At 37.2% G+C, this 72,089-nt stretch overlaps 2 protein-coding genes and 1 long non-coding RNA gene across 3 annotated transcripts in view; 2 read left to right on the plus strand and 1 right to left on the minus strand.

The window, feature by feature from the left end:
• Positions 1 to 18,144: 18,144 nt before the first annotated feature.
• On the minus strand, positions 18,145 to 21,149 carry LOC126410086 (uncharacterized). The gene is made up of 2 exons (XR_007573478.1): positions 20,924 to 21,149; positions 18,145 to 19,638 (listed from the first exon to the last, which is right to left on the minus strand). It is a non-coding gene; the product is annotated as an uncharacterized LOC126410086 (long non-coding RNA).
• A 9,383-nt stretch (positions 21,150 to 30,532) lies between these two features.
• LOC116254805 (uncharacterized) lies at positions 30,533 to 32,052 on the plus strand. The gene is made up of 2 exons (XM_031630388.2): positions 30,533 to 30,824; positions 31,000 to 32,052. The coding sequence occupies exons 1-2, from the start codon at positions 30,612 to 30,614 to the stop codon at positions 31,501 to 31,503; spliced, it is 717 nt and encodes a 238-aa protein (XP_031486248.1). The 5' UTR covers positions 30,533 to 30,611; the 3' UTR covers positions 31,504 to 32,052.
• Positions 32,053 to 66,253: 34,201 nt separating this feature from the next.
• LOC116255142 (uncharacterized) overlaps positions 66,254 to 72,089 on the plus strand; it is a 10,883-nt gene continuing 5,047 nt past the window's right edge. The window contains exons 1-3 of the mRNA XM_031630904.2: positions 66,254 to 66,907; positions 67,178 to 68,098; positions 68,602 to 69,747. Coding sequence (XP_031486764.1) covers positions 66,742 to 66,907; positions 67,178 to 68,098; positions 68,602 to 69,747 — 2,233 coding nt within the window. The 5' untranslated portion in view covers positions 66,254 to 66,741. The remainder of the gene's footprint in view (positions 66,908 to 67,177; positions 68,099 to 68,601; positions 69,748 to 72,089) is intronic.

Raw genomic sequence — 72,089 nt, forward strand, 5'->3', positions numbered from 1 at the left:
TCTCGATTAAAGAAGTCCCAAATGATGGTGGAGTCATCAACTTCCTCCATCTTTCTGCGGTAGTGCTCCATACTAGATAACTGATCGTCTGTGTTTTGAAAATGACATGATTGTGGCCCCACATGTTTGTAGAACCATGCTTTCAGTGCAAAGACACATCCTTCTATCGAGTCTGCATCTCCAATTGAAAATTTGGCCAACCCTCTGTAAAGGAATGCCAAGGCTGCCATTGCTATGGAAATGTGACGGACTTTGACATGCCCCCATTTTCTGAAGAGGCGAGCTATGCGGAAATCCATTATGTGTTCTTCATTATTGAAGAAGATAAGACCCACGGTACAAGTCACCATGGAGTTTTTGTACTTGTCTGCAACAGTTCTAGATAGTGACGCAGGGTTGACAAATTGGGAGTATGTTTCACCAAGCTCTTGTAGTTGAAGATATTGATGTCCATCTTTCTCTAGAAAATGCCAACTCCTTTTCCCTGTGAGTTTACGAATCACTTCTAGAGTTTTGACTTGACCTTGGTTTACAAGGAACTGGTCTTCAATTGGACCTCTTGGGTCACCTTTTGGTTCTGGCAAACCCATAATGTTGGAGAACTCATCAAGAGTGATTGTCATTTCACCCCATGGAAACCAGAATGTGTTGGTCCTTGGGTTCCATCTTTCAGCAATTGCATGGATTAGATTGCCATTGATAGGTTGTATGGCAAGACTGACTGCTTCTTCAAGACCGCAATCCTCTAAGTGATCCGGGAACATACACCGAAAAGTTGGGTACCATGAAAGATACCACTGAGGTAGGTAAACTCCACTTGGGATGATGCGAAGTCCGGATCGGCCTTGACATGACCCGAATAGGATGTGGTCATATGGGAAGATACTTTCTGAGTCCATCTAGACAAGAGAAGGTATTAGACTTTGACATGAATTGACCCAATAGAGACTCGAGAAGAGTTTTGACATTGGGTTTGGACATGGACTTAGGGGCAAAGTAAAACATCACATGCGTCCAAACAAGCAGTTAATGAAAAATTGATAATGCAATTCCTAGGACTCTTGCCTATATGCATTATTTTGAAAATTGGTCTTGGAACCTATGGAAAATAAATGGGTAAATGATTCTTTATTTATCCAAAATTTATGGTATACCTATATACCAAATTTATGGTACTAGCATTGACTCCTCCAAGGGTTTTCTAGATTTGGGCTCTCCATTTCTCCTTGTTCACCCATCGATATACCGGGACTATTGTCCGTTTCGGTACTAATGGGGGGACTTCTCAGTCCAATTGGGTGGTCCAGTTGTAAGGCTATATCTTGGACTAATGTCCTAAAAATAGCCCGGCAACATGATGACCGGGATATGATATAGGTAAGGATTTGTTTTTCAAAATTCATGAGAAGATGCAAAATAGATGGCTCTATTGCATACATTCCTAAGAGATAGATTTGAAATTTTGAGAGCATACATGGGCTGCATACAATCCTTAAATTGAGGAGGGGTAGGATAAATTGAAATGAATGAGGTTCATGAAATCTCCTCAATGTACACTACATGATGTCGGTATGCATTTTTGTGAGTTTAAATTTTTTTTTTTTGTGCAATTGATGTCCGACATTGGTGAAAATAACTCATATATGATCCAAATAAGTCTTTAGACAAACAATGACGGGTCCCACCGGGTGTGCCATCTGTTCGCACCCCACTCCCTTTTCAAGAAGGTCGAAATGCGAGTCAGCAAAATTCTTTTAAAATTGGGGTTTTGAGAAAATTTTCAAGAGAAAGGGATCCGCTCGTCGGTACGAGGTCCAACCGTTCCTGCCGCCTTTAACAGGGGTAATTAGACCAAGGACTAAGGATCATTTGGATCATATACGAGTTATTGATGTAAGTCCTATATGCTTATGCATTGAGGTTTTGGATTCAAGAACCGAAATTCATTTTTTTGAATAAATGAATTTGAATATTGGGGGTTTTCAAGTTGGTTTAAAAACCTTTGTTTTGGTGTTATTTGAAACACATAATTCTTGAGGATTTTTGAAGATTTAGAATTGAGTTCTTTGTTGTGAACTCTAGATGATGATGATCATCTTATGATAAAAATTGATTTTGAACTCTTCTTTTGTCAAATCATGTGATTTGTAGAATTCATTCTTTTGAAAGAACATGGGTTCCAAATTGTTAGAAAACATGTTGTTTTTCAAATGCACTTTGGCCAAAAGATTATGAATGCATTGCTTGTGTTTTCTTTTGAAGTTAAGTGAAGTTTATAAATTCTCATTGCAATATGACTTGGTCACTTTTTGCAACTTAAATTTGAATCACTTAATTTCTTGAGAATGTGCATGTGGTGCCATTGATTTTGAGTGAAAGTGAATGCATGAAACGAGAATGAATGGAAACTATATGGAAAATTCATTCTTCTCTCTCTCATAATCCATCAAGATTCATTCATATGAAACATACATTCTTCACTCCCTCATAATCTCTCAAAGTCCGTATTGCACGTCATACAATCTATACATGAAGATTGATTAAAATGTAGGACTTTCTCTATATGTGCTCATTATATGATTAAGCACATGAATTAGAGACGTAGTCCATAAGCTTGAGGCTTGACATAAAATTATCAAAATGATGAAAATATATAAATGATGTCAAGTTCAATCTTTGAAACAGATGGGAGACATGGATGACGTCCACTTTTGTCTCAAAATAGCTAAAAATCAGACCTTGTGTTGATTTAAATAGCTGAAAATTGTGGACATTGATTCCAATAAGGACTTGTTTCTTAGATAGAAACAATGAGTTTTTCAAATCTATTCAAATTCCAGATTTCGTAGTAATGAAATCATCAACTCCTTTGGATGATTCTAGGATGGTTGGTATTTCAAATACGTAAATTTTGATATTCTTAAACCAATTCCTATAAAACATGGTCTGATTTCAACAACATACATACATCTTACGTATGGGTTTGCTGAAATTAAGTAAAAATGAAATGAAAGTAATTTATAATCTTGCACTAAAAAAATCAATAAAAATGGCCCATTTCCTTAAAGACCGGTTTGGAAACATGTTCCAACCTGATTTTAAGGGAGGAATGTAATTTTTGACAAGAAATCGGATGCATATATGTACATATATAACAATGTATACATATACGTACCTTACTTTTCAAAATGAAATTTTATCAAGGGACCGCATGACTCATGAATCATGATGATTCATGGCTGGGTTCTTTTATGTAGGAAGATTGAGAACTTGTTTCAAATCTTCCCTACTACCCTTGATTAATTAAATTGAAAGACATGAATCAAAATGACTGTGAATAAGAAAGAAAATAAAACAATACTCAAGCTTATTCGTCCATCATTTCGCCATGCAAGGGTGGATCACATTCATAAAAACGTATCCATCCCTTATAGGCATTTTCATCATACGTGATGTAGCAAAATCACTCTCTCACCGTGGGATTCTCTCATGGTAGGGAGTTCAAAATGGTATTAAGTTGGTTCCTTTGAAAGGGACGTGGCCTTGGGGCCCATTTCGAAATTTGATACTTGGGTTCATATTTAAGAAAAACCGACATATGCATGCATTATGCATTAACATGTACATTGAAGCGTAGGTTTCCCTTAGCTGGACATCATTCCCAGCCGTAAGCAAATGAAAATAAACCCTCCCACGAATTGTTGGAATTAAAATAAATCAACAATAAGCTAAAGTAGAAGAGAAGTAAGTTAAGATCACCTACCTTGCGGTCGGTCTTGATGTTTGTCCTTCGTCTTCACTTGTTTTCTAACCCAAGCAATCCTAAGCAAGAATCCAACCGTGGATTCAAGCTTAGCAAAGCTAGAATAAGAAATAGCTTGCTTGCTGGAATTTGGAGTGGTAAAGAGGGCTTCTCACCACGAAAATCCTAAGTAAGGGTTCACTTAAGCACCCTAACTTAGCAAAATCAATGGGGAAGATAGAAGAAAGTGAAGAAGAGAATGTGAGAAAAAGGGGAAGGGGGCTTGGACGAACCTCTTCTCTCTTCCTTGGCTTCTCCCTCCTAGCTCCTTGGCTGCAGCAATTTGATAGAATGCTCCAAAATTTCGTCCTCCCCCTTGGTGGCCAAGGGGAGGTTTATATAGAGGAGGAGGTGGGTTCAACCACCTTCTTAACTCACCTTGGGAACTTACTTAAGACCTTGCGGACTTGTAAAATGAGTTAAATAGACTTTAAAGGCTCTAATTGACCATTTCTCAGCCCATTTCCACGAGCTAGGTGGGCTGGGCTAGGTTTGGTCAACTTGGGTTCAGACCTAGGTGACCATTTTGACCAAAATTTTGGATGAAAATGCCCTTACACAGGGTTTTGCCCTTATTTTGTACTATTTATTTTTTTTTTGTTTGAAATCGAGCTTATAAGGTTAAAACCTAGTTACTAAGCTCCAAATGCCATTGAATTATGATAATTAAATTTAAATTTTAATAAAATTTAAAAATTTTATCAAATTTGGTTCGAAAAGGGTATTTTCGTCCAAAACTTGATTGAAAATGGATTTCAACTGAATCAAACTTTCACTTGAGAAATTCAATTTAAATTTGGTATTTGATTCAAGCATTTGACAAATTCAAATGTTTATTTGCCTTTCATAAACCATTTTAGGCTTTTTAATCTTAAGTTGACCGCAGAAGGGCAAAATTGTCCAAATTGATCAATTTCGACCAATTGACCAAAGTCAAAGCTCATTTGCAAGTAGTTTGACTTTATTTGAGGTAATTTGATAAATTTGGGTCAAGAAAGCTCTTAATTGAGCTAAATTGTACTTTGACTGAGTTTAGTCAAAGTGGGTTTGGTTCGGTCAAAGTCTATTTTCGTCCATTAATTGGATCATGAGACAGACTTACGTTTTGACTATGTTGAGCCCATGGTGACCGAACCTAGCTGGAATTGGCACCACATTTGAGTGCACCCGGGTCAAACCTACTTGGATTAAGTAGGTTAGGTGAGTTTGACCAGTCTACTAATTGCTTCCTTGGAAATGATTTTTTTTCTTTAAGGAGGATCTGGTTAAAGAAGAGAGAGAGACATAAATGTCTCTCTTTTCCTAGGTTTCTCCTTTATTTCTTCTTGAAAATGACTTTTCTTCAATTAATTTGAGAGAAAATATTTATTTATTATTTTTTTTTGACATGGAGGGGGGCATGGCCCCTGGGGAGGGCTCTTGACCACACGGGCTAGGTGGGGCCCACACGTGGGTCCCACGTAGCATTTTAGACTGAATTAGATCCAATTCTTGGATCTAAGTCAAAATTTGCATTTTGCAATTGGATTTGGATTTCAAATGACATTTGCAATTGAATTTGGACTCGTAATCCTGCATTGGGATTCGTGTATCGGGTTAAATTCACGATTTGAATCTAATTGTTCTTTAGATTCGAAATTGGCTTTGAAATTGTAAATTTTCACAATTCTTTTGTGAAATTTTCACATTGCTTCAATTTTGATGTGGAAAAATTTGGGGTGTTAACACCTGCAAGAGACAAATATGCAATGTGAAAGCCACCCACGCAGGTAAGGAGTCAAACCTGCAATGCAAGACAAGGCAACCCATTTCAAGGGGGTTAAACCTGAATTCAATATTGGCAAACCTAGGCAGGTATGGGGTTAAGCCTACTACATAAGCTCAAACAACCCACTCAGGTAAAGGGTTAAGCCTGAAACATCTCTCCCAACATGTTTTGTTTGAAAAATTTGTGGTGTTTATCTTTGTCAGTAAGCACGGCTAACACCGGCTTAGTAACAAAGAGGGGTATCTGTAATCACCCCCAAATTTTTTTAAAAGACTACGTTATTTTATCCAATCACAAAACCCAAATTTAGACTCAAGATTCAAATCCAAGGGCCAAATTTCATATCCAAATTAGGTCCAAAACCCGAGTTCGGATCCAAATCGAGCATTTCAGACTCAAAATTCGAATCACATTCAAAACGACAAAATTTGGACATCGCGCTTGCACAGACATTCCCTTTGTTTTAAAAACTCATTTCTCATGCCAAAACATGTTTTAAACCTAAGTCTCACGCTCGAACGAGTCGACAACCGACTAAACCAAAATTCGATTTAGGACGAGCTCAGAGTCTACCAAAATGGAGTCGGCCGCCTGTTTTTAACAAAAACTTTTCTTTTACACATTTCAAATAAAAAAATGTTTTCTATATAAACAATATTTTTTATTTCATTTTAGTATATTTCATCTAATTTTATTTAAATTTAAAAAAGGGGGGGTTTCATCGCGCGACGTGCACGCGATAGCTGCAGCGATCGCTACAGCGTGTGACAGCGCCTTATGCATTGCAGCGCGTGTCTCTCCTTTCCTATTTTTCTTGCGACAGTGCCCGGGCATGGGCCACAGTGTGGGCCCCCCTCCCTTTTCCTATTTTTCTTGCAAAAACGCCTCCCAAGGGGTGGTTTTGGCTCCCTTGAGTGGGCAATAGCCCTGCCCACACCTCAAAAGGGTGTTGGCAGGGCTAATGGCCTATCCCATTTAGTCAAATCCTATTTTTCTAAAAAAATTTTGAAAATAATTCAAAATTCTTTCAAATTCGGATGAAAATGTTGGGAAATTCAAAAAAAATCAAATTTTAGATTTTGGCTCCAAAATTCTCTATAAATACCCCCCACAATCTCCCATCTTTGGTAAGGATTGGTCTTTGGGAGAAACTCTAGTGTATTCTCACTTGAAGACTTAAAGTTTCTCTTGAGCTCTCTCTCTCTCCCTCTTCTTCTTTTCATTTTTCACCAACTTGGAGCAAACTACAACTCTTCAAGGGAGCACCAAAGATCTCTTGGAGGACTCATCTTCATCATATTGGAGCTTCATTCAATGTGAGTTTAAGATTATTTCAAGCATGGTTGTTCATTTTTCCTAAATTATTCTCACTAGAGGTATTTAATCAATATCTCACATCTTTCTTTCTTCATTTTTCTCTCTTCTTCCTCTCCCCATGGCCAAAGAAGATATCTCTCAATCTCTATTTTAGAGACAAGAGGCTATGCTCAAGTGTACCGGGAGCATCGAAAGATGAGATGGTTTTTCATTTTATGATTAAATCGTCATCTCTCTCATTTCTTTCATATTTTTTTTTCTCTATTCTTTCTCTTCCCATGGCCAAAGGAGATAGCTCTTACTCTATATTTTAGGGTGAATAGGTTATGCTCGAGTGCACCAGAAACATGAAAAGATGAGATGATCTTTCATTTCATGATTCAATCATGTTCTTTCTTTTCTTGATTATGATGTTGTTGTTGTCCTTTCTCTTCATGAATATATTCTTGTGGTTATTGTTATTTCCTTTCTTCAATAGTCTTGTTGTTGTTCTCTTATTTCCTCTTATTTTTCTTTCTCATCCTCTCCCCATGGCAAAAGGAGATAGCCCTCAATCTCTATTTTAGAGACAAGAGACTATGCTCAAGTGCACCGGGAGCATGAGAAGATGAGATGATCTTTCATTCCCATGCTTGAGTCATATTATTTCATTTCTTGAAAATAGTTTTGTCTTGCTTCCCCTCTTTTTCTCTTCCTCATTTCCCCATTGCTAAAGGAGATAGCTCTCAATCTCTATTTTAGACTCAAGAAGCTATACTCAAATGGATCGGAAACATGAAAAGATGAGATGATATTTTCTTTCATAGTTGAATCATGTTCTCCCTCTTGGTTGAATCTCTCTATCTCTTTTTCCTTTCATGAATATTGTCTACATATTATCCATGCATAGTTGCTTGGTTTTCTATTTATATGTGAATATATGGCGAGAATGAGAATATGGTTTTGGAAGTTTTACTATATATTAATTTTGAGGTTGGTGCTTGTCCAACCAGGAAAGAACCTTCACGAATTTGTATATGTTAAAGTGCATTTTCATATCATTTCTCGTTAGTTTCCTTTTAATCACTCGATTAGGAACCCTAATGAGCACTCTATCGTGTTATTTGAGTTTCTTCCATAGCCAACGATGGAAGAAACATATTCCCTTACAACCAATAAAATAACTATGTTTTATGTTTATGTTTTCCAAAATATTTTCAAAAGGATCCTTTCTAATATGGCTTTGAAAACTTTGCTGAGACTCTTGCATGAGTCCAGGCTCCGATCTGCCCTACATCAAACTTGAAGTTAGATATTTTAAATTATCTTTAATCCCATGAATACATACATGTATTTACAAGTTACATACATATGTGTGCACATGATAAGTTTTATCATTCTCTCTCTTTGTTTACATATTTCATTTTACAAATTTTCGTATTAATATGAGTTCATACATATATATGAATCTTCTACTTTCTCTCTCTAGAATATTTTTCTCCCTTCAAGTCCAATGCCTTCATCTACAAATTATATATATATATATATATATATTTCTCCATTTTTTTTCCTTTAAAATCTCTCTTTCTGTTCAAGTCAATGTTATTTTTACAAGCTTCCATATATGTGTTTATGTGATTGTATATACACATGTATGTGCATCTTCTCTATCTCCCTCTCTTTCTCCCTTTCGTTTGAAAGTTTCATTTTCTTTCTATACTAAGATTCAAACCTCATTTTCATAAACTTACATATATGTATCTATACATATTATATATATATATATATATATATATATATATATATATATATATATCTTTTAAATCTTCGATTTTGTGATTTTCAATATCTCTTTCTCTCTCTCATTCCCTATATTTTCTTATGATCAAGTATCTCATCTCTTGCACATTTTTCTTCTTCAAGATCATTTTTATTTACCGACTTCACTAAGACCACAACTCAAGTAATGAACCAATATTGGATTCATGCTTGATGGTCGACAATCTCAATCCAATTTTAAATGATTTCTTTCTTTGTAAAAATGTTTATGATAACTTTAAAAACAAAAATCTTAGGTGTATATTGTGGTAGGAATGCTTTAGATCAATGTTGTAGTAGGAATGAGTCATCTTTTTTTCAATCATATAGGATCAATGCATCCACGCATTTGCCTCCACTTAATATCACAAATAAACACAATCATATCTCTAAAAGAACTTAAGCAAGATGAGATGGAGCTCTAATTAGGTGGGAATCGAATTCGAGTAAAATTTCAAACCTACTTAAACCCTCAAGAAAACACTAAAATGACTTTAAAATAATTTTCCAAGCTTTCCAAATAATATTTACAAAGATTTCCTAACTCTAGTCTTCCTCAAAATGTTTCACATTCTCAAGTAATTCTTCAAGAACCTTTTTCAAAAGTTTGAAACATCAAACTTTCAATATTCTTACACACCGCATATAGAAAAGATATTTAAGCCCAAAGTGAAATGCATCAATAATAAACATAGCCATTGGATTGATTACCTCCGGTAAAGGCACCGGAAACGGTCGATCCTCGTACCGTCGGGCGAGTCCCTTTCTTTCTCATTTCAAAATAAAACTCATTTTTTTGTAGCACTCCAAATACCAAAAATTTTTGGGATGTGAACAATTTGTATAGTTGTTTGTTTATGAGCTTGCAATTCTTTTAATACTTTGGTTTATGAATATCATTTGTGGAAGAGGTGAGCAATGATTGTTTATTTCAAATTGAATTGGTGCTTCCTGAATTACATACGAGTCGATATATATGATAATAGTAGTTTCTTGAATGTTCTTCCTCATCTTTCATTATATGACAATTTATTTTGCTTCTTTTTGGCAGTTTTTCAACAAAGCTAGTGGACATGTATTTTTCATGCTGATATTTTTTTACAAGGCCAACTTATAACCAAATTTTTAATTCAATCTGGGAGAACTTTTTTGGGGAAGCCTAATGTTGAGGATATCTATAAAAACTAAGTGCTTGGATCTCTTTTAAAGAATAGATCTTTGATTGGAACCTCTCATTGAAAATTTTTGACACTCAAAATTATGGGTTCAGTGGGTGAAAGACACATGTGTATGCCTTTCATAGCTATGCTTCCCATAAGAGGAGAAATATGACATTCATAGGATTTGCAATGAGGGCATTAATAATTCAACAGACGATGCTTGAATGTCAACTTAGTGTATTAATCTTTTTGTGATACTGTTATTGCTTTTCTAAAGATAATTTTTTAGTTGACATCTTCTTCATTTGGTTGTGGACCTTGGGTCAATGAAGATGCAAATGGTCTCTTCTTGGCTTTGATTGCATTAATATGTAGCTCTTTGACTCTCTTCAGTATGCCACTTCCATTTTAAGGTGAACTTATTGGATTGTTGTTTTTATATATTTATACATTTAAGAGCTGTTAGTATAATTTCATTTTAAAGCTTATAGCTGCGAGTAGATCAAAGTACATATCAGATTAAATGAATAAGGTGGCAAGCAAATATTTTGAGAAAAGGGATTGATTTCTTGATAAATGTTTTACAACCATGAACAATTCTATTACTCTACCGTAATTGCATTTTTTTAACATATCATTTGTACTTAATCAATCTTTTCTTTTTGTGGGTAAAGGCTATCACACTTTGATTGAGTTGTTGCTACATAATTGGACCTAAATTTTTGAAGCTAAAGTAGATAGTCTTCAAACTGGGGCCATAAAATTGGTCAGCTTTTACTCTTAACTTTGTAATTATGTTATTCTTTTTCTAAAGATAACTTTTTAGTTGACATCTTCTTCATTTGGTTGTGGACCTTAGTGAAGATGAAAATGGGCTCTTCCTAGCTTTGATTTCATCGATATGTAACACTTTAACTATGTCCTTTGTGCCACTTGCATTTTAAGGTGAACTCATTGGATTATTTTTTCCATATATTTATATATTTAAGAACTCTTACTATAATTTCATGTTAAAGCTTATTGCTGCGAATAGATCAAAGTACATATCAGATAAAATAAATAAGGTGGCAACCAAATATTTTGAGAAAACATGTTGATTTCTTAATAAATATTTTACAACCAGGCACGATTCTATTGCTGCACCGTAATTATGTTTTCTACCAAAAAGTAAAAGAAGTATTTAACTTTCAATGCAATGTTGTCCAGATTCACTTGTTCAAAAGGTGAATCATGTGAAATTTATCTTACTAGTGCCACTCAAGGAAACGTGTTTGTTATGGAAATCAAGGTGCACATCTCAGTGCATATATTTGACAAACACAAATTCATATATTTCTGTGTCAGATTCAAGCATATTGGGATTAGCATTTTTTTTTTACATATGCTTTCTTTTAACATATGGTTCATACTTAATCAATCTTTTCTTTTTGTGGGTAAAGTCTGTCACACACTTATTGAGTTGCCGCTACATAATTGGCCCAAAATTTTTGAAGCTAAAGTAGGTTGTATTCAAACTAAGGTCATAAAATTGGTCAGCTTTTACTCATAGTTTTACAACATAAATCTATTTGAAGGCCACTTTTGTGCAATTTCTCAAGTTCATGCTTCAATTAATCGCATGAGTTAGTTTTCTTTTTTTAATCATTTTGTTTTTAAATGTTGAATGGTGGAATCAAAATGGATACTTGTTGTCTACTTAGATGATCACCAAAAACCATTGCTATTGTTTGATGTTTAAATAATTGTCCCAGAGATTTTCAGTTGCATGTACCCTGTGGATCTTTATTGGCATGATAGTTCTTCACTCCATAATTATCCCACTACCCAAGAGGGGGATAGTTTTCCATAGGCCTTGACCTTGTGGCAGCAACTTAGTATTTTTTTCTATGAAATGGACAAAAAAAATAATAAATAAGAGATCCAAATAAGACGCTTAAGTGGTAGTTACAATTTATATATTGCCACTTCAAAAGCATTCCATTATTATAGATATGATTCTTAAATACAAAAATTAATGCTCACATAATTGCAACTATATGTACTAAAACAAGGACATTGTACTTTTGTTTCTATGAACTTGTCTTTGAAAAACACGAAGTTCTTGATGCACACAATGTTCTTCTTTTTTTTTATTTCTTTAGTTTGCAGAGGAAGGCCCAGCTTGACAAAAAATGTCATAGATGAATGCTGAATTCTTCTTATCTGAAGTAATAGGCATTGCATGAGTTAGTTTGATTATTTCTATCATGTTATAAATTTTGATACTTAGATTGCTTGATACTAGTTATGCATTTTCTATTCACGTCCTTTTTTTCCCTTACATCTCTTGTAATACATTTGATATGGAAGATTCTGAGACACAAAGAAGTGAGAAAGCTGACAGTTTGGTTTGACTATTGGACAATGTGATTAATTAGTGCAGCTTCTGTTAGAGTAAGCTTGTATAATTGGCATGAAATTAGGTGGAGGGCTGGCAGAAAGAGCATACACAGCCATTGAGAAAAAATTGATTGTGAAATTTGGGCCAAATTTTACATAAGAAAAAATTGGGAACAAATTTAAGGTTTTCAAAACCCATATTTGCAAAGAAATTTTGAATACGAGTAGGCTTGGATGGGACCCCAATGCAAAGTGTTTTGATTTTGATGATGAAGTTTGGGATGAGTACATCAAGGTAAGTGTATAGAATAGGTTAGGTGCATTTATGTTTTCAATTTTATATGTTTGAGAGTGTTTTCTTATGCAACATATTACAGAAATATCCAAATGGGATGAAATACAGGAACCCACAAAAGTAGAGATATTATGAAGAACTTCAAACGATTTGTGGAGATAGTGATGATAATAGTGAAGAAAAAAGTTAATTGCAATAATATGTTTACAAATGAATGTGAAGAACCCTTGCCAATAACACCTGATCTCGAATCTATAACTTTTCCAATCTAGGTTGATAAAGGCCAATTATTCACACACATGTTGAATGATGAAAGTCCAACACAGTCCCCACATCGGTGAACACATCATGAGCATTTTTCAAACATTAGTAGCACTAGCAAAAGTAAAAATGCAAGGCATCTTTTGATGAGGATTATGTTCATTATTGGGTGCAATGTGAATAACATAAAGATACCTGCAAAAGATAGAAAAAATCTTAATTTTAGCAATTGTGAACCTAAGTTGCAATACTCTTGGTTGTTCACAAAGCTATCAAGGTTTTAAATATGATATATTGTTCGAGTTGCATAATTAGTTGTTTTTATACAAGCCTTGGTAATGTTATTATCTATATATGCACGGTTGTTATTCTTATGTGCATGCATTTGTTTTAATATATAACTTGTTGAATGATATATTTGAATTGTATCTGTTTGGATTTCATGTTGAATTTTATTTTTAATACATGAGTATGTTATTTAATAGACATGTTGGATAACAATAAAAATGACCACTCCTAACTCAACTCATATTGATGGTGTTGCTCTGTGTACATCGACATCCATGCATTGTGTATCCACATAGAGATGGTGGTTTCCTTTTTATTCTATTCAAAATGTCATTCAAGGTCATCAACAAAACTATTTGAATCAACTATGTATGGATGTACACACATTTATGACACTATGTAATTCATAGAGAGGTAGAAGTTTATTGGGAGATGCACATGACATAAGCTTAGAAGAACAAGTAGCGATATTTCTTCAAAGAGTTGGTCATAGTAGGTGCAACCATGCATGTCAAAAATACATTTCAACATTCAGGACAAATGATAAGCAAGTTTTTCAATACATGCTTGAGTATAATTTGTCGACTTGTTTAAGATTACATCCAACGGCCAAATAATGACATTCTATCTAAGATCCAGATTGATTATTAACTCTATCTATATTTTAAGCTAATTATATTTATGTTACATGCTTATATATTTTCTCCATGTCAGAACAATCTTAACTTTATAACTACACATGGGAGCTATTGATGGCACTCATATACATGTTTTGGTGCCAATGTCTGATCAAGCAAGATCTTTTAAGAGAAAATGAGTACTTTCACAAAATGTATTGACTGTAGTTGGATTTGACATGTGATTCACTATGTAATGGCATGATAGGAAGGGAGTGCAACTAATTCAAAGGTATAGTGCACTTGATGACCCAATTGACCCTTTTGTGATACCTACATGCATATGATACTTGTATTGTGCATGACTATTTGTTTAATCTCATCCTTTCAATACTGACAGTTTATCACAATACAATTAATATATAGGTAAATGCTATCTTGATAATGTGGTTATCAAAATATTGTTGCATCTTTAAATCCAAATGGAGGTCATCGCTATCATATGACTTAAATCAACATAGCAGGTGCACGTGCTATTAGGACACTAGAGGAACTTTTTAATTATAGACAATCTTTACTAAGAAAGACTATATATGAACATTTGGACTATTAAAATAATGTTTTCATACATTGAATACCCCTTCAAAAAACAAGTCATATTGTAGTAGCTACACACGTCTTGCATAATTTCATTTATAGAACATAACCCAAATGCTTAGCAGTTTGTTATTGATGAGGGTACATCAATTAATAATGCTTCAAGTGCACCATGTTTAAGTGAGTGTGAACTTGCAACACAAACATCTAACCATTGAAGCAATAACTCTCTGCGCACAACTATAACAAATCAAATGTTCAAAGCCTTTCAAGATAGTAAGTGTATGATGCTTTATTTATGATTAACCATTACATGTATACTAAATGATTACATGATTATGTTTGTGTTAGCAAATTTTGCTCTCTATCATTCTTGCTCTAATTAGATGGTGTGATGTATGTGTGATTCATAGGTCTTCGAAGATGAAACCCCATAGGAATTGTTACAAAGGTGGAGCATGGGGCATCTATCTGCTACTCTTGACACTTTAACCATTGATTTTTTTGTTTAATTACTAGATAGACAACTATTTGTGAATATCTATGGGCGCAGATTTATAATTGCATGAAGTTTGGATGTTTGTAAATAGGGTTGTGATTGCATGGATGGCCTTAATGTCATTACAAAGTTATGATTGTATGGATGAAATTGCTGTAGGTTGTCGATAATTGTTATGTTCACACTTTAATTTGGTGCATTTGGTGGTCATTGTTATGATGAAAAAATCATATGATTTGATAGGTATACATGAACTATATTAGGAGGTTGACCATTTTTTTGTTTATATCATAACAATTGAGTTGTTGTGTCCGTTTTTATCTTTATGGCTTCATCCATGCATGTTATTCCTGGATTAGATCAAGGAATTTTATGTGGGGATGGCATACTACCGGCGCACATTGGTATGTTTCCCAAACATGGTTCTTGTCTTAAGAATTTTATGGGCATTTTATGTTTAATGCTTTCATAACTATACTAGTTCAATTTTCACAGAGTATTAAAATAACTATTTCTTCATTTTTAATAGGTGGAAAACTTAAAAATTAATATTCATCCATAGTTATAATATGACCCTAAAATTGCATGATGCTTTTTAGGTGAAGCCATAGATGTCCTTGTCTTGTTGAGTCATTGAGGAGATTGTTTATGTTGAAGCTTAATTGTGGTTTTTATATGTGTTTTTCTTTCTCTTTTATTTCATGTGTAGTTGTCCCTTACATCTTTTTTGTTTTCTTCTCTATCATATTGAATAGCAGTCAGATGACTTCATTACTGTTGTTAGCACAAAAAGGTAATATTCCAATGTTTCCATGACAAATCAATGGTTGAAAACTTTTAATTATGGTTCTCACAACTATGTTATGTATCAACTAGAATCAGTTTGTTCTTTTACTACATGCTCAAGAATAGGCTAACAGTGATAGTGGAGAGACTTGAGACAGCAACGTGGTAAATTATTGAGTTGCTACCATTAGCTTTTGAAAATTTAAACTTTGTCAATTCCATCTTCTTAATAGCTTCATTTTCGATTTCTGCCACGAATCGCCTCAAATCGACATGTTATCTTGATGTCCCACAAGCTCACCACCACATCATTCTATCAGGTGAAGAGCTCTTGTAGCTGAGGCGACCTTGTAAGGTGAAACAGATAGCTACTTGATCCTTTTTCAAACAACACACACAAAAGCACATTTATGTGGTTGAAATGCTAACTGAATGCATTACCATATTGTCCCAACCATATGCAGCCTTGTGCCTCTAAAGTTGCATTCAGTTTAAATTTCATGCATGTGTTTCTGTTCTATTTCCATATATAGATCAGTTAATGTTCCATATCTAAAACTTCAATAAATGAGAAAAAGGTGGTTGATTACTTTCATGTTTTGTTTGCATGTGTTGAAGTCAATGGACTAGTATATGCAGTTGGGGGCTATGGTGCAGATGGCCAGAACCTCTTCACAACTGAAACATATGGCCCAGGCCAGGACAAGTGGACCCCAATAGGAAGCCTGTGGCAGCCTAGATGGGGCTGCTTTGCTTTCAGCTTTGACTAAAAACTCTGTGTCATGGGCAGCTGATCAAGTTTTAAAATTGGCAACTCAAGGTTCATAGATCTCTATGACCCCAAGTATGGCTCATGGTTTGAGATTAAGAGTGATTGTGTTATGTCACATCACATGCAATGCTCCAGAAGCACATGTTATGCATGGAGTGGAAAAAGCCAGAGGAGCTTGTTTGTGTGCAACCCGGCCAACAACTCAAGGACAGTGATCCAAGTGTAAATTATAAGTATTCCAGTTGTTTTTGTTGTCACCAATGTGTGTATTTATGGTGGTGTGTGTCATTTTTTTAGTATTCCAACTGTTTTTGTTGTTGGATTTGTAAATTGTAATGAAATTGTGCTTTTAAATTGGCCGTAGCAATTTAATTGAATTCACATGGTCTTCCAATTCAAAACTTTTCATTCTCTTTTAATCAAACAAGGAATTTTTTATTCTTGAATTATCATCCTTAGTTATTAAACATATATGGAAAGTAGAACTAGATGGAATTAGAATAAAAATTCTAATTCCATTTTTAGTTGAAATTTTGATTCTAGAATTTTCATTTCAGAATCAAAATTCCATACCAATCACATGTCTTCTAGAGGGCAGGAGCATTCACCACGGCTATATATTGGCCCATGAGATGGTTTTTGGAATGTCAAAGAGTCAAGGCTTCTTGTACATTTGCAAAAGTTGACCTGAGAAAAGCATATAACAGGTTTAATTGGAAATTCTTGGAGATGACAAAGTTATGGTTTGGTTTTCACAAAGAATGGATTAAAAAAGTGATGCTCATGATGTTCAATGATACCTATGCTTTGGTGATTAATGGTAACCGTGGAAGTTTTTCCATAGTGGATGTGGATTGTGTCAAGGCAACACATTATCACCTTATCTTTTTTTTTTTGTAGTTGAAACTTTCATGAGAAGCATTCATGCTACTAGACTTGCAGAAATATTCAAATTCCTCACCTTTTTAGAAGTTGTCTGGTGTGACTTTCTTAATGCCTGCAATTGACATGTTGTTGTTTGTGAAAGAAAATAGAAAATCCCTTTTCAAACTAGGTAATGTGTTGGCAGATTTTCAAAAAGGATCAAGAATGAGGATTAACTCTGGGAAATCTCAATGTTTTAAATTTAGTTCAACAAATGAGGTCACTAATGAAATTATATGCAGATTTGGATGGAATTAGATTACTTTTTCCGTGCAGTATATGGGGCTGCCTTTGTCCCATTCTCTCCTTGGTGTCAGAGACTGAGACCCAATCATTTTTAATATGTAGAAAAGGCTTAGTATTTGGAAGGGAAGGCTTTTATTATATGTTGGGAAGTTGTGCTTCTATTATATGTTGGGGAGTTGTGTTTAACTATATGTTGGCTCCTCTTCCTAGTTTTATTGGATAGCTATCCACAAATGCCTTAGCTCGGTGATTGATCAAATGGAATGTATTATGAGAAAGATTTTTATGAGAGAATGTGGAGGGAATCATAAACCTCATATAATTTCTTGGAAATTACTAATCTTTGTTATTGAGGAGGGTAGAGTGAGCATCAAAAGAATTGGGGAGCTTAACCGGGCAAGCATGAACTTTGCAGCAAGCAAAGTGCTGGTAGACGATGACCCATGGACTGGTCTTTGCAAAACAAAATTTCTTAGAAGGAAAAGCCTTTGGGACAAGCATTTTGGCACCAAGGCCTAACTACTATGGAAGGATCTAATATTGTCACACCCGACCTTTTTAACTTACAAAATGTTTTTTTTTAACACGTCAAGGTGCGACGATACAACAATTGGAATGGAGCTATGCAAATCAAAATGATAATGAGGCAAACATTCAATTATGTAACACAATCATTTCATACAAGATGACTTCAAATTTATCAATGACATGACAAAAATGTCCCTAAAACCAAAACATCAATGTCTATACAAAAACAAGACATCAATGTCTATACAAAAACAAGACATCAATGAGACAAAATGTGATGCACCGGCATGACTATAAATCCAAAATCTCTCCAGTATGATGTGAGCGGAGCCATCTAATCAACCTGCTACCCGGGTCTGCTAAAAACCTAGCTTAGCCTTTGCAGTATGACAGAAAACCACATAAATCACTAACCATCTAAGGTAAGGCCTCAAATATGTAATCTAACATAAAAGAAACATAATCATTATGATATCATGATACATGCATGCAATCATATAACTTGTCATGGGAGTTCCTCACACAATCTAGAATATGTAGAAACCGCTCAATAACCACAATCCACACGTCATATTCAATTTAAACACATCCACTTCATTCATATTTGTTTCATTTACATTTAATTCAGTGTATTGACAGCTTCTGTGGGTGCAAAACATAGGCGTGTATACACCACAGGCGACCTACAATCAGGAGACAACATCTGTGATGGCCCAAAACAATATGGATCCGTTTACACTACAGCGGTAGAGTAATCATCCATGTATATGTGAATTCTCAGGAGTTTGTTCAACTACCCTAGGATACTCAAGTTAGGAAGGCAGGAGCTTGACATGCCACCAATGGTGAGGGTGGGACATATACCAAACATATTGCTAAAACCCACTCGACTCCCATCAATATTCTTTCTTAGTTTATCATTATGAGAACATATTCACAATAGGACCGGTTACCGCACGAGGTTGGTTCACTTCACGCGTGCACTCAAACCCCAAATCGCCTCCATAAGAGGGTCACACATTCAATCAAATACTCTTAGCTAGCTAGATCATATTTTATGAGCACTAATACTTGTTATGTTCATTCATTTGAATTACTACCAAATGGCAGTACAAACGAAAATCTCTTAACACTCACAACAGTCAAACCATAACCAACATTTTGAACCACAGAGAGTAGTCTCAATCCATGATCAACTCGTAGTTGTCTTACGCAAATATCATGTTAGGATGCTCACTAATGCAAAATAAGGGTCAAAAATATACTCGACTCGATATTCCACCTAATCTGCCCTAGGCAATTATAATTCCTAGCATGGACATGCCATTGCGTAATATTTCAAAAATAGTCAGTCAATCTCATCAACAATCAACCTCTCACATGTATTCACAAGGCAATAAGCATGTTATATCATACATCATTCAAACAATACACTAGGATCCAACAATCTTGAAAAACACACACTTGGGAACATACCACATTTCATATTTGGCCTTAGGCAGGGATTTGCCTGGAATGTTACCATACCTATCGTGTGTCTCCTCAAATACCTAAAATCTCCTCAAGCTCCAACTATTATCGCTTAAGACATACTCGATGTGCCTGGTTCACATGCAAGAATTCAAAGAGATAAGTTTTTCCATTCACTTTGCTCTAAAATCTATTTAGGTAAAAAGTACAACTATCGACTCGTAGGTTATCGTCTCAAGAGTAAAACCCTCCAACAAGTTTTTTGTAATCTTTTCGAGGTTATGACCAATCTATTTAAACTCCACGACTTTGATTCAACCTATCAATTTTATATTTATCAACTTACTTTCTAAGTTAAGGCATTATCCCAACAATCTTGCTTTTTCATTTGTCAATTTGATGACGACGACATTAGCTCACTAGTAAGAACGTAAATTAACCAAATCAACATGAACGAGCGTTTTCGTCACACCTCGGTGTTTTTCCAAACCTTAGTAACTTACATGTTCTATCATCCTTTCAAATTTCTATTTTCCATGTGAACCATCATAAATACTCATAATCACAAGTGACATAATATTTATATCAATAATGACATGCATCAAGAGTTTGTCAAAACAGTCCTAAACCTTTCCCACATCAAATCTCAACCCATCATTCTAAAAGGATAATTATATACATTCTGAAAGCAAAAATACAGTAAAGTTAAAGAAAAGTTAGGCTTGCCATGCTCACCCTTCTTACAGGGTCTTACAGTCTTAGCTATTGTACGTATTGTACATGTCTCTAGGAGCCACTCAAATGCTAAACGCAAAGAGTATAAGTTGTTGTCACCTCTAACACCGTCTATTTGTTGGGAGAGAGATATATTCTTTCAATTGTCAAATCCAAGACAGTCCTTAGGAGAAAGAGATCAAGAAAGAGGGCTGACGATAGAAGAGGGCATCCGGTTGAGAGGAGAGGGCTTGGCTGAGCAGAGTGAGGTAACGGATGAGAGGTCCACAGAGAATCGACTGAGGGAGACGCACACACAGAGAGAGAGAGACAGAGATAGACAGACGAAGAGAGAGACAAAATGGGAGAGAATGAGGAAATGGAAAAAAAAATAGATGAGAGGGAGAGTGCTCGACTGAGCAGAGAGAAAAGGGTGTAAGGGCGAAGGAGGGAGAGAGTGCGGGAAACCAGAAGGAGTCCGTGAGAGAGGGCTCGGTTGAGGGAGAACTCAAGGTGAGATAGAGGGCGAGAGTGAGAGATGTTTTGGGTGAAAGGAAAGCTGGTAGGAGAGAGAGAGAGGAAAGGGCGAGGGAGAAGATGGGACAAAAAAGGGGAGAGTGGGGGAGAACAGAGATGAGATAGAGGGCTAGAATGGGAGAGCAGAAGAGGAGACAAAGAGAGATCGGGTGGGAGGATGGTTTACCTAGTGCTGCTGCCCTTCACCCCTCACTGCCGCTGCTTCTCCATCTGCAGTTCCTACTTCCGCCTCCTGTTCCTCTACACCAAGGTTCGAACAGCAAGGGAGACGATGAGAGAGACCCCCAGCGTCGGGCCTCCCTCTTCACGCGGGTGGTGTTCTAGGTCTGTATCTCGACCTGGACCTTGATCCCGACCCGACCTGCCAAAACGCCGGTTGTTAAAAATATGGGCTTGGAAGATGATGAAAGAAGAAATTGGATGGAATGTAAGAAATAGTGAACTCGTTAAATACTGAACTGACCATTGGCAAGATCAACCTCTAATTTGTAGGATTCCTTTTGAAGAATTCATGAGATTGAAGATGAGTTGTATCTATCTTTAAGGGATGTGATGAATCAGTATACTACTAAGCTAATCGAGGGAGCAATATAAGTTTGGTGGGAAAAAACCCCCATGTCAACCTATCCCTACATAAGGATCTGTTGACTTGGAAAAACAATAGTTGTCAGGTAGTGCTAAGAAACAACGTTGGAGAAAGAGTAAGAATATGCAAAGGAGTTCTGAAATGGATGAAGCTTATTTGGTTTGAAAAATTATACTTGGGCCTGCTGGTTTGTTTATGTGGCAAGGCATAATAAACTGCTCATTGAGGCTTAGAGCCAACGCACTGGCCTTTCTTTGGCATCCTACTGTAGACTCTTTATGAGGGGTATTCAAAACCCCTTCAGGAGACTTTTGTTTTGAACAATAATGATGGAGAAGAAAGAAATTTTCTAGTAAGGAGTTGAAGCTCTGTTGGAATCTTTGTTTTAACATTGTGATTTGGAAGGTGTGGTGATTTCAATATCTATTCTTGCATGAAGGAATAAATAGGAGGATTAGTGATGCAAAACGAGAAGTATGGGAAGCATGCTCAGATGTATTTTTGAATCAGGATTGGTTAGTGGAAGTTGCGAAATCTGTAAAGCTTTGGTTGAGGACGCGAATCTTTAGTCCTTTTTGGCTGATTCATGACAAGGATGGTGGATCGTTGAAATTGTAATGGGCCTTCATGATATTAGTGGAGTATGTGGGGACACTCTTTGGAGGAATGGAGTTCTCTTGACCAACAAAAGAGTGCAAGATACTAATCAATCTCGTACGGTGGATAATCAATTGATAATCCAATTGTTGAATGAAATTCCTTCCAGGGTAGCAAATCTCTGTGTAAGAACTAATCATGTCAATTGGCATAGGTGGCTACAAAATTACTAAGCCAACAATTATTTTCGTGGTTTAGCTATGGAAACTAGTTACTCATTTTTGTATTAAGGCTGGTTCGTTTGACCAACAATCTAATTTGCTTTGATTTCATTTATCATGATTTTGTTCTTCTGCCTATTAAGGCTGGTTCGTTTGACTTGTATTCGTTATTCTTTTATTCTATTTTTTTTGCTTTTCATGGAAGGGGACAACCTTTACTCGATTTCATTGGAAGTACATTCCTATTATCAAGATCTGCTATTAGGTTTTCCCGAATTCTCTAAAGGACTCAAGTTTCAAATGAACGGTTTTCGGTCCTACAATATCCAATTTCAGTGCATGTTTCATGCTTAGACTGCTCAAAATGAGCTCTACCTGACGGGCATGGTCTCTTCAACAAACATCGAGAATCAAGAGGTATCAGTCAAAAGAAGTAAACTGCTAAAAGCAACTCAAAATATAGTAAAACATGAGAGAAATGCACCTAAAAATGAGGATGTTACAACACAAGTTTTGATTGGCCACATAGCCGTTCACCTGTTCACTGTTCTGCATCCAATGTTAACCGCTCCCGTCAGCCAAGCAATTCACGTTCCCATGGTAGACATCACTAGAGCTTCCATTGTCCATCAACGTGCCCTCCATTGGTCAAGTTGACGTCTTCATTCAATCGATGCTTCTACTAAATAACAGTTCTTCTTCATTATTTATTTTGAGTCATGCTTTAGTTTCTCCATTGGTCCCACTGTTCTGCCTATCAGTTTCTCAATGGCTGCCATACCCTTCCCAATCTAGGGGGAAGTAAGGAGGATCTTCTTCATGATTCATGCTCACAGTTGGAAAAGGGGGAACTCTCGTCTCCCTATAGTCAAATTGTCCTCACAATTCCTGTACGATGTGTTCATAATTGTATATTTATATATAGTTGTGTATCCCATTGATTATTTTCAAGAGGTTGGAACACTAATGGGGTAACGACCTCTGCATGCTCCATTGAACTTGTAGACCACTTTCTCATTTTAGATCGACTTCTTGAGTTATTGCATGGTTTTGTAACAAAACCTCTCAGTAAAAAACTGCAAACTTTATTTTTTAGATTATAATTAGGAACAAGGACAAAATGCTGATCTAATAGTATCATTTTGGAATCTTGCGTAATGCTATTTTACATTATAAATTTTCATATACTTTATTGCGTAATGCTATTTTACATTAAAAATTTTCATATACTTTAAATTGATTTTAAAGTTTTCGAATAAGAACATTACACCATACGGTTTTGCATTGTCAAACACAAGCCAAGACATATATGCAACTTACTTGCCCTAAAGACAAAAAATTGGAGCAGTTGCTTTACCAAACAATGCATATATATAGTCCATACAAGTGGGAAGCATTTTGCAAAGAGCTGCAATGGGGTTAGTTGTTGAATAAAAAGAAAAGTCTCTTTCGAGTTGAAGGAATTTCGGGAAAACTTGTCAAAAGTGGCAAAGAACTACGTTGTCATGCTGATATGAAAAAAATGTGGTGTACAATCATACATTATGAAGGCACCACAGAGTTTTTGCATGAGAAAGACCTCTCTCTCTCTCTCTCTCTCTCTCTCTCGTTTGAAAGGACAAGTAAAAAACTGGGGTCTGACATGGGAATGGACAGGGGAGGAGGGAATGCTGCTCTGCCCCGCTGGCATGTGTGGGTGAGTAGTACTTATAGATTGCGCAAACCCCGGCACCTCCCTCTGGCCGATCGCGAGAGACAAAGTAAGCCCATAGGAAGAGCTGTCCTTCCTCTTACTATGTCACCTCTTGGCTCTTACTCCACTCCACGGCTTGTCGGAACCGACCGCAGTGGTGGACCATTGTGGCAGAGGCCGTGGCCTCACTCGGACATGTTGCCACGTGACCGCTCATAATGACAGAGACGCTGAATTAAATATATGGCAGTCCACCGCTCTCTCTCTCGCTCTCTCTCATAATATTTACAATTGATTTCTTAGAAGACGAGGGCAATGTTAGAATATCTCTCGTCTGCCAATTGACTACCCAACTGACCGATCTCTTTTTTTTTTAATGTGAGTCAATTAAATTACCCTTCACGCTGGAATTGATGTAAATTGAATGTAGTGATCAGTCGTGCTTATCTAGCCATATACATTATTCCTGTATAAAGTATGACTTGACCATTTAGAACTGCATTATTGGACAGGGCATAAGCAGTTTGAGAATTATCTCTTTTCTGAATTTGTTTATACAGTCTAAACGATACTGTTGTTATGTGAAGTTCTGCACGGTACAAATCAGTGGCAGTGTCGAAAAAGGAAAATTATTCTTCACAGGCTATATACATAAAATAGCAAGCATTTATAGATATTCATTTGAAAATAAATAAAAGTTGGGGGGCTCACACCAGTCTGCTTCTGGTTTAGATTGTGTTTGTAGGTTAAAACTTTTAACCATGCGAAAAAAATGAGAGAAAATGTGGTCACACTACAAGAAAACCTAGCATCACCAGTGAACGCATGGTCGTTGGTTATGTAAAGGGTTAATCCAAATGAACCCCGTCGTTGGGATTTAACTCCGCCCATTTCTTCTATTCTCTCATAATAAATACCTCTTTCTCACACACACACCAGGCATGTAAATTTGAGAAAATTTTACTTGTCTTATATAATAATTTTGAAAAATAATATTTCAGTCCATGTCAAAATTTAAAAACTTTAATTTGGTCCTTTTATCAAAAATTTCTGGCTCCACCTTTGCTCACACACATTTGGGCAGACTATTGATCAATATCATTAGGCTCAATTTAACCGTCCTTCTATAATTAACTGGGTTCAAGTATAGTGCTGAAAGACATAACGCAGTTTGTCAGTTTTCAGCAAATTCAAAAGATATAAGGTGATCCACGTCAAGGTACCAACGACAAATTTGAAGCGTATAATTTTACAAGGTTGACAAGTCCTCCAATGGAAATTTCGAAAGCTTGGCGAACAGACTATAGTGTGTGTTCAACGTAGATGATGCGGACAGTGGAGTTGAGGAATCTTTGGCTTTATTGGAAGGTGGCAATTGAATACCTGTAAACCAGCAAGCACTCGGATGAGAGGTGAGGAGGAAGTTGCATACATATGGGTATGGCCAACGGAACTTGTGGTGGACGGCCCGGCACCTCCTCCCCTTTCTTCTCCATATATTCTTCCGCATTAACTTGGCTAAGTTGACTTGGCTAAGTTGAACAAGACAAAAAGGCTCTCTCTCTCTCTCTCTCTCTCTCTCTCTCTCTCTCTATATATATATATATATATATATATATATATATATATATATATATATATATATATATATATATATATAGAGAGAGAGAGAGAGAGAGAGAGAGACTTTTATGTGTGTATGTGTGTGTGTGCGCATGCCGAAAGATGTGTAATGTAGCTGATTGGGCCTAAGGCATGTTAACAATAGAAGGGAGTGTGGAGTGAGCTGAGGGATGCGTAAATGACTCAAAGTGCCATGGCGCTCCCTCTTTTGTGTGTGTGTGTTTGTGCATGCGCATTCGATGCAAATTATTTACAATACAAGTAAATAATAAGGCTCTAAGAAAAGAAAAGCAAAGGGTAATAGAAAGTTAATGAACACCTCCTTAAAAACCTAGACTAAAGAGTTTCACAGCCTCTTTGAATCACCTTTATCCAATCCCTGATCGATGCAATGAAGACAGAATCCAACATTGTTTCTTGTTGCAATATTGTTTCTGATCACCTTATCCAAAACCTTCCTCAAAGGCTTCATATTCTTCAAAGCATTTCATTGGATTGTATAATTTTGACGCAAAGTTGTAACAAACTGATTTTATTACTATTAGGGATGAAAAATTGAGAATCAGAACATAAAACGTACAACTGCGTCGGTATAAGCCACGGTTTTCACCCTGGCTGTGAGCGTTGCCTAACCCTTTCACCACGTACGTTATTACGTCAACTATCCGATATTACATGTCACGGATCCGTGCTGTTCTAGTAGTGACTGATCTTATAATTGATCTATAAATAGGAAAAACATATCAAAATTTCATCATTAAATATATTTGTTAGTAAATCGGCAGTCCCAATGCCATATGTATTATATGGTCCGACTTTGGTCATATAACAGTTAAGAAAGAAGGTGGCACAGCGCTTGGTTCATTAAGTTGTGTTCAATACCATATAGCAATATAATAAATAGGATTAATTACCATTAATTTTTTTTTTTCAAAAAGAAGCGGACACCACATTCAAACAAACTAGCTTTATTCATACCAAGATTGCTGTACGAATAATAAAAAATACAAATCTATAACCTAAATTGCGTCACCACATATCTGCATGCACATTGAGTATTCAGCAAAAGATAATTAAGAAGCACATTGGTTAACGGCTTAAGACTTTTGTGGTATTCAGTTACCTCTGGTTTGAGATTGGAGGTGTTCTCAGATCACTAAGGATTTCAGATCCAAAGATTTTGAGGTCAAAACCCTTTCCATTGGACCTCAAATTTTAGAATTTTCATCATATTTATTGAGGATCTCAAATTCTCCTTTTCTGTAGATCTGAAATGATCCAATATTTGTTTAATGTGGGTTCCACGCAAAAGAATTTTCAAATCAGTCTAGATTTCAAATCTGAGTCTATCAAACACACAAAGGAAAAAGGTTGATTTTCACCATTATTTTGAACCATTCAAATCTGGTGGAACTCCTGCCTGTTCGCCGACTGTGCGGCACCCTTTGACAATAACATTCCAGAATCTTTTAGATAGAGCGCATTTGGTATCAGGAATTCTGTCCTTGTCGGAGAACTACGTTTCAAAGAATACAACATTCCTTTTACCAAATCCCACTTTATGAGTTAACCAATGTTATTAGGTGAATGAACTGACAGATTGAGTGATTCAAAGGAATGGGTTGTGAATATGCAAAAATTGTATATTGTTTATCTTTATTTTTTGAAAATATAAACTAAAAAAATATTTCATTAATAAAAATTTGAAAAATGCGAAGCTGCTAATTTCCTTCATGCAGCTTTACCATTATATACTTACATTAATTATCTCTGTACCTGTCAGGTAAAGAGGTCATTCTATCTTCGCAGTTACTCATTTTGGCATACTTGCTCCAACTAAATTTTGGTTTTCTTTTACATTTTGCTGATGAACAAGATAAAGTAAAACTATTCCCTTTTCTTAAAAGAAGTTAGCTGCCATGATGCTTTCATGCATTAAATTTCCTAAACGACGTTAGCTGCCAATAAATTATCATGTTTTAAAGTACTTCTTTTGGTAGTTATCCCCATTGATTGCAGTTGTTGGCTGTCCCTGAACCCATCAAACTGGCATTGGGTCTCAGGGGAGTCCATGTGAGACTGCAAAATCAGGTTTTAGAGGCAAAACCAATGAAATTGGGTTCAAAGCATAGTTAAAGGGAACATGTTTGTCTTGAAAAAAATGTGATAAACTAAATGGCAATTTAAAACTTTAAAAACACGTTTTTTAAAAAAAAAAACATTAAAACCAAGTTTTCACTAATAAAGCAAGTTTTCAAAACTCATTAAAAAAACATGATTTATTAAGCCTAAATTTTGCAAAATTAAGTTGATTGATATGGGTGTCATCCACACGACACTTTACACTCAGCCAAATAAGTAATCAAGATTGGCAGGCCGATATTAAGATAACGCAGATGGAGTTAATTTTTCGAACAAGTATGAGTTTGTCACCTCAAATTTGGATTATGGAGCAGCAGTACCACATAAGCAACACTTCAGCATGTGCCAACCAACCAGAGAATAATATGGGCCAGCTTGTTGCAGAAGTGGCATATGAAGGCTCAACAAACTCATAAAAGGACATGTCACCCACTTCTTTTATTTTACGTCCCCATGGCAACTGCCATCTTTACATGATCTGCTCTCCACCTACATTTTGGTGACCTAACCAAAAAAAAAAAGTTGTTTCAATAAATCGGTTTAAGTTGAACATGGTACTCTCAGCCAGGGTCCATAGCCTCTGGCGGCCCCTTGGCTCTAGGGCTGCACAATGAGCAGAGCTAACTCAGGCTCGACTCGAACTCGCTCAAAAAAACTCGACTCGCTTATAGACAAGCCGAGTTTGAGCCTACAAAGATACTTGAAACCAGGGGCGGAGGGAGGGGGGGCGCCCGACCAGGCCATGGCTCGGGTGAGCCCAGAAAAAAAAAATTACATTGAAAAAATCAAATTTTTTTAGTTTGGCCCAACCGGTCGCTCCTCTTGGCCCAACCCTGGCCCAGCCCACAAATCATCTTGGCCCGACCCTAGAAAAAATCCTGGCTCCACCCCTACTTGAAACAATAAATGAGTCGAGTTCAACTTTCAAGAACTCAACTTGTTTATACTCCACTCAACTTGCAAACCGGTACGCTATATAATATTGTCAAAACCGGTTTCACAAGTTACATGAGTTAAACGAGTTATACGAGTTAACGCTTACACCAGTTAATGCTAAACAAGTTAACTCCCAAACGACTTAAATGGGTTAAACGAGTGAGTTCGAGCTCGATTTAGTGTAGTCGAGTCGAGCTCAAGCTTGCTATAAAGAGCTCAAGTCAAGTTCGAGGCAAGCTCGAGCTCAAGGTTTTTGAGCCGAGTCGAGCTTGAGCTCGCCAAGCTTGGGCTCAACTCGGCTCGTATGCAGCCCTCCCTGGCTCAGCCCCAGCTCTCAGCTGCGTGTCTCCTGCCCATCGGCAAAATAGTGCAATTTTTTGGAAAAAGTTCCCAATTAATGATTAAAACCTTTGGTAGGAAATATAAAATTGCAAGGTTAAGACGCTTAATAAGAATGATTGTAATTCTTCCTTTGAAAGATATACCGATTACATTTTAAATTTGTAATACTTGCATCTTAATTAAGCTCATGGGTCTCAAGTCAGGTCCCTCTTTTTTTTCTGGCTTGATATTCATGAATTTGAGGGATTTTAAATATTGTAAGTTCATGATTCTCAAATCTATCGCTGCTGAGATAATGAATTTAAGGTGGTCTCATATGAAATCAAATCCTTATTAAATCTAAAATCAGGGGCGATAAGATCTCCACCAAAGAGGTAGATACAGTTACTGTCTTCTTTCGGGAAACCGTCGTAGTGAAGTTGAAATTGTTTTCAAAACTCTTATAGATTAGAACTTACGTTTTCAAATTATTGTTGAGAAAATTAATCATTTGTACGCCATCTCCATTTGAAAGTTTGTAAGAATTAACTTACAAGTCCTGGAAATATTACTTTTTCTCTTTCCGTGTGAACTAGATTTCCTAGTCCACACAAGAATGCAAGTTGCTGTTTTAAAGCCTGATAATTCATACATCATATCATATCCTATATCTTGTTTCTTTGCTTTTGAATATGACAATGGCATCCTTATAGACAATTTGGTTCGCGAAACACAACTCCAAGATATAGTTAGTACGGAGATGTGAATAATAAAGATCAGCTGCCAACTTTTTGTTGAAGAAAAAAAGTTGTGACAGTCTTTTTCTTCGTCTTTAGCCGTGATGAGAAGGTATCAACAAGATGGGGGCTCATTTGCAATTAAATGACTGTCTTCGATGTACATTTTGCGACGGTATATGGACCATTTTTGCAAAAAAACTCCACTAAGATTATATGTTAGTTACAAAACACCACTCTATTTCATTTTGGAAGCAGGTTATATATTATGGCTCATAATACTGGACCATATGGTTAAAAATAATCAAAATGCACTCTTACAAGAGAAAAATGGTATGGATATTCTGCAATGATAAAAATGTCTATTCTTTGAGAGGTGGTTATGTGCATGAGGTACATTGTGCACGAGAGATCTGCCTCTATGCGCTAGGAATCATGCTTATGGGCATATGCATATAATCAGCTCTGATCTCCATTAAACCATAGTAACACACGGGCGGAGCTAAGGTCCGGTTCGCTTAGGCCTTAGCTTCACTTTAAAAAAAAATTAAAAAAATATATACATAAATTTTAAAAAAATACTTATTTTATATAAAAATTTAAAAAAATGTTATTTTAATCTTAATTAAAATTTAAAATCTTTAATTCGGCTCTGACTCCGCCCCTAATAACACAGTTTTTGTATGCTTTCGGTGTGACAGGAAATGACTCACTCCATAATTCGATAACGTGGACACGAGTCTCCAATTGATATTGTACTGAAAATTGATGGCAGTTACGTAATTTGATTGTGGGAGTTTTGGTATATGATTGGAGTAGATGAGTGTCTGTGGGGTCCACGAACCATGGCCACACCCTCTACATCCACACCCTTGCCTCTCCACTCTGTCTTAATTTCATTTCCATGAATTGTCCTTGTGCTTGGTTGGACCAACAGTTCTGTCAGATTCCTTCCTGCAAAGGGACGGCTCCTCCTCCCCTCCCCCCACACCAAACCCATGGCCGACTGCGCCAAAACTCTTCTCCATGCAATGGATTTCTTCTGGTTCCGCCACAACATCCTCAGCCCAAAGCCCCCCTCGCCCCTTCATCACAGAGCCATGGAACTGGTGAACCCAAACCCAGAACTGCCAACAGCAGAATCACCAGTGCTTCTCAAAGAACAACATTTCTCTTCATTGCCAGAGCTTGTCCTCAGCCCCCTCTCTGAGGTAGTGTCTCATCTATGAACCCTTTCCTGATCTAAATCTTTTCTCTTCATATGCTAATGTATTTCTGGCCCTTGTTCTCTCGGCCCATTCTTGTTTTTGAGGAAGAAAGGAGTTGATGGTTGTTCATATGATTCTCTAGCTTTGACTGCTTGGATACTGATAATCGTGTCTGCAGGTGGATGATGAGTGCACGACGAGAAGGGCATCAAGTTTGGAGCTGGTTCGCGAAGATGAGGCCAGCTCGTGGAGCAGCAGCAGCAAGGTGCAGTCCTCCCCATTGTCACCTCCTGCCATCAAATTGCAGAGGACAGGATGCCAACGTCGAGGGAGAATCAGAAGTTACAAGAGTTTGTCCGAGCTCGAACGCGACGAGCTGAAGGGTTTCATGGACCTGGGGTTCACATTCAAGAGGGAAGAACTGAACCCACGTATGATAAGCATGATCCCGGGGCTGCAGAGGCTGGAGGCAGGGGAAGAACCGAGCGACAGTACCGTGAAGGTGAAAGTCAGGGACAGCATCACCAGACCTTATCTTTCAGAAGCATGGCTGATCAATAGGCCGGATTCTCCACTGCTGAACTTCAAGATACCAAGAGTACCCAACGGAGGGACGGACATGAAGAAGCATCTGAGATTCTGGGCTCGAACAGTTGCTTTGGCCATTCAACAAGAATCTTAGTTCATTCCCTGCCTGTGTTTAGAATTTGGCTGCTGATTAATCTCAATCAAGATACAAGTTTACTCGTACCTCAAAAGAGGAATCGGTGGAAACAAGAACAAACGACAACCGCAGATCTCCGGATTATGATCTGTAATGTGTAGAATGGAGCAATCAACTGCTTAGCAGAAAGAAGAAAAATTTTGATAGGTGAATCAGAGATATAAGTTAGCTCTTATCAGCTGTCAGTGACGACACATGTGCTCCATGATACGGCGGCAACCACTGGTTCGTTTTAATATGGTCGGTGGCAGTCACAAGCACAACTACCCGGTTGCTGAACATGCTCAGTGAAGAAGGGAAACGTGCTTTGAGGCAACAGATGCTTAACTGAGCATAGTTTGCTGCAAGAGATGAAAGAGCTTCTGCTGACCTTGTATACACTTGCTAAGGAGAAGGCAAATGTAAATCTTTAGTTAGCCTACTAAGAGGCCTCAAAAGATATCTCAACAAACACCATAAATTCTCAATAATGCAGCTGCAAAAGATGCTGGACCGCAGTTAGTGTCACATGGACTAATGAGTCTCTCTCTCTCTCTCTCTCTCTCTCTCTCTCTCTCTCTCTATATATATATATATATATATATATATATATATATATATATATATATATAAACTACTCCGGTTATTTATTGGCAAAGGAGAACGCGAATCCCCAGGCACCTTGCAAACAAATCACGTATCTAAGGATGAAGAGTACCATCAGAGAAAGGCCGTCTAACAACTGAGAATCTTGTTGCGCGGCCGACACCTTTTGAAAGCACACGGGCAATCCGTGATGCTGGGAAAAGATTCCAGACTTCCCTTCTCAGCAAGGAAATAGAAAAGGGAAAAACGGCAAACCGTAATTATGGAAAACAACAGAACCCACCCATCTGAAAGTTGATGTTAACAGCCTTTGCAGTGCGACAAGGAAAACAGCTGACCGTGGTAAGCTTTTGTTGCCTCAGATGTTGATCCATGTTTTTTTTGGTGTTTCATGACCATCTTGATTTTGAGAGGTTTGAAGGGCTCAATTGAACCAAGTTGTTTAAAAATTAAGGGGAAAAAAAAAGTTTAAAGGCCAGAGTGTATTAGCATGGAAATTCGAAGAATGTGAACTAATTCAGCAACAAATTCCACTACAATGATTAGCACCATCCGCCACGGATGTCCTTAAAGGGCATTTACACATAGTAGCCCAATACTTGTGTGAAACTGTTACCTTTCTCTTAGGTCGCACGAAATTAATATAGCTTATTATGTGCAAGTGTAAAGCGAATTAAATATGGCTTATTGGTGCGAGTGTTGAGAGGGAGAAGAGAGAAACAAAAAGAAATGTCCAGCAGTTTCTCTGGTCAACAGATAGAGAAACTTCCATCGGTCGAGATTGGAGAGAGTGGAGCAGTGGGGGCGTGGAGAGAGAGAGAGAGAGAGAGAGGGGATGCTATTCGACAAGGAGGAGATTGGCGTAGCAGACATGCATCTTTTGCTTTTGCCTCCCTCCTCCATTCAGGGGTAGAAATTCTTCCATTTTAGAAACCAGCCAATCATGTTGTAGAAATCGGTATGCTTACATGATGTTTCTCTCTTTTTGTTTTAAACCCCAAGATGCACAATGGTTTGTATAAGCCGCAATGCTATTTGGCTTGGTTCATCTCGTGGCAGCTATTAATTCGTCAGCAAATAGCTGTTCTCTCTTTCTTTGTTCGATGGAGGAATAAGACAAAGTGCCTTGTCTAGAGGCCCGGCAGAAGTGAGGTAATGATTCAGTTACATACTTTGGATCCTTTTTCCCTATGCTGTTTGGAATTGTGGAATTTCTATGGGATTTCTTTGGACCTTCGGAATTTCTGTGGCCTATGTTGTTTTTCTTTTTTATTTATTATGGCTTTTTCTTACTACAACTCATTGTTTTTAAGTAAATTATGAAGAATGCTCTTTATTCATGGTTAGGTTTTGACATGAAATGGAAAACGCTTTATCGTAGTTAATGAAACTTGGGGCTGAGAATGGCAGCTGACTGCCATCCCCCTTTCTGTACTCGTTTCTCGCTTCTTTCCATTAGAAATCTCTTTGTTATTTCAATTAGAAATGTCTCTCACCCTTTTCTATGTATTTATTTCAAACCTCTTCTTGAACGATTTATATTAGAACAATCTCCACATTCAGTGCATGCATCGATTTTGAACTAAGTTCGTCTTCTATTTTCTGACATCAGATTACGAGATTTCTTGGTTTCTCACATCAGTCACTGGGTTCTTTTTTACCTCTTCTGGATTCTCAAATCTGAACCAAATCCGACGATTGCTTTGACAATGTATTATGTCTTTTTGTTAGAAATATTCATATTGTGGCTGACATTGGATCAGATTCATTGTGTTACAAAATATTCAATTTTCTTAACGTTGAACTAACAACCTTTCTTATGCCAATTTGCCCTTGTATCTGATACGACCCTTTTCTATTCTATTCTTTTCTTATCTCTTAATGCTCTATTACATAAAATCCAAACTTGAAATCTGCCTCTTAAAAAACTGTTTTGTACTACTATCCAATCAGTATATACTTGACATCATATACATCGTCCTAATCTGTCCACAGAAAACACATTGAGTTCACAACCGACAGCAATTACTTGGTTCATGTACAGTACCTATGTTTTTGTGAACCTAAAATTCATTGTTGCTTATTTGTTTGATTGAATAATTTTTCTCCTTCCTTCTTTTCCTGATCTTTAAATCAATAGTCTCTTCTATTACACTTGGTTCTCATCCCCTCTCTTGTTTAAAACTCTTTTTCCAACTAGAACAGACTTCAACACCAAGCTCTGCTTCTATTCCTCCTGCTTCACTCCATTGCCTGAGCCACAAGCCCCTTCATGAGAAGTGTATGTTCATGGTTAGTCGTGTGTGTGTGATCTTGCATTATTCATTGAACTTTCTTATTACTGAGCATATCATATGCTCTATATCTAAACAAATCCCTCTCGTTGATTAATTTCCAAATTTAAGGAAGGCGGGTACTAGTTAATTAAGTTTTTCCATAACAAAACATTTCTTAAAAAACATAAATTTGCATGTCATGGTTTTCATTGAAATTTTTGTAGAAAAGGGTGCCTCCCACCTCCTTGGAATTTCTAAAATATGCCATGGCCACCTCCAATCCGTTTTGAGAATTGAAAGCCCCAGTTTGGAAACACAGATCAATTTATATGAAAATAGAATGCTTTGTTTCTACCTTTTTCAGCAATTGAGAATATCTTTGCTTTTAATATTAACTAAGTCTTCAATGTTCTAAATAGTGTTTTTAAATGCTTCATTTGGGCATATCAAAATCAGTGATCAACAATTACAATCATGCACATTAGTTTCATATGAACGTGACTAGTTATGATCATCTAGAATCATGTTTTACTTCGTATGTTTGTTTGCCCAGGGCGGCGGTAAGTCTAATCTGTTAAGGTAAGGTAGATCTCATTTCATATCAATATGTACCTTCAGTTAATTACACTTAACAATCATGGGCAGTAGCTTATGCTGTGAGATTGAGAAAGAAGAGGCAACTTTTTTTACAGGATCTGTTATTGTTTTGGAGGTATGCTGCTAAGCTGACCCAGTCAAGTTTCAGACAAGGGGTTCGTGTGGGTGCAAAATGATTCAGGTGCATGTTAAAATAGATGTGCAATGCACGACTAATAAAAACATAAAAAAATATGATCCATTATGCATGATGCAAAAGCAAAAGACAAAAAAATTTGGAATTGAAATGGAGAAAGACAAGAGAGGGAGAAGCATACCATAACGAGGATGCGTGCATTAAATTTTCTCAAGAATTGAACTGTGTGGATGAATTCTAATTTGAAAACAATAAAACATATTAAAAATAAAAAAGAGATGTAGGTTACTTGAGATAGACTTGATGGCATTTTAGAGTCATGAGCGCAATCCCCACTCGTAACCTTGTTGGCTTTTGGAAATTCATCTGCAAATACTATTATTTTGGATTTGATCAATTTGGGATCCAAGTTTGAAGTCCAATTCTGTTGGAGATGGTTCTGAATGTGGGAATAAGTTTTTATTGGATTTATATCTGAATCAAAATGATTTGGACGCGGATTTGAATATTTGCAAATCAGTTTTGGACTTTGAATTTAATACAGGATTTTGGATAGAATTTGGGTTTAGATCTGAAATCTAATATATTTGGATCCTGATATGAACTTGGTTTAAGTACATGAAATCCATTTTAATTTGAGTACCACTTTATTGAGATATGGAAATTTATTGAAAATTGGCTCTTTTAATCATGGAATGAGGAAATGAATCATGAATTTGGAGAATGATTTGGATATTAATTTGGAAAATCTTTGGTTTGATGAAATGGGCTTGAATTGGATCTTCCCATATTTGGATTTTCTAAACTGACTTACTTGGATTTCAAAATATGGACTTGTTGAAGGAAATACGATTGGATATGATCTTCAAAACCTTATTTGAATTTAAGATTGGGATTTTGAATTTGAAAAACATTTGAGAACAATGTTAACATGGCCTCGAGTCCAGCTCGAATTTATTGAAAGAGTGAGCCTTGGACTAAAGAGGCATGTGAAGAGAAGAAGTTGGTCATTTGCCCACTTCATCCTCGAGACACCAACCCAAGAATTATCTCCATCTAGAGGCAGATAGATTGACATTCAATACGCGCTTAGGTAGGTTTTAAGTGGTGCATCAATTATTCAATCAAATGATATTTGGGTATTTCACAACCATACATTAAAGAAGAAATGATTGACCAAATAAAATTCCTAAATTGTCCCTAAGTTTTCACTCATGCATGCATGTACCCATCTCGAATCAAATCATACACGCAATTTGAATCCAAATGTCGAGAATTGGTGTTGGCCGTTTAGTGCTCTTGTCTTTATCAAATCATTTAGCTCACATATTCATGGGAAGAGCCATTGGGGACAAATACGCATAAACCATTAACAAGTAGAATTTTTTCATATAATAAGCATTCCACCATGGATTTTAGTTCAACAATTCAACAATGCGAATCGAAGGTTACTACTGAGTGTCGATCATAACTAAACATGCTCCCTAAATATTAGATGGTCAAAATAAGCAAAATTCAACTTTCAAAGAGCCGGCAAAATAATCGTGAAAGTTAACAACCATTCAAACTGTGGAGACGGGAATTACCTGAACGATCGACTGCCCACCAGAATTGAAGGCTTCTGTTCCAATGGCGCTACTATAGAAAAGGAAACTAAGGAAGCCTTTGCTGGAATTCCGATTCCAGCACGTGTGGTAGCAGCTCGACAGGGTGCAGGTCCAAAGCACCTCAACAAACACTTATATCAATAAGCTCAGAATGAATTAAACTATGTGAAACAGGAAATGAGAATATTGAATGCATCATCAGCTTATCACGAAGCCAATTCCTATCACAAATTGGTGATGCAGTCACCAGAAATTCACCGCCACGTTTGGATTGATTTCCAGTCGAAACCAATCCAAACTACAAAAATACATTGTCTTAGTCTATTTATGTTTTTTTATGAGATTATATGTAGGAACAATGAAAGGAACATTGTGTTAATGACGTGATTATATCAATTTTGTTTTTTCATTTGGGCATATCTCCCCCTCTTTCTCTATAATCATTTTAATGGTTCTACTTAAGAGCTCAAAAACAAAAATCTAAAAGAAGAACCTCATTTAGACAAGGTTCTCTCTTTTCTTCCTTTAAAAAGATAAATAAAACCAATCCAGTCAAAGTTGGTATGATTTTTGAAATGCAATCAAAAGAGTAGCCCATTGGGCATAACTCTTTTCACCTTTTCTGAAATCACTTTTAATTATTATTGAAGTTCCAAAAACAGCTTAATTAAGTTGGTATGTTTTCAAAATGATTGAAAGTGCAGCTTCCTTCTTGACGCATCTCCTTCTTCAGATTATTTTGAGTACTTTCCAAAACCATCTTAATCAAAGCTGGTACATTTTCTAAATTTTTAATTAGCGCAGCCAACTTGGGTGTGTTGTCTTTCTCTCTCTCTTTCAAATCATTTCAATTGATTCCAAATTAAAAGCAAAACCTGCTTCATCAAAGTTGGTATGTTTTCAGGACTCACTCAAAGAACAGCTGCCTCTTGGCATGATCTTCTTTACTCTCTCTTGAGGGAGAGTGCTCTTGAATAGATTCAATCATGAACCCAAGCTAACTTTATTAAGTTATCAGAGTTCCAAGAGAAAAAAAAGATAAGGAAATAATCTAAGCCAGTACAATTAGAGATGGATTGAGCAATTCATCCTTTGTTTGGTTGACTAATTAGAAAGGAGAGAAAGGGAGAAAATATGTTTGGCTGCGAGGAGAGAAAAAGAAAATGAGAGTGTAGTGTAAATCCAATCCCTTCAATTTAAGAGCAAGAGCCTTCACAATACCCCTTCCATCCACCCAAGTCTTTTTCTTCAATAAGCAAGTTAGCGGTATTATTGTAAAGTATTATAAATCCTATCATTTCCTTTCCTTCATATTTCTTTTCCTTCATGTAGTCTCAACAAACATGATTTTTTCTTTTCTTTTTCTTTTTTTATTGAAACAAGCTTTTATAATCACTTCTTTCCTTTCATTTTCATTCCATTTATGTCTCTTCTCTTTCAGTTCTCTCCCTCCCTTTCCCTCCATTTTCCTCCAACCAAACAAGGCATGACTTAAAGAAACGAGTCAAAGAGCTACCTCCATGGGTGTGTTCTCTCTCTCTCTCTCTCTCTCTCTCTCTCTCTCTTACACACACACACAGATTTTCTTAGGAAGATCTTAGTAGCAGCTTCAAAAAAGCTGCTCTACTTCCAACATCCATTGGAGGGGCAGCCTCTAATGGCATGCCCTCCTTCCTTTCTTTTCTTTAATGCAAAATGTTAAAAAAAAAAAAAGATGATGGATCATTCATTGGAGAAAGTTCCTAAATTGATTTCACTTGAAGTTCCTAAAAAATTCTGCTAATACTTACAACTAAATCTCTGTAGATACAGCGTTCTGCAGCTCAAATGGGGTTCGTGTTGGGTCGGGTCCAGCCTCAAGTGGACCCGATCCGGCCTGTCACTTAAGTGACAGGCGGAAAAAAAGGGGAGGGCACTCGATGGTGCCCCCAATCTCTCACGTCTCTCTCTCTCTCTCTCTGGGTATTTTTCTCCTTTTGGAAAAAAGAAAAGAGAGGTGTGCTCTCTTGTAGCTGCACAGCAAGAAGAGACAAGGAGAAGAAGAAAGGAGAGAAGGAGAAGAGGAAGGCAAGGAAGAAAAGGTTGCGAGCTCTTAGCTTGAGTAAGATTTGATTTCAACGAGGAAGCCAGACGCATCTCCTCCCAATCCACAATTTCTGCATTCCATCGGTGATATTTCCCTTGTTTTTCTCGTATAGTTTTGATGAGATATTATTGTTTGAGGGTTGGCTTTGTGTAGCCCCTCGTGGGAAAACTTATATCATTGATTATAGTGGATTGAATTTGGGTCGTAGTACCCCGTAGTTTTTACCCTCATTGTTTTGAGGGGTTTTTCACATAAAAATCTTCTTGTGCAGTTTGTGATTGTTATTGCTTTGGTTGGATTGATTAGCCGTTGATTTGTTGCTTATTGCATAATCGGATTGGGCTATAGTTTGTTGCTAAATTCATTTAGTAGATTCGTGTCGTATCCGCATTTTATCCCAACAAAGTGGTATCAGAGCCAACATTGTGGATAACAAAATTGATTTTGGTACTAGCCGTATGATTAGCCTAAATGAGACTAATTATAGTCTATGAAAAAATAAGATGAAAGATCTCTTATATGTGAAGGCTATGCACCTCCCAGTTTTTTCAAAAGAAAAGCCGGCTTCTAAGTCTGATGAGGAACGAGAATTTGAACACGAACAAGATTGTGGTTTCATTCGACAATGTGAGGATGAAAATGTTTATAACCATATCCAAGATGAAAATCATGCATGTAGTTTGTGGGTAAAATTAGAAAATCTTTATGTCTTCAAGACAGGAAATAGTAAATTATTTCTTCTGAAAAGATTGATGAATTTGACATTCAGGGAGGGCAGTTCAGTGTCAGACTTTTTAAATGATTTTCAGGGGATCATCAGTCAGTTATCCAGTATGAGTGTTAAATTTGAAGATGAGATTTTGAGATTATTATTGCTTGCTACTTTACCTGATTCATAAGAGACATATAGAGTATCGCTTACTAACTCTGCATCTAGTGGGATTGTTTCTTTAGAGACTGTTAAGTCAGGTATTCTCAATGAGGAGATGAGAAGAAAATCTCAGGATTGCTCTTCTCAGACAGAGATTCTTTTCACAGAGAACAGGGGGAGGAGTAAATTCAAGAGTGACAGGAGCAGAGATAAATGCAGAAACAAGCCCAAATCGAGATCTAAGAATTTGGAATGTCACCACTACGGAAAGAAATGACACATAAAGAAGTATTGCTTCCAACTGAAGAAGGAGAATAAAATTGGGGAGAAACATGAGAAGAAAAATGACTGAGATGACAACGTCGCAGCCGCTGCACAACATGAAATGTTCATTGTTTGTGATGCTGACATGGTTAATGTTGCCAGAGAGATGATACTTGTTGGCTTGTTAATAGTGGTTCAGCTTTTCATGTTACTTCCCATAAGGATTTTTTCTCTTCATATATTTCTGGTGATTTTGGCACTTTGAGAATGGGTAATGGTTCTTTGTCTCATGTTGTAGACAGAGGCGACGTCATTTTGAAGAATGCGAATGGAGCTCTATTGAAGCTGACAGACATGAGGCATGTACCTAACATGCATCTGAACTTTATTTGTACAGGAAGGCTCGATGAAGAAGGGTATCACAACACTTTTAGTGAGTGCCAATAGAAGCTTACCAGAAGTTCCCTGATTATTGCTTGAGGCAAAAGATGCAGCAATAATCTTTATACTATGCAGGCATCCATTTCCAGAGACATGGTACATGTGACACATGATGAGAAATCTATTGAGTTATGGCACAAGTGGCTGGGACATATGAGTAACAAGGGACACGGGTTTCTTTCAAGAGTCATCCACCTTTCAGAAAGTCAGAAGCACTTGAGTTGGTTCATACAGATGTATGTGGTCCTATGAAAGTAAGTTCACATTGTGGTGCACTTAATTTTGTCATGTTTATTAATGATTTTTCCAGAAAAGTTTAGGTCTATTCTTTGAAGAGGAAAGACCAAGTCTTTGGTGTTTTTAAGGACTTTCATGCACTGGTTGAAAGACAGCCAGGAAAGAAGCTGAAGTGCGTTCGTAGCGATCATGGGGGAGAGTATATTGGTCCATTTGATGAGTATTGCAGATCTCATGGCATCAGGCACCAGAAGGCTCCACCTAAGACTCCTCGGTTGAATGGCGTGGCAGAAAGAATGAACAAGACTTTCATGGAGAGAGTTAGATGTCTCCTATCTGAAGCTAAGTTATCTGATTCTTTTTTGTGTGAAGCTTTACATACTGCTGCTTATGTGAGTAACTTGTCTCCACATGTTCCTTTGGATGGTGATGTACCTAACAGAGTTTTGTATGAAAAGGATATATCCAATGAGCACTTACGTGGGATGCAGGGCATTTGTGCATATACCAAAAGATGAGAGATCAAAGTTGGAATCAGAAAGCAGGCAGTGCGTGTTTTTGGGTTATGGCCATGATGAATTTGGTTATAGATTGTATGATCCAGTTGAGAAGAAGCTTGTCAGAAGCAGGGATGTGATATTTGCTGAAGATCAGAATATTGAGGATATTCAGAAAGCAGTAAAGGATTCTTCTCATAGCAGCTATTTGCTAGTTGATGTGGAGCATATTCCCTTACAGAATACTTCAAGAGCAGTGCCAGATGATGTTATTGGGGAGATACATGTCATATATTCCTAATTCAAATGACAAGGTGACGATCATAATTTGGAGGGTTCTTCCTCATATGTAGATCAGCAGCAAAGATCCACGAGGGAGCGGCGTCCCTCAACTAGATATCTCGCACATGACTATATTTTGTTGACTGACAGTGGTGAGCCTGAGTGTTATGAAGAAGCTATGCATGATGTGCACAAGGAAAAGTGGATGGAAGTCATGAAAGATAAAATACAGTTACTTTACGACAACCACACCTTCAAGCTTGTAGAGTTGCTCCAAGGCAAAAGAGCATTGAGAAACAAATGGGTTTTAGAGTGAAACATGACGAAAACTCTCTAAACCCAAGATACAAAGCTAGGTTGATTGTGAAGGGGTTCAATCAGAGGAAAAGAGTTGATTTTGACGAGATATTCTCACCGGTGGTCAAGATGTCATCTATCAGAGTTGTTCTTAGTTTGGCAGCCAGTCTTAATTTGGAGATTGAGCAGATGGATGTGAAGGCAGCTTTTCTTCATGGTGATCTTGATGTGAAAATTTACATGATGCAATCTGAAAGTTTTATTGTGAAAGGTAAAGAAAACCATGTTTGCATATTAAAGAAAAGCTTGTATGTTCTGAAGTAGGCACCTAGGCAGTGGTACAAGAAATTCGAGTCATTTATGTGGGAGTATGACTACACCAAGACTACTTCAGATCACTGCGTCTTTGTGAAGAAATTCTCAGGTGATGATTTTGTCATTTTGTTGATTTATGTTGATGACATGTTCATTGTTGGCAATAGTATCTTGAGAATTTCAAGCTTGAAAAAGAAGTTGAGCAAGTCTTTTGCTATGAAAGACTTGGGACCTACTAGTCAGATTTTGGGTATGAAGATCACGCGAGATAGGAAGTCGAAGAAGCTATGGCTATCTCAGGAGAAGTACATTGAGAAAGTACTTCAAAGATTTTACATGGACAAGGCAAAACCTGTTAGCACCCCTCTTGAAGCGCATTTCAAGTTGAACACCAAACAGAATCCAAGGATAGATTCAGAAAAGGAAGATATGGAGAAGATTCTATATGCCTCAGTTACAGGTAGTCTGATGTATGCTATGGTTATACTAGACCTCATATTGCTCAATCAGTTGGAGTTGTTAGTCGGTTTGTCTCAAATCCAGGAAAGAAACATTGGGAAGCAGTTAAATGGATTTTGAGATACCTTCGTGGGATTAGCAGTTTTTCACTTTGTTTTGGAGCAGAAAAATATATTTTTGTTGGCTATACAAATTCAGACATGACATGAGACATTGACAGGAGAAGATCTATATCTGGTTTTTTATTGACATATGCAAGTGGTGCAGTTTCTTGGCAATACAGACTTCAAAAATGTGTAGCACTATCTACTACTGAAACAAAGTTTATTGCAACTACAGAGGCGAGCAAGGAGTTACTATAGATGAAGAGGTTCAAGAAGGAACTTCAGTTCAGTTAAGACGAGTATGTGCTTTACTATGACAGTCAAAGTGCTATTCACCTTGGAAAGAATTCTACTTTTCTTGCAAGGTCAAAGCATATAGACGTGAGGTATCATTGGATACGTGATGTTCTAGAGTTGAAGTAGTTTGTTCTTGATAAGATCCATGCATATGATAATCCTGTAGGTATGATGACGAAGTTTCTACCTAAAAAGAAGAGTGATATGTGTAGAGACTTAGTTGGGATGACTGTCTTTAAGGCAATATATTAATTTGGTTCATTTTTGCAGGTATGTTCTCTTACTTGAGGCTGGAGGGGAGCTTGTTAGGTCGGGTTCAGCCTCAAGTGGACCCGATCCGACCCGTCACTTAAGTGACGAGCGGAAGAAAAGGGGAGGGCACTCGATGGTGCCCCCAATCTCTCACGTCTCTCTCTCTCTAGGATTTTTTTTCTTTTTGAGAAAAAGAAAAGAGATGTGTGCTCTCTTGTGGCTGCATAGCAGGAGGAGAGAAGGAGAAGAAGAAATGAGAGAAGAAGAAGAGGAAGGCAAGGATGAGAAGGTTGCGAGCTCTTGGCTTGAGCAAGATTTGATTCCAACAAAGAAGAAAGACGCATCTTCTCCCAATCCACGATTTCTGCATTCCATCGGTTATATTTCTCTTGTTTTTCTCATATAGTTTTGATGAGCTATTATTGTTTGAGGGTTGGCTTTGTGTACCTCTCGTGGGAAACTTATATCATTGATTATAATAGATTGAATTTGGGTCATAGTACCCCGTGGTTTTTACCCTCATTGTTTTGAGAGGTTTTCCACATAAAAATCTTCTTGTGCAGTTTGTGATTGTTATTGCTTTGGTTGGATTGCTTAGCCGTTGATTTGTTACTTATTGCATAATTGGATTGGGCTATAGTTTGTTGCTAAATTCATTTAGTAGATTTGTGTCGTATCCACATTTTATCCCAACAATCCGCTCCTGGACGTCTTCAGCAATCCAACTTTTGGTCGATCAGTGGCAGTTGTTCAGCTCAGTAGCTTCCCCCAGCAGTTGTCTCTTTCTCATCAACCTGACCCAGTAGGATAACTTTCTTCTTCAGCACAGGCGATCAACTACTCCTCTTCAAGCTCGCGTGACAGGCCTCTTCAACATCAGCACAGGCCCCCTCCAGCTTCAGCGGCTTGGATAACCGACTTCAAGCTCGCCTACAGCAGTTCTACCATTCCTGCTTCAGTCGCCTACAGCAGTGACATGATGGCTCAAGACTATAGCAACGCTCTTGCTGACTCTGAGTTCCCAATCGACAGCTTCTTATTATTGTCTCAACATCATAGCTCTGTCGCAGCCTAAAGTTAAAGTGGTCGACATAGACATGCAGTGAGGTTTTGCATTAATCATATTTGCTTTCTGCAGAAGATCAAGCATATACTTTTCTTGAGAAAAAAATAAACCCTTGGTGGAGAAAGTCACTTGAATGCCCAAAAAATAGTGCAAGAGTCAAAGATCTTTAATGTCAAATTCTTGATCTAGAGTATGCATGATGGACTTGATCATAGTATCATTATTTTATGTAATAATAATATCATCAACATAGATCAAGATATGTAAAGTTGAATCAGATCGCACCCGCAGAAAAAGAGAGGAATCCACTTTTGAGCCGACGAACCCCAATGTGACCAAGAAATTAGTAAGCCGTTGGAACCAAGCACGGGGAGACTGTTTTAAACCATAAATAACCTTATGCAGTTGACAAACATGATGAGGAAAATGATCATCAATGAAGCCCGGTGGTTGAGCCATATATACCTTCTCAGTAAGAACACCATGAAGGAAAGCATTGTGAACATCAAGTTGCCAAGCAGTCCAGCCAAAAGTAATGGCAATAGTGAGAAGAACATGTATAGAAGTGTGTTTGACTACGGGACTGAAGGTTTCAAAGTAGTCAATACCATGTTCTTGAGTGTAGCCCTTAGCCACTAAGCTAGCCTTGTATCTTTCTAGAGTGCCATCAGCTTTTCTTTTAATACGAAAAACTCATTTCGAGCCAATGATATTAGCAGAGGGAGGCGGTGATACAAGAGTCCATGTGTAATTCTTGTGTAGAGCTACAAGTTCATCTTTCATGGCTTGAACCCAATAAGTGTGCTTCAAGGCTTGAGATGCAGTATGAGGTTCGGTTTCAGAGATTAGATAGGTGAGATGAACTGCAGGAAGGTGATATTTGGAGATGGTGTAGGTTTTTGGCTTAAGAAAACTAGTTTGGGACCGAGTGAGCATGTGGTGAGAGCGATGCGGTCTAGGGGGTGGTGAAGGGTTCGGCGGTGAAGGGTGAGGTGGTGAATCGGTAGGTGAGGGTGTATGTTTAGATTGTATATCCTGAACGATGTTGGACGGTGAATGAGTGGGAGGGAGTGGTGGTGGGGACGATATAGTATTTGGTGAATAGTGCACGGGTGTGAGAGAGGAACGGTTTAAGAGAGGTGGTATGTTTGGGAAGGGCATAGTAATGACTAGAGGCAGTGGAGGTTTACTTGGTGTAGGTTGAGCTGGTGATGCCAAGATTTTAAAGGGATATACACTTTCATCAAAAACCACATGTCTGCTGATAAGAAGTTTGCTCGTATCTCGATCAAAGCAAATGTATCTTTTGTGCATGCTACTATATCCAAAAAAGACATGTTGCTTGCTACGAAACTACAGTTTATGAGTGTTGAAATCACATAGACAAGGATAGCATGCACATCCAAAAACCTTTAGAAACTTATAATCAGGAGATTGTTTGAACAAAACTTGATATGGTGACTTCATTTTGAGAACCCGTGTTGGCATTCTATTGATCAAGAAAACAACAGTTCTAAAGGTACAGTCCCAATACTTATAAGGTAAATTTTCATGTGCAAGTAGAGTTAATCCAATGTCAACAATATGCCTGTGTTTGCTTTCTATGTTGCCATTTTGTTGGTGAGCATGTGGGCACACAACTCTATGAACAATACCAATTTGTTTGAGAAAGGTGGAAATAGTGCGATATTCTCCTCCCCAATCGCTTTGAACAGCCTTGATTTTTCGATCAAATAGACGTTCTACCATAACTTGAAACGTTTTAAAGACGGAAAGAACATTTGATCTACTTTTGATAATATATATCCAAGAGAAACAAGAGAAGGCATCTATGAAATTAACATAATAGATATAACCATGCAAAGATGTGGTAGCAGCCGGTCCCAAAACATCAGTAAAAACCAAATCAAGTGGAACATTAATCTTATGTAATGTTTGAGCAAAAGGAAGAGCATGACTTTTCCCTCTTTGGCATGCAGTGCATATTTGATTATGAGATTTGCCATCAATAGGTAAGTCAAATTTATTCAAAACATGCATCACAATTCTAAAATCATGATGTCCCAAACGACTATGTCAATTACCAACCAAGACCCGTTCTCCTACAAGTGCTATTTTCTGGCAGGCTCCATGTTGTTGTAACTTCAGCTGATACAATCCTCCTTTATTTGCTCCCTCCAAAAGTTTCTTCTCTGTTGTCTGATTCTTAACATAGCAACGATTTGCATCAAATTCAAAGATAACGTTAATGTCATGGGCAAATTTATGCACACATAGAAGATTTTTAAAGATGATGGGAACTTGCAGCACATTGTTTATAAAAAATTTTGAGGCTGAGCTGTAGAGAGAGACATTACCAACATTCTTGATTTGAAGACCAGTATCATTTCCAACTCTCGTTTGATCTTGCCCATGATATTCTGAGTGAACAGAGAGTTTGTTTAAGTCAGTCGTCACGTGATGAGTAGCACCGGTATCGGGATACCATAATCCATCATCTGTTTGAGGTATGGTTTTTATATGATAAGCTTCTGAGGATGAAGATCCCTTTTGAAACTTGTATAACTTGCAGCTCAATGCACCATGTTCTGATTTCTTGTAAGCTTGACATACAGATCGACATTGGGAAGCGAAGTGGCCACGATTTTCGCAGGCATGACAACTGACATTTTTATCCTGAGGATGGATTCCTGAACGCCCTTTTTGCTACTCATTTCTTCCACAGTAATTGGGATTCTTGAAGTTTTGTCTGTGGACTACATAGGCTGAAAGATTCGATTCTTGAATAAGAAGCAAAGAATATAATTCTTTCAAGTTTATGGGATCGACGCGAGTGTGCAGCGAAACTTTCAGGGTGCCATATTCATCAGTAGGAAGACCAGAAAGAATATTCATGACAAGATCATCCTCATCTACTGGTTTGGAAGTCATGGCTAGCTGATGAGCTACGCCTTTAGCTTTGTGAAAATATGTTGTTATGGATTCATTTCCCTTTTTCAGGTTTTGCAGGGCAGATTTAAGTTGTTACACCTTTGCTCAAGATTGAGCAGCATAGATGCGTTTTATGGTAGTCCAGACTTTGTATGACGAGTCAAGACCTACAACTTGACTATGGACGACTTCACTAAACGACGAAATGATCCAACTTAACAATAGTTGGTCACCTCGATGTCATTCCAAGAAGGTTGGATTTAAGATAGTTCTTTTGCCATCTCACTAGGCAAGAACTCGTCTGGGCATTTGAACGACTCATCAATATATCTCATCATATTATAACTCTTAAGCATATGAATGAATTGAGATTCCCAAAGCAAGTAGTTGTCGGAAGACAGTTTGATGGATAAAAAATGTTGAAGACTAATTGGGGCAGGTATGACGGAGGAGATCAAACCTAAAAATGGCATATTCATGTTGTCGAAACCAGACTTGGTTGATGCTGCAGCTGTGTTGTAGGAGTCTCCTTCTGGGATTGCTTGTTGATTCGCCATAACCAGCTCTGATATCATACAAGACCACACGCAAGGAAGAAGAAAGGAAAGAGGGAGATAGAAAAGGAGAAGAAGACAAGGATTTTAACGTGGTTCGACCTTTGGTCTATGTCCACGAAGGATGGTGTCTCTTTCTTGTCAATTTTACAAGACAAGAGACTCTCTTTTATAGTCAATTTTCATGACCATCAATCCCATATTGGTTGGGATTTAATTTGATTACAGAATCGCTAATCCCATATTTGTTGGGATTAGATTTGATTACAGGATCGCTAATCCCATATTTGTTGGGATTAGATTTGATTACAGAATCGCTAATCTCATATTTGTTGGGATTAGATTTGATTACAGAATCGCTAATCTCATATTTGTTGGGATTAGATTTGATTACAGAATCGCACGTTTCCTCTTTTTCAATTGCTATACATAGATGATCCTCATCTTTTGTAGCAGTCTTAATAGCATGGACGTTATCTTTGGTAGGGACATGATTTGTGGATCTGATATGGGCGAGATCTCCTCCAACTGTAGAAGTGTGATGCAGTGGTTTAATAAATAGCATTTGCTGTCTCTAAACCATAACAACCATCACCAACTGATAGCTGATTACTCGAATGAGCAAGACAACAATCATGGCTGCCACTCCCTGTCGTGCTCTAGAGGAAGCTCTTTGAAAGCATTTGGTTATATTGTTCCTGTTATAGCAGTCCAGAATTGCTCATTATCTGTAGTCATTGGGCTGTTTTCGAATCATATTCATTTCGATCAAAACGTTGTCCAGCAACTTGCTCACTTTATTCAGGCTTTCAATCAACAGGAATCCGTTGCCACCTTAGCCCAAATCCAGCAGCCTTTTTACACTACTTTGTCCCCAGCAACTCAATGTTTCTCTCAAGTCATATATTACCACAGTCCCTCGTCATTTCTGTTTGGAACAGAGCAGTGACCTGATGGCTCGACAGTATAGCAATGCTCTTGCTGACTCCGAGTTCCCAATCGACAGCTTCTTATTATTGTCTCAACATCATAGCTCCGTCGCAGCTTAAAGTTGCTTGTATTCGAACCACAATGGTGCAGATTCTGATGTCTTCTAATTCGAGGCAGTCTAACTTTACTGCGCCAAAGTCATACGCAGCAGTCTTCGTCCAACCTTCAATTGCTCAACTTCCTTTCCCCATTTCACCAAGCGTTGTCTTTGATTCTATCTCCTTGCATGTGATTAATGGAAGAGCCAATGTATGAGGTGGGGATGGAGTTTTCATTCATTTTATTAAGGCTGGGAATGGTAACCAGCTGCGTCCCACATGTGGAAATGTATATATTAAAGCATTGATGAATGAATTCTTGGGATTCCATTTTCGAAGCAAGGAAAACAAGGTTTTCTAAATTGGCCGACTCGAAGACTGAATTTTGATTTTTGAAAAGTTTCAAATTTGTGAATCCACTGTAAGAAAATCCCCAAATTAGGAGAGAATGATTGGCTCGTTTGCGTAAGGATAAATGTTTCTCTCTAATTTTATTTGGACATGATACGTGAGAGAGGGAGTCGTCAGTCGAGAAGTGAATATAAGGCGACCACGCCCCAATCGCATCGTAACCCGATAAAAATATCCAATCAATTAGTTCTAGTCAATCCAAGATTGGATTCGCTCAAACAAGGAGTTTAATCTATTTTGTGCATGACTAAAATAATTCAAATGAGCATATACCAAATCCTATAATTTCTGAAAATTACTACAATTTTACAAAAACGAACTTGCCAAAACAACGCGTCCGAAATTATATTGGTCTTTGCAAGAAAAGACAAGGACGCCAAAATCAAGCAGAAGTGTTGGATTATCTAAACGAAAATTTTCTCAAAACTCACAAAATCTGGATCCCAAGTCTACATGTTCAAGCCAGAATCACTTTGTAGTAGATTCTAAGTGTTCCAAAATACCTTAGAAGTCCTCAAAAAGCAATACAGGTGATCAAAATCGAATTGAAAATCCATCATATTGCGGCTTAAAAAGTTGAAATCAATTGTTCAAAATTCATCAATTGGATTTCAAGATCACAATATCAAGAGCCAAGTATTCAAAGTGAGTTTTCAAAGACATTTAAGTGTAAACCACGAGTACGAAAATGCTGTAAACCCACGAAAATGTTTTAAACCCACAAAATAATGTTTAAGCAAAATTAATTCGATGGATTTCAGTCAAATCCATCCAAATTTCAATTCAAGAGATGAAATCAATTCTTCATGGGACAAACGAAAGTCTGTCAAATCAATTGTTTCAAAATAGAAATTCCAAAATCTTGGTTTCTAAATAACCAAACCAACCTTGAGGACTATGCATTAAGACCCATTATTGATCCAAAGTATCAAGAACGAGTCTAGAAGTCGTCCAACATTCCAATTCCTCAAAACCAACACATGAAATCAAAAGTACAATGCACAAAAAATGAGAAAATGAAGCACATAGTTTGCTTTCGCCAAGTATACATTCACCCACTACACAAAACACACAACTCACAAAGCGCCAAGACGTAAGGGAAGCAATTCGAAAAATGCTAATGTGGCCAAGTCATGTTGCAACAAAAACTTGGGTCATTCTCTTGTGTCAAAGTGACAAATACTCTAAAAATGATCTTTCAAAGTTTTCAAATCCTCAAATTTTCCAACAATTTCACCACCGATTTCTTCCAAATTCAAAACCTCCCAATCAATTAGTAGGTCAAGATCTGGGATTAAATTAGTAGTCCTTATCCAAATCAATTTTCAAAATTACCACGACTTAGAAGAATTTCATATAAAATCCAAATTGCCAAACAAATTCATGTTTTAGATTGTTAGATCAATTCCAAATTTTCATTCAAGTTCAAAATTTGATTTAGGAGGGAAGGGTCAATAAAATGTCTTGCACACTTCAAAACTTTGTACCTTGACCCGATAACCGCTTAAAGGTGGCAGGAACAGTATGGCCTGATGCCGAAGGGGCTGCTTCGCAGCGACTGATCCCGTTGTAATGCACGGGAAGGGTGCGAATACCGCAGCAGCGTTGAATCACCGAGGAAACACAAACCCTTATGACGGAAATGTTGGAAGCAAGTGGTAGAACCCTACCTAATGCCTCTCTTGTGCTTGGGTTCAGTCAGACGATGGACTCCACCGACGAACAGATAGAACGAAGAGGGAAAATGCTCATATGGCTCAGCATAATCCAGAAATACAAAGGCAATCGCTAGAAGACGTCACCGGATTTCAAAGGAGGCCCCAATCCGTTTGGGAAATGGGGAAACAGACGCCGGAGCTCTTGACTGCCGCCTCTTGCGATCACGAAGCTCCCGAATACGTGAACATCAACAATTCCGATCAAACAATGACAAAACAAGCTAAGATTGCTGAGACAAATCCACGAATTGCTCAGGAGGGTTAAAATGCATCACTAAATTGCTGAGAAACTCAAATCTGAGTGGAAGTTGCGGAAACAGAGGCCGGTTTACAGGCAGTCCGACGGTTGTGGAGCTCATCTGACGGCAATTTCCTCAGTTCAATCAAGTAAAACAGTAGCACATCAAGTCAAAAATCACTTAGGTAAACATAAAAGCAGATCAAAGATGAAAGCAGATCAAAGATGTTAACACATTTCAAAGGAGATCAAAATTGCGCAAGAGGGAACTTGATAAGTGGATTCTGGTGGCTGAGGAGGCGCTGCTGCTGGTGGCCATGAACAGGGGCAATGTGGGGCGACGGAAATGATCTGGCGATTGTCGATAGAGAAGGCGACGGAGAGTAGGTCCTCGGAATGGCCGACGAAGCGACAGATGGTAGATCCGACGCTCAGGTTCCAGAGGTGGAGTCCTCCATCCCAGGAGCCGAAGAGGGCCAACTGGCCATCGGAGGAAAGGACGAAATGAAAGTGGTCGACGAGACCGCGCCGGGCAATGCCGTAGCTTCCTCCTTAGTGAGGGCCCAAACAAGGAAAGACTTGCCGCACGAGGAGGAGACAAAGGATCAACAAGAAGAAGAATGGAGGAGGAGAAAAGAATTGGGAGCGGGAGAGTACGATGAAGGGAATGGAGTGGAAGAAGAGAGCGCAAGAAGTGGAGGAAGAGGGGGAAGAAAGTGCGATGAAAAAAGAGAGAGAGAGCGAGAGAGAGAGAATCATGGGAAGGAAGAAAAGGTGAAAATGAAAGGATAAAATAGGGAAATTTTAGAAATTTTGCGAATTAAAAAATTGCAATTAATGTCGAAACTGCTTGAAATTCCACTCCAAGATATCACTTGATTTCAATTTAAAACTAACTTCAAAATTCTTTAAAATTGTAAAATCATCTGAAAATTGATTGAAAAAATCATTTCTTAGAAATTGATTTGAAAACATTTGGGAATTCATCTTGATTAACAAAGAATCTCTTGAAAATTTTGGAAATTTTGAAATATTTGCAATCAATCTCCAAATTTACTTGAAATTCTTAGCAGCTGAATGACATTCACATAGTTTCTAAAATTGGTTTGAAGATTTATTTGAAGATCCATTTGATTTTGAAAATCATTGGCAAATCTTGGAGTTCAACTTTAAACTCTTTTGATACTCAATGAACTAAAATATGAATCATTGGATTCTGATCTGGATTTGGATTGAAACATTGAAATAAAGCCAAACGATTTAGTACCCAAATAGGAAATGGGCTAAAGCTTGATTCAAGCGTAAGGCCTTCGATTCTTCCTTATGAAATACTTTTAAAAAGCATCTTGAAAATAGCATAGAGAGGAGTAAAAGGATAATTTCACCAAATGAAATTTTGGGTTTTCACAAATGACCACTTTTGCTATTGAGCTGAGAAAGCGTGCTTAGTGGCAAAGACAAAACACCAATCTTATAATTTATGAAATCTTGAAGTTGCACTTTCTAAACGAAAATCTAATTTGTAATGTATATAGAAAAACGCCCTAGTTGTAGAAATTGGTATAATCTCATGGAATTAATTGGTGCTTATTCAAGACATTGGTCAAAAAGATGTTCAAGTTTGAAAGCTATGTGACATCCTGAAATGTAAAATACTTGTTCAAAGTTTTGTTTATAGTAAAGGATGCCCAGTGTGAACACTGGTGCGCCATTGTAATATATACGTGGTTGGATCAAACCATAGTTTAAAATATATTTGTTATGTAATGTTTAAATTCTACTTGTTCATGATAATTGACCAAAACGGTACCTGTGAGAAGCCTTGTTCAAAAGATGTCTAAGTGGGTATTGATGCCACATTGTGAAATGTGTTTGTTCTAAAATGCTTGTTCAAAAGCTTTGTTTAAGATAAAAAAAATGCCCCAATCCTTCTCAAAGATTCTTGGCCCAAAAATGCTTGTCAAAACATGATACAAAGATAAAGATGTATGATACCTTTGAAAAGCATTTCCAAAATGTTCAAATCACGAAGCACAAGGTGAGGGCCTCTAGTGTTCAGAAAAATAGAAAATGCCTCGGTGTGAACACCAGTATAGTGGTTGTGAAAATGATTGAAAAAGTTTGTGAAATCTATGCATTGGAGTGCATGTACTTGTACATTTGTGTGTACTGAAGCATGAAAACCCCACATAAATGTGACCGTCTGTGAAATGTTTGTGAACTTTTGAAATGCTTGTGGGATGCTTGATGCATTGTTTTGCATGTGTTTGTACGCTTGTGTGCACTGAAGCACAGAAATCTCACGTAAAAATATGAGTGGTTGTGAAATTAATGCAAAGAAATGTATGTGCTTGTACACTAGTGCACATTGGAGCACGGAAATTTTACGTAAATGTGAGTGTTTGTGGAATCTTTGTGATACCCAAAGCGCGGAAATCTCACTAATCAAACTATGAGTGCTTCTAAAATGTTTGTGAAATACTTGTAAAATTTCGTAAAATCCATTTGCATGGTATAGTTTTTCCAAAGACAAAAACTTTTTGTGAAATTCATCTAAAATGATTGTTCTTTTATATCCAAAAGATAAGCTGAAAAGGGTTGTCCGCCATGTCTTCTGGAAAAAAAAACAATAAAAAATATTTTTTTTTTACCCGTTCGATCAAAATGATGGGCCACCTTAATTTGATGATCTTAAACATTGTTTGATTCTTGTCCATTGAAACAGAATAGACATGACATCATGTCTACCACACTACTATCATGTCCCATTGAACATGGGCATTTTCAGTCCTTTGTTTAATGAATTTAAGAACGGAACATCATGTCCTTTCCATCTGGCGTTTGTCTTGCACTATGCATGCCTCATCGTTTTTGCATATCATGTCCATTTGTTTGTGTTCTATCTATTCTGTTTGTCTCATCCACTATTTGTGTCTCGTAGGATTGTTTATGTTTGTTTTGTCCATTATGTGTGAACAAAAACACCATATTTGTTTGTATTGCATGTTCTGTCCACCGTTTGCTCGTGATATACAAAATCAAAATTCTTTAATATCATACATAACATAACTTCTTAACTTGTTACATGAAGGACATTACAAGACCTGTTATATTGTTTAAATATAAGCAACTAACATTAAAAGCCATCGGTAATTGACATTCATTTTCCAATGTGTATTGCCATTGAGCATTCACGTTCGGGAAGATACATATAAATATATATAATAAGAGAAGTGGTGGCCCTATTTTCAGCCATTTCTTTGCTTTTATATATATATATATATATATATATATTCATGTAAATTACAATAGTTTATTAATTAAATTTTGCAATATTTTTGTTTGTTCTCTCTATCTCTTTCTCTCTCTCTCTCTCTCTCTCTCTCATAGTTACAATATTTTTGTTTGTTCTTTCAAATTACAATATTTTTGCAATAATTAAAATTTTTGTTTGCTTCATATATATATATATATATATATATATATATATAGAGGGAGAGAGAGAGAGAAAGAGAGAGAGAGAGAGACCAAACAAAAATATTGCAAAATTTAATTAATAAACTATTGTAATTTAGATGATTAAGAATACAAATAACTAAAACTAATAATTTTTTTTTTTGAATGTCTAACTGTAGGAAATGAAGGCCGTCAAAGCAGAGAAAGAGGAGGCAATATAGAGATTGACATTACAACCCAAAAGCTTTAGAATAATGTCCTAAATACCAAGCAGGCCACTCTTTTTCTGGAAGGTCGAAAGGAACTTCAACCAGCACTACCCAACATATGTTATCCAGTTCCTCCATACCACCCTGCAAGCGTCCTTTCATCAATTAATTGCATATGTGTGCCTTCATATGGGCCTTTCCTTAGCACCAAAAAGAATATCACATTTATGGGCAAAACAGTCATATGATGAGTCCCACTCGACTAGCTTTAGTTTGATTCAAAGAACATAATAAAAATGCACCAACAGCCTTCTTCTTGCTTCCTCTTCCATCACTTATCAACATGCTAAATTGTTGTCAAGTTTATGCAAAGAACCATCACCATATAATGGAAAAAGAGCTACACAAACAATTAGAGATGAAAAGTCGAATAAGATGAACCGGAACTGAAGTAAAGAAAAAAAGAAGAATTGCAACTCTGAAAAACAAACCATCATAAGAACGTACTGAACATAGGCTGACATTTTATCACACAGGTAGTATGCAGCATTCATAATGCACTAGTCTACTCAGACATGCATTTGAGACGTGTTCATCTCAGTCAATACAACAAACAAACTGTGAGTCTAAGCAGGGAGGGGGCAAAAAACATCAAAAGAATCCAAACAAACCGAATGTTAGAGAGAGAGAGAGAGAGAGAGAGAGAGAGACTTAACTGTGAGCAGCAAATTAAAAGGAAGCAAAGCTAAGGAAGCAAAGCTAGTGACTATTTAGAAATGAAAGAAAATAACATTAAGAGAAGACCAACAAAAAGTTGAACCTGAAAAAAAGTTTACATTTAAAAGATAGCTCTTAATTCTTATAAAAAGTTGAAAATACTACCATTTCCCCATAGGTTAGTAGAGGTTAACCATGGAGGATGTCAAATGCTGAATTGAAACAGCCTCAAAAACATAAATAATATCGTTCCTGAAGTTTCAAATGACCCACCAAAACGTAAACAACCAAATTTTCAAAATGGTATGTCATTTCTTTTTGTTTTTCATTCTAACTATTCCATGACCTGAATTGTGGATATGTTTGTGACTTCAATGAGAGGCATGGACCTGATAAGTGCATAAAGATCTTGAGACACTCACAAAACCACACCGGGTAAGTGGTAGTTTTCATTGTGACTTTATTGAGATGGGTAGAAGAGAGAGTGTGTGATATGGACTATAAAATTGAAACCTAACTTGGTTTTAGAGGACTAGAAATGAGGGCAATGTCAAACACAGGTGCTCATCGCAAAAGGGGCTTACCTAGAAAGTGGTTGTCGATGACGTCAAAGATGAGCTAGGGGAAGAGCATCGACCCCTCACATGTGTCCTGTGAAAACAGTTCCGCCCATTTACCCGAAACAGCAGGGAAATGGCAGGAGATTTATATCCTTGTCCCCGTCTGTGCACATTGTTAGGAGACCGTGTTTGATGGGATTTTATTAAAATGGAACGTGTTGTTCCGTTCCAACACAACCCAATGCCATCAAACGGCCTCTTAGACTCACTTGTTCCTCCGACCCTATAAATTTCAGAAACTAATAATTATTTTCTTCCTCTCCCTCCTAACTTGAGACCTTGCTCGATCCTTCTTTCTCTCTCAGTTGTGTTGACATTAATTAATTCCTTCCAATTCTCCCTTGCACTTAAATTTATCTACATTTTCACCCCTTTTCAACAAAAAAATCTAGATGTCTATGCTTTTGCTCAGTGGTTCCTTTTTATTCTTCTTCTTTTGTGTCCTGTCAAAGTAAAAATGGTCATGTTACTTCATTTTCAAACATGTTCCTGAAATCACATTATAAATGGAACAACATTTTATAACGGGAGTATGAATTCATCAATGACAACATATATGTGAAAACCAACATTATTTGGAGGTACCACGCTTAACTTTTTCCTATTTGAAAAAAAGTCATTGTTCAGTTTTATGCTTTTTATCCATTTATGTTGTTTTTTTTTTTCCTTTCTTAATAATTTTTTTGTAAGGTTGGTGCGATCTAATTTATTTTTCAGCAGGGACAAAATTCAACAGCTTACAGTTCTCTTATCATTCCAAGCCTTGACATTCTTATTTTTTTGAATGGCGCAGAAGTAGAAGCACGGTCACCAGGGTGCGGCAGAAAAGAAAACTCACCTGCATCGATGCGACGCAGGTGCAGGTGCGGGTGCGGCCTAGATTCGCATCCAAACCACACCACGTTTATTTCAGTTCACTTTTTGGGTTTTTTAACAAATTTGATATTATTAATATACCATAATAATAAATACTTTCGTCGCACTACCGTACCTAAATTTTTTGAGATGTGGTGCTGACACCCGCATCTTGGTGACATAAAATAAAAGATTTATAAAAACCAAAAAAAATTGTGGGTTAGTCGACCGTAGGTGTGATATTAAACAAGACTATCCTTAACCTCTTTGTGTGAGTGTGTGCATGTGCGTGTGCCTGTATTTTAGTGCAGGATCATATGGATGTAACTAAATAGCAAATATTGGCGGTCATTTTTCATGCACATATTTGAACATTCAAACTCGGAAGAATGTATTATCAACAGACAAGGAACCTGTTGGCTACCAAGGTGTCGTTTTGCTAATGGAGTAGTAATATACGCCGCTTAATAAATTTCCTTATATAGGCTTGTAGAACACTAGAACTAGTGTTATGTAAACCTGCCCTAGATGGAACGGTTAGTTACCATTTCATTAGATTAAGAACACAAAAGTTTTAATGTCCACTGGTATAAAAATAATGGAGCTAAACAAAACAAATAAGCATTACAAGTAGGCCTGGCCATAGGGCCGGCCTGCCCCAATAAGAGTCAGGCTCGGGCCAGCTTGGGCCTGGCCTGATGCCTGAATAATAAAATGAAAATAAAAACAATGTATGTTTGAATATTTTTAAATATCAAATAAAAATTTTTGAATATACAATACATTTTTTATAATAAAAAATATATCATTATTAAATAAAAATATGTAAAAAATTAAGCCGGCCAACCTATGTAGGCCTGATACATTATTGGGACGGCCGGAGCCAGGTATCGGGTACCTGAGCTCAATGCCTAGACTTAACTACAAATAAGCCCCATATGGCAAGGGGAATATACACTGATCCTTTGAGGACTGAGTAGCTCAAGGATTAGCTCATGTCGGCCCGATACATTATTGGCCCAATGCCAAGGCTTAACTACAAGTAGGCAACATATGACAAGGGAAATATGCATTGATCCTTTGAGGACCGAGTAGCTAAAGGATTCGTTTGAAAGGAATAGCGAGCTTTGGATGTTCTTTGTTATTTTTGCATCCCTTTGTATGCCTTCTTTCAAATATCCAGTTGTTTGCACACTTCTATAATTTTTGAATTTTTTTTTAAAGGAAACATGCATTTTAGACTTTTAATTTTTTTTCATAACTCCTTTTTTGTCTTATTAAAAAACAACTATTTAAACATAAGTATTTCGGTCATTACATACCATTGCACGGTAAAAATAGAGACTTGGATAGTTAAAGTTAATTTAAGCTCATTCTGAAAATTTCAAAGCCAAAACAAAATCCAAATCCAGCCTATTTCTATGTGATATTCCTCCCACTCGTTCACCAAACCCAGAATGACTAAGGTAGAATAAAGGGCAGAACCAGAAATTTTTCATGAGGCGGGTTAAATTATAGTTTTAAAATGTTAACTGAGGCCAAAATAACATTTTGAAATTTTTTTATATAAAACAAATGAAATTTTTTAAAAATTTACATGTAAATTTGAAAAAAAAAAATTTAAGGTGGAACCAAAACCCCTACCTTGGTTCTGCCTCTCGGTAAAATGGTTTTATGTAAACCATGGTCTAACCTAGCATGACTAAGGTAGAATGGTTTTCATTTAAACCATGGTCCGCGAGCTCGGGCTGGTTTGGGTCATCGTCTACCGAGTGAGCGAAGTGGCTAACTAGTAGCGACCAAACTTCGCCAAGCCAACATTTTCACTCGCTCAGTCGATCAAAACTAGACCGAGTCAATGGAACCATACTAATTCACTACTCACAAACCCGTTTGATTCCTTGCATTTACACTAACATTATATGGATATGTATAAAAAGCACGCAGTATTTTATTTCAGAAATTACTGCTGCAGGCGCTAAAGTACTCGACGTCAAGATTTCTTACTATATAAATTTAAAACGGCGTGCTTATTATCTTTTTCTTTAAAATATCTGGAGTTAACGAGTTGACTCGCCCGAGTCATCCAAATTAGCATCAACCGATCCGCTACGATACGAAACCTTGACATGGCAAAATCCTACCAAACCGACTCAAGGGGCGATTTTTGTTTTTTGATCGGCGGGGAAGATTCCTGCATGTTTCCTCTCTCCCCCGCCACCAACGATTCGTCGTGTTGAAGGGAAGAGGAGAAAACAAAAAATCCCAAGAAGAAGTCAAAAAAGTCTGGGAAAATTTCCACCGGGAGATCGTTTTCTAGTCACAGTTTTAGCCATTGCTTTCATTTTTCCAGACTTGTTAAGCGCCATGCGTCACTTTCTTGACAGTTCATAGACGAGAGTTTAAAATTTTTAATTATTATTTTCTTACGTTGCCAACCACGACATGAATCACAATTACTTCAAACGACAAACTTGAGGCACTTTTCGGTAATTGTCAGTAAAAGTAGGGAGCGCACCAAAATTACCGTCAAAATAATCCGCCCTAAAGAGAAATTTTTCTGAAAGCTTTGGAGTTGACCGAGAGGATTAACTAAAACGCTCCGTTCGATGCTGCCCGCTCAGGTATATTTTTGTCCAGAAAAGAAGTCAAAAGGGAAAAGATCTTCCCCTGCCGTCGATTCCGGGCAACGGGGCAAGGACGTGCCCTTCCGGTTGACTTGCTTCCCTTTTCGTCGTTTATGAAATCGTAAGGGCGTTTTAGTCATTTTGCTCAAGGGAATCCACGACAGCTATATTAAAGTCTGGTTCCTGCTTCAGATTTTTTTAATGCTCGACAAATAATAAATACCTGAATAAAAAATTATTTTTATTTTTTTTTTCGAGATGGCGGGATGTGGGCGCGCGCACACAGGCTTCCCGCCTTCTGCAAAAAGGGCGAAGGGCGAGCATCACTGCCACGTCAGCCCTAATTCGGTGAGCCTCGCACGTGCACGTCCGTGCTAAGTGCGTGTATTCTCTTCGCAGCCGGAGGCTAAGGGAAATTTGTTTTTCTTTTCACCCTTGCTGCTTTTGATGAATTTCAGAAAAAGAAGCTCGAAGATTTAGATTTTCCCACCAAACGCTCCTCTTTGTATGGAGATATTTCATGCGGGGAGAGTTCTTATGTCATTTAAGCTGGCTGTTAATTAATTATTGTAAATTTTTACAAAAGCTCCTTTAAGGTTGTCAAGCCTTATTGAGTTGAGCTCGATTTATGGCAAAGAAAATAATGCATATATTCAAACGAGTTTGTCGACCTTTAATCGAGTGAAGCTAGACCTCCATACGTAACCATCGAGTCGAGCTAGACCTACTTCTGTCGAGCTATTCTCGAACTCGAGCCGAGCTCGAGCTGACTAAACTCGGGCTCGACTCAACACGTGTTCACTCACTACCCTAAGGCCATGCGTTTTAACATTAAAAAAGTGTAGATCTTAATCATATGTTGTTGTTTTTTTTATGTATTCGGGTTTTTTGAAATGTGACTGTACACCAGATTTATCGACGTCAATAACTGAAACCCAGTTAATCAATTGATTAAATATCCACAGTAAAACATACCATTCATTTATATTCAAAAAAATATGGTAGAGAGAGACGGTGATCATACATCCGTTGATCTCAAATCTTGAAGAGTAGTAGTTCAAGGCAATCAAACGGCAGCTTAAATTTCTAGCAGTTAGTTTTCTTAAATTTCTATTCTATGAACTCTTATCTGCAAGATAACTTTTTCCTGAAGCCATTATTTCTATTATAAGTTCTGAAATAAGAACAACGTCTGCAAGCATTATTTTATTTATTTCGGTCAGTCAGTGGTTTAAAGGTTTTCGATTTCATCGTTTTCTAAAAACCTGCGCTACGACGTGGCAAGTCTCGAAGTTAATTTGCGAAATGTTGCGCAGATGAAAACAGGGGAAACATATTTTACGAATTATGGGAAATCATAGGGGGGTGGAGGAAATGTTGGGAAAAGAGACTTCGTGCTTATCGCTTCCGAGCTTTAAGAAAACGGGACTTTCGACAGCTTTTGGACTTTAACGTGTCAGGTCCCTACATTTTTCAATAATTTCATTTTGCTCCGCTCTTTGTTTGGACCATATCGGCGTGCAGGTCCAAAATCGAGTCTGGCCCACTGTTTCAAACCTGGTTTAAACGTCATTAAATCGCGCACAAATGGGCGCCATTGTATGGCTTACTTCATATTTATGATACGGTTGCGTATTATATAGAATTTATATTTAATGCAGTCGATTTTCTTCTTTTCCTTTTTCTTTATTTTTTTTTCACAAATTTTTTATTATAAATATATTTTAAAAAACGGTGTGGGGGCAGATCAGCTTCGATGTCGTCGAGATCTGACTATGTAAGTTTATAAGGGGATATGTTTTTAATTAATATAAACAAAATTAAGTAGTCAGTTTCGTAGGTTTGAATCACGCTAACGTCGTGGATCTGGTAAAAATATTTTGAGTTGTAATTTCTCACACTTAAACCATTTTATTCAAAAAAGAATTCTAAGATTGGTGGCTAAATGAATATTCAAAAATAAAAAGAATTACAAAATTTGTTGTCTTTAATTATTTAGATTTTAGTGTCCAAGTCCGATTTGATGACTAAAACGTTAAGGTCATTAAATATGAAAACTTTATACAGTTTGATTTGTATAAAATCTCAACGATCCAAGTGGTATCAAAATTATGCTTTGTTTTTTAAATAAAAGTATGTATTATGAGATAATCAAATCTTTAATGCATTACGAACCGTTGATTTTAAACAATAAATTGGCTTGGCTGGGCTCCAGCTAAGGTTTAGATAATCTCAAGCCAATCTCCGCGGGATTCGAGCTTTGGCTCGAGAACTCTATTTTGAGTCTCGAGCCGAGCTCGATGTGGCCGTCAGCTTGACCGGAAAACTTAGTTGGTGAACGCCAAATTCATGACGGGGATGTAGTGATCCAAATGTTTCCATTAAAATATAAAAAATAAATTTTTAAAAGGGTAAAAAGGATTGTGAAAAAAAGAATTATTGTTTGATATTAAGAATATTTGTGTTTTTGAAACACAATATATATATATATATGTGTGTAATCTTATTTAACCAGCATCATAATCTTTTACAATGTGCGAACAGTAGGAAGAATCAACTTTTAACAAATCATGTGGGAAATAAGATTGCAGTAACAAAAATCTCCTCCAAAGTTTATTAATATTGTTTTCACCTACATTGGTAAAACTTATTGTATGAGATGAACATAATTTAGCATGAAAACAAATTTTTACTTGAACATTTTTTATGGTAAAACTAAATTCACAACACAATTTTAACATCGTCCAAATTTGTTGTGTTGGTGTGACACAAAGTAACTGATCATTCATCAAACGCAGATCCAAGGTAGGGCCTTCATGTGTCTTGGCCCTACTTCAAAAATGAAAAAATTACAAGTAAATTTTAGAAAGTTTCACTTGTTGTATATAAAAATTTTGAAAAATGATATTTCGACCCAAACCAAAATTTAAAAACTTTACTGCAACTCTCTTCAAGAAATTTCTGGCTGAGCCCCCATTTTTGCTTCAAGGGGTTGAGTTGAGTATTAGACAACACCCTTTAGAATGCCGTTTTGCCAAAACTTGGTTTTTCAAAATCTCAGTTTTGACCGCGATCCAAACACACCTTAAACAGCATTTTGCCTCCAAAATGTCGTTTAAAGGTGTTAATCAAATAGGTAGGCTTTGGGTTTTTAGGATTTTGCTGCTCATATGTGTGAAAACCGAGTCTACCCTTCTTTAGAAAATTTAGGGAGTGTTTGATGACCATGAATTTTTTATTCTATAATTAAAATGCAGAAAAAAGTTCATCTTATTAGACTAAACTTGGAATGAAAATTCAAGTTTTAGTTTTCATAGTTTAGAATTTTGATTTCAGAATTGAAAATGACATGCCTGACAAAACAAGAATTAAAATTCTAGAGTTGACCAGTTAAACCTTCATGACATGTGCCCTAAAAAGAGATTAAAAAAAATTCTAAAATTTTGAAACCATAATTCCACCCTCCTATGGTATAATCAGAATTTTGAAAATTTTGATTCTAGTATGAGCCTATAATTCTAGAATCAAAACTTTTTTTTTTTTGTTTTTTCATTAAAAGGGGTTTGAAAATATTTTTCCTTGTCTTTTTACCAGTAAAAAAATTATTTTTAATGGTTCCAAGACCAAGGAAAGGCCCTTAAAGAGGCAGCTTAAAGAAAAATAAATGTAAATATGAAACCTAATATGTAAAAAGGTATTCAACAAAGTTAAATTATTGAAAGAAAAAAATATGATATGATTTCAATGACCCTTCAATGAGAGCCCAAATTTTATTAAATTTTGTGCCAACCAGAGGCATTTGGTAAGAATAACAATGAGTTCTTGGAACACGTTTTTTAAAATATTTGATTCTTTGCTATATGAAATATGATGTGATTAGTTGAGTAGTAGAGTTATAAATATTTGGTTGTAAGAGTCTAGTTATAATTTTAAAATTTTCACATTTTCAAAATTTACAAGCAACATTTTTATTTTGGTCCCACCTTCCTTCGGCCCTTTATGCCTCGCATTTGATTATTGAATATCTACAAGAATAACATTTGTAGTCACACTATACTTCTGTCAATAAAAACATGATGCTTTTGGAGTATATATTTCCTAATATGTGTTTAAGGAATATAATGTTCTTACTGAAATGCCCTCGAAGGGATACATGATTTTAATATTATTAAACCATATTAAATTCCGGTTCTTCTGTTCTTTTCACCCCTTAATAAAACATATTCATGAGTGTGGCCCTTCTATGACCTTTATTTTATTTCTGCAAGGGCAACACATGGGGGGTCGGGTTAAGTCTATAAGTGGAACACATCGTGTCTGTTATATTTTTTTCACTAAAAATTAAGACAGATTCATGAAATACTCGCAGAGTGTTCCAACAACCCGTTAGTATGGATGTGAACGGTTCATAAATTTAATATGCCAACACAAACTTAGATAATGTCCGTAATCGAACTCCTGTTTAGTTTGCAGTAGTTTCAATTACAAATGTCCAAACCAATTGAAATTAGGTTGTTGTGCATGTCAGATCCAGATTCGCTTTTAGAAATTAAACTCTAATCTGAGTTTGACCTCGAGTTCAGATCTGATTTCATTAAATCCGATTATGTAGGATTGGGAAATGTTAGATCCAAACCGGGTCTAAACCATATAGATAGAGCCCTAAACCTGACGTAAGTCTAAGCTTGGAACTTTAGCTAAATCTTAGAACACTAGCATGTCGAGCTTTATCTATTTTTAAATGCCTTTTTAGTTTTTTATTTTTAGTTATTTTTGTGCATTTTTTCTTTCCCTTTTTAACATTAGGTGTTTTTAAATGCCTTTTAATTTTTAAATTTTTGTGCACATTTTCATTAAAAACAAAATTTAGGCTTAGAAAACATTTTAATACACAATTTTGCAAGCTTAATTAAAATATAATCCGTCCAAATCCAAATCAGAAAAACTGGCTAAGATATTAGTTTGTTGAACTTGAAGAAGCATAACATAGTTGGTCGGATATATACATGTACAATCAAGGACCCGGGGAAGGTAAAACTTTTTCATAATTAAAGTTTCTCAATTTTGAGTAGCGTTAAAATATCATTTTTTAAATAAAGTTCTAAAAAAAATGCTCAACCACGCCGTAGCCAGATAAAGTTGTCTTGGATATTCTGTGGCGTGTTTGATAAAATGGGCTGGGATAAAAAGACTGGACGTTTCTATTAAACTAAATAAACAGTTCTTGTAGCCTTCTAGTGTATATATATATAAAAGATAGTTGAATGGTGACTCTTAACTTTTTAGGTCTCGATTTATGGTTAAGAGAAAAAGAAGAAAAAAAAGGTAATAGACACATTCATCATTTAATATTAATTTTTATATTTTTTTTTATGTTTTTCTCTCAACCATCTATATGAATTAGATGGATGATATATATATATATATATATATATATATATATATATATATATATATATATATATATATATATATATATATATATATATATATATATATATATATATATATATATATATGCATGATCTCCACCAAAAAGCCTAACAACTGTGATGTACATCTCCTTTGTGGTTTGCTTAGCGATGTACAACCTCAATACTCCTGTCCTCTACCCTAAGGTTTAGGGCCGCTTTGGCTTATACAAAAAGACTTCTACATTACGTTATTATTAAACCTTACTTGGGTGTACCAAAAATTCCATAAGCATAACTGGGCATATAGTTACCCTAAGTCTAAGATCAAGGAGCCAAACCATATACTTAAGGGCTTGTTTTGTAAACAATATGTAGCTGCAAAAGATTCATGAAATATCTTGAAATGCATTTTATGAATCTACTTTGTTTTTTGGTGCAGATTCATGAAACTATTACCCCCCCCAAATCATAAATGCTCTTTTATAAAATTTCTAGTGTGAAAAAAAAATTTCTAGTGTGAAAAAAGGGGTTTGACTTGAGATTGAAGAAATAAAGACGCAAGAATTGGAAAACGTTTCAGATTCATGAATTAACGTCATTCAAAGGCTTTTGTTAATAACAATGAAATTAAAATCCCGAAATATAAATATCAGATTCGATCTAAATTGGAGAAAATCAAACACCCTCGTCACCCAAGGGGGCCCCAAAACTGCTTTTTTCTAGTATCGGAATCAATCGATTGGATTTAACAAGAGTTCGAACGCAAGATTCGATCCGCATAAGGCATCGTATCGAAACGGCAGAACCGAGACTCGTTTGGACAAAGTATAAAGAAGACGCGAACAAAGGGAGGAATCTGTGTCCAAAAAATTGCTTTGCTTCGTCATTTTGGTAGATTGAATGGTCCCTTAAATGCGCATAATTACTTAAACAAGAACTAAAAAGAAGGAGCAAACTTTTCGCCGGTTGGTATTTTGGTAAATATTCGTTATTGCGATGGTCAAAAGTTGTCTGCGGATTTGAGGCGAAGAGGCTCCTGCAGATCTTTCCACGGCAAATAGCGAGATTTATTTTTGGAGAGTTGCCCGCAAAAAGAGGAATAAAGAAAAAGGAAGGTGCGAAAACAAAAAGGGCAAAAAAGAGGAGGGCAAACGCGAGAAAAAGGAAAAGAAGGAGGGAGAGGGAAATCATTAAGCCGGAACTGAGAAGAGATTGGAATCTGGTTCATTGCACCCTTTGAAATCCAGGCTGTTGTCTCTTATCGCCTCTCTCTCTCTCTCTCTCTCCCTCGCTCTTGTCTTCTGTCTTTCCTGACCTTCTTCATCCCTTCTTTTCTTTCTGCGAGCGCCTTTTTTTTTTTTTCCCCTTCTCTGCCTCCTTCCTCCGCGACGCCGGAACGGAAGGTGATGCCTCAATCGACGGCTGAGATTTCTTCTTCGTAGCTCGTCTTCTTCCTGCGTGTGCTTAGGGTTTCGAGTGCTCCTCCCATCTTCGACTGCCGCTACAATTTTCTGGCTCGGCGCCCTCCCTCGTTGCCGGGTTCTGCCCACGAGGACGGATAGGGTGCGCCGCCTCCGCCGCTGGTGGTAAGCAAGCGTATTCTGCCGTTTATGGTCGTCGCTACGCCGGTACGCCAGAGGGGAACATAGGGCAAGAAAAAGCAGGAGCGAGAGGTACGCCGTCTGAACGCTTGGTCTGCATCCCAACGCCACCGGCTCGGCCGCCGCAGATGCGTTTTGCCGGGCTTTCATGCCTCCAGAACCCTCGCCGTGGGACCGCAAGGACGTCCTTAGGGAGCGGAAATACGAGGGCGCCGTCGCCACCGCTACCGGGAAATGGAAGGACTCTTACTCGAAGTCCGGCGACGTCACCCCTCTACGCCTGAGTCGCTCTGACGACGCTCCTCGGGTTTCAGGTGCCTGTCTGCTCTTCCCTTTTGCCGAATCTGGCGGGTTTTTTTCCCCTCGGAATTCCCTGCGAGAAGGATTTCTCTCCTCTTCGCTGTTTCCTTTTGATTCGTTTCTTGAGAGCACCCATTTTAACGTCTCTTGAGTGATTTCTGTGGTTTATTCAGGCAAAAACTAGATCTTTTCCTTTTTGTTTTGGGATTTTTAGGTTTTCTGTTGATTTTTGGGGTTTTCGACCTGATATGTTCCTCTGTTTTTTTTTTTCCTGGGTCGATTAGGATTCGGTAAGCAGGGGAACTATCGGTTGTTTTCGGAGGAATCCAGTTATGGAAGTACGCCACGGCCGGCGACAGATCCTCGCTCTCATGATCGGGTGATCGAGGATGAGAACTGCCGCCCTTCTTCATCACATCGTTTGGATAGCAAAATCGGCAGAAGCAGCAGGGATTTGAAGGGTGTTGACACCGCATCATCCAAAAACGGTCAGAGGGAATGGAAGGGATATCAGTCGGACAACGCAGATGGCTATTTTCCCTCTTCCGTTAACCGGCATGAGGAACCTGTAAGGTATATGAGTTACCACCATCATTCTCATTCGGGTTCTGAGAACTCGTGGGATCGAAATCATATCGAGAAGCAGAACGACAAGATGGGTATCGATGGGTTTCACGGAAGATACTCGGAGAGGAGTATGGATGTCCGGATCGACCGGCTGACTGGCAGTCAGGGCAGCTATTCTCATGAAAGTTCACTTGGTTCGATCCGGTGGAAACCGTTAAAATGGGCAAGGCCTAGTAGTGTATCTTCATGGGGCTCTGTAATCCCTCAGTCTGCTGGATCAAAATCTGGTAGGTCTGAAGATGGAAATGAGTCTGAGCTAGCCAGGAAGACAACTCCTTCACGTTCCCCTTCAGGGGATGCCTCTGCGGGCGCGGCAACTTCCATCTCTGGAGTTTGTTCGCACGCCATGAAGAAACAGAGACTTGGTTGGGGTCAGGGTCTGGCGAAATATGAGAAGGAGAAAGTTGAGGGTCACGAAGACACGTGTCCAAAGAGCGACTCCGGTCCTCAAAGCACCGATCTGAAGTGTATAAATTCTCTTTTGCCAGTTTTGCAGGATGAGATCTCCACAGTCACCGTGAAGCAAGGATGTGCTTCTCCAACGGCAACATCTTTAGCTTCTTGCAGTTTGCCATCAGGTTAGTCGCAGTACTTTTTTTTGAGATATTCTGTGTCTTTGGTACTTAATCTATTTTTTATATCGTCCCTGTCATCTGCATTTATGACACTGCTGTTTCAAACTAGAGCACACTTAAAATACTTACTAATGAGAATTCCTGTTTCTTGATCCAAAGAATTTTAAAAATCTTGATTCTCTTTCTTTTTTTATCCGAATTTTCTTGGTGCATTCACATATTAACTGCAGGATAATGGTTTGCTGCTGGACATTTTGTATAACCTAACTTTCCGCTGACGCTTCTTATTGAATTCCAAGATTGTCTGTTTCTTACCTTTCCCTCCATTTCTTTTCTTCTTTAGAATTCCTTCCCAGATAATGTTTTTCATGCAAATAAATTACGATGCTGTGTAAACAACAAATCGCTGTTTGGTAGCCAATAATTGTGTAATAGAAAGAGACTGGTGCCCGTTTAGCATTCCCACAAAGTGATTGGTGCAATGATTGTAAATTTTGTGTAAACAGGTGAGAAGGAGAAGGATTCTATGAAGGACTCCTGTTACGTTGGTGATGTTCCTTCTGGTGGCTCCTTTGATGAAGGAGCTTGTGCTCTTGCTGAAGACTTGACAGGAAATTTTGATAAATTTGACATCAATTCAATAGAGACTTTAATATCTGATGTGATGCACTCCGAGGATTCTTTCTCTGATCACCCTGCCTCTAAGGGATCTGCTTCTCTGGATAAGTTGGCTTCATTGAAGAAGGTGATAATGAAGGTACTAGAGAAGAAAGAATATGAAATTGACCTGTCAGAAAATGAACTGAGGTCACTTTGCACTGAGATTGTTAGCATGGATGATTGTCGTTCAGCTGCTAACTCATGTGTTGGTGTTACAAATGGCTTTAGTAAACAATCAAATAAGTCTCAGGAAACATCACCAGGATTGAACCTCGTGGGTAATCCCACTCAATCTCATCCATCAACCTTGGTTCCAACATCATTGAACTGTGCTGAACCTGTACCCTGTGATGTTCAGTGTGAGAAGACTAGTGAATTAGAGAATGCACGTCAAACTTCTGAACCACACCTTTTTGGTTTGTCATCCGGTACAGATGTTGATCATGTGAAATGCACACATGATGAAAAAATCCCCGTTAAGCCATCCATCAATATGGAGATCTTGAGTGGTGAGGACACCATTAGTTGTGCAACTCAGGACATCATCGGTCGTGGCACTTATGCTTGCGCAGATCTGACAAAGCTTGGAGAAATGGAAACTACATTAACCACCTCGGTTCTTGCAGCAAATAAGGAGTTGGCTAGAGAAGCATCAGAGGAACTTCGTAGATTTCTTCCGGTTGATATCCATAAAAGCAACTCGGTATTACCAGAAAGTAGTGGCAGGGCTTTGGGTACTGAGATGCATGAAAGCATTGGTGCAAGCATCAGAAGAAATCTTGCAAAGAAGAAATGCTATCTAAGATTCAAAGAACGGTCTCTTACTCTTAAGTACAGGGCATTCTATTACTTATGGAAAGAAGACTTACGACTGTTGTCTATCAGGAAGTACCGGTCAAAACAGCAAAAGCGTCTTGAGCCAAGTTCCCGCTCCTTTCACAATGGATTTCAGAAACATCGCTCTTCCATCAGATCACGGTTTACGTCTCCTGGTGAGAATTAGTTTCTTAGTCTCATTTTGTGGTGAAATTATAGTGTTTAACAAATTTCCTGCTTCAACGTTGGCTGGTGCATTTCGTTTGCGTGTCTGAAACTGATTGATATGATGATGGCATGATCTTTGTCATTTCCTGATATTCTAGTTTGTGGTTTGTTTTGTCCGATGGGTGTCTTCTGTGCCAACGATCCCTTTTGTTTTTCCCTCCTGCATACTGTGCTGGTTTTCTTTCCTTAATTTTGAATCTTTTTTTTTTCTTGGTTCATATTTTTTCCTAGTGCAAGTGTGGTTGCTTCTTTGTACTTGTAGTAATCTGAATGTTTATTGGGCCTTTTGTTCATGTGCTTGTTGTAAATCACCTTGACAATTATGATGTACCCAGTCATTATCTTTGTTAGCATTGGTTGCATTTATGGCAAATTACATATGGATGAAGGGTGATTTACCATCCAATTTGGCGGGAAGCATATATTAATTAAGAGCAGCATATTTAGTTTGATACTACTGAAGTCTAAAAGAATTAGTTGTGGTTCGGCAGATGATGCAGCTAAGATGCTGTTGGTCAGTGATGGTTATATTAATCACTTCATCTACAAAGATTATTCATTTTTTTCCTTGGTTCTTCTTGTCTTCTCTGGAATCAAGAAGAACTAGGAGAAAGAAAACCGGTTTCTTGTAAAACTGGTCAGTGGATGTTATAGGAATTTTTGGTTATGCAAGCAGGTTAGACTGAAAACTGGTCAGTGGATGTTATGGGTGATTTTTATAGAAAACTAGCAAAACCTCCCTCTCCCACGTCTCTTAGAGATGTTTACGAAGTGGGAGGGGATGGCTGTTTAAAAAGAAGTATTTTTAAAAGGGGCGCCACTTTTTTCATTTGTCTCCATATCGTATGCTACAAGGGTGTATTGCCTGTATAGTATGATACGGCCCCCCAAATTGGTGCGATGCGAGTGATATGCTCATGATTCAGGGATGCTCGTATCTGGTGGCAACAACTTCCTACATGTTTTGTAGGTTTAGGAGGCCTCTCTTTTCATATTTATCTCTTATGGCCGAAGAATTTGCTAGAGTTGTTCCCTATTTTGGGTTAGTTGAATGGTTGTGCATCTTTTCTGAATTGAATTGCTCTGCGGTTTAAAAACGGCATCATCTACAGCCCTGTCTCTCTATTTCTCTCTCTCTATATATTATATATAAATATATATATATATATATATATAAATATAAATAAATATATAAATATATTTATATAGACATTATCTGTTGACCGTCAAGTTTAATGCATTTGTTAGCCATTGGTTCTCGATAGAAATTGACTCCTCTCTTCATATTTTAAGGGATTTCGGTCATTTCATGGGAGTAACTTTTTTGACTTCCTTTTCTGCTGTACACATTTCGGTGATACATCTCTTTCCATCCAGTGATTGATCGATAGATGACACCAGTAAATAGTTGACAACTTAGTGACTATGTGTATCCCCACCTCCCTGCTCTTGCACTTGCATGTATGCAATTATTTATGTATGGATGTGGGAACTGGGTACGGAGTAGAGATTTCGTGTGTGTGTGTGTGTCAATATGGACATATGCATACCTGCACGTAATGCATACTCTGTGAGTGTTAGATTATATGTTTCAATATTCAACATCAGATGAGTTGTCCCTTATCCTATTACATGTAACTTGTAACTTTGCTTGCATAAGCTTAAAATCAAGATTAGATATTTTAGTCATGATGTCGTTCTTGCTTTGTTTTCCTGCAAAGCATGATCTCCACATCAGTTTGATGAATAAAAAATAATATCTTCAGTGGATATTTGGGTGACTTAACTCTTATTGAGATTATGTTGCAGACTTCTGTCTGATCACATGACGTGGTTGCCTATAAGTTTGGGAAGTATATGAACAATTTCAACCGTCCACATGGAGTGAACAAGTTCAACCTTCAACATGGAGTGATGACTTGCATGTTGTAAATAAACTATTATTGCCGATCGCAATTTAATAACTGAATCTGTTATCAATAGTTGAATAAAGCCTAGGTTGGTGAATCTTGCAGGTTGTGGGAATCCATTAGTTGACCTTGTCTTCTCCTTTGGTTTTTGGTGAAAAACATTAACATTTTGAAAAATGACTGAATTTGAGTAATTGGGACATAGTAGGGTGCAGTTGTTGTGCTTGTGCTATTAGACTGTCTCGATATTGGAAATTTGGAGTCCCGTCGATTAATGGAGGGCTGTTACATGTCCCAGTTTTGGTTTGAAATGTTCTGTCTTCTTGTGATTGTATCCTCTGCTGAGATGCCAGTTGATTCCGGGAGTATCAACTGACGTC

The sequence above is a fragment of the Nymphaea colorata genome, chromosome 5, assembly GCF_008831285.2.
Source record: "Nymphaea colorata isolate Beijing-Zhang1983 chromosome 5, ASM883128v2, whole genome shotgun sequence".
Lineage (NCBI taxonomy): Eukaryota > Viridiplantae > Streptophyta > Magnoliopsida > Nymphaeales > Nymphaeaceae > Nymphaea > Nymphaea colorata.

Bases quoted from the DNA above. Each gene is read 5' to 3' on its own strand.
- LOC116254805 (XM_031630388.2), top strand. From the start codon at position 30,612: ATGGCCGACTGCGCCAAAACTCTTCTCCATGCAATGGATTTCTTCTGG. The intron at 30,825-30,999 runs GTAGTGTCTCAT...TCGTGTCTGCAG, and splicing joins TCCTCAGCCCCCTCTCTGAG to GTGGATGATGAGTGCACGAC.